The following is a 72,089-nucleotide window of genomic DNA, read 5'->3' as shown; positions in this document are numbered from 1 at the left end:
CCTCGAGTGGCCCCGAGAAATATCTAGTACCTGATAAAGGCTGAATATTTCCTTCAACTCGACTCCTTCCGATCTAAGCACAGCATGAAATGACCCAGAAAAAATCTACTTGGCCCCCTGTTACGGATGACCGTGAGAAAGAAACCAAAGTCACCCAAAATCTGCCGTAGTCTCAAGAGACAGTCGATAGTCAAAGAATCGACTCTTAGGATCACCATGGAAGTCCTATCCACGACCGGGCAACGAATGTTATAAAACATTTAGGACTCCACGTCGATGTCACAATGGTGTCCTACGAAATATCCGTATAAATCGCCTCTATGATTGGTCAGTCAACCGGTTGACTTATGGCTCGTTGAACCCACCATCAACCAACGTCACAAAATAATTGCCAGAGTTATCAGCTCATGAGGGCAATTAAGGACTAACAAGATATGATGTTTGTTCAGTTCACTTTGTGGTGTTCAAAATCGTCGTACAATTCCACATGAAAAACAAAAAATATATATATATATATATAAAATATCAAAACGATGATGTCGTATAGAGTACAAAAGAGAATGAATCTAATCCATAAAAGAGTACTACAACTCAGGAACACGTTTGATTCCCATGGAATTTACGTGCCCTTCATGCTTATCTTGTCGTAATGCTTTAGTGAGAGGATCTGCTATGTTATCATCTGTAGCAATCTTTTCTATCACTACTTCCTTTTGCTCCACGTAATCCCGGATTAGATGAGCTTTCCGTTGTACATGTCTAGACTTGTTGCTAGACTTTGGCTCCTTAGCTTGGAAGATGGCACCACTATTGTCGCAATAGATGGTGATCGGGTCATTCGAACTAGGCACTACAGAGAGCCCATGTAAGAATTGACGCATCCATATCGCTTCCTTTGTTGCTTCAGACGCGGCATAGTACTCGGACTCAGTCGTAGAATCTGCTGTAACAGTTTGTTTCGAACTCTTCCAGCTGACTGCAGCGCCATTAAGAGTAAAAACGAATCCAGACTGAGATTTCGAGTCGTCTCGATCCGTTTGGAAGCTAGCATCTGCGTAACCGGTTGCGTTGCGCATAGCGTTTGAGAGCCTCCATAAGTCAATGCCCAATCTTTAGTCCTCCGTAGGTACTTAAGAATGTTCTTGACAGCCAACCAATGTGGTTCACCTGGTTCTTTGTTGGAATCGACTTGTCATACTCAATGCATATGCCACGTCCGGACGTGTGCATATCATGGCATACATGATTGATCCTATAGCCGAGGCATAAGGAATCCGTGTCATGCGCTCTTTCTCTTCCGGTGTCTCTGGTGCCTGAGACTTGCTCAAATGCACCCCTGGAGCCATAGGAAGGAACCCCTTCTTGGAGTTAGTCATGCTGAATCTCTCTAGGACTTTGTCTATGTAAGACTCTGATCGAGAGATAACATCCGACGTGATCTATCTCGATAGATACGGATGCCTAGAATTCTTTGTGCCTCTCCCAGATCTTTCATCTGGAAATGGTTTTTCAACCATACTTTCACCGAAGTTAAGAGAGGTATGTCATTCCCAATCAGGAGTATGTCGTCAACATACAATATTAGGAAGACAATCTTGCTCCCACTCGACTTGATATATAGACATGGTTCCTCGACCGATCGAGTAAATCCATTGTCTTTTATCACTTGGTCGAAGCGATGATTCCAACTCCTTGATGCTTGCTTAAGTCCATAAATGGAACGCTTAAGCTTGCACACTTTCTTAGGATGTTTAGGATCGATGAAACCTTCGGGTTGTACCATGTACAACTCTTCCTCCAAAAAGCCGTTTAAGAAGGCGGTTTTCACATCCATTTGCCAAATTTCATAGTCATGAAAAGCGGCGATCGCTAAGATAATCCGAATGGAACGCAGCATGACTACGGGTGCAAAAATCTCATCGTAGTGCAAACCTGGCACTTGGGTGAAACCTTTTGCAACTAGTCGTGCTTTGTAGATATCTTGCTGACCTTCCACAGAATGCTTTATCTTGTAAAGCCATTTGCATTGAAGGGGACGAACCTTAGCAGGTAAGTCAACAAGATCCCACACGTTGTTCTCATACATGGAGTCCATCTCGGATTGCATGGCCTCAAGCCATAGCTTTGAGTCGAACTTGTCATGGCACCTTTATAGGTTGCGGGTTCACTACTCGTTAAGAGTAGAACGTCATCTATGTCATGTTCCTCGACCATACCGATGTATCTGTCCGGAGGAATAGAGACTCTCCCCGACCTCCTAGGTTCCTCGGGAATGTTAACGCAGTAGGGATTGAAGGAATAGGTTCCTCCAATAGTTGCTCGGTATTTGGTTCTGGAACCTCCGACAGGTCGAAGGTTCTATCACTCTTTGCATTCTCGAGAAATTCCTTCTCTAAGAATGTCGCACTAGCCGCAACAAAAACACGTTGTTCGGTTGGCGAATAAAAGTAATGACCAAGCGTTCCTTTAGGATAACCTATAAAGTATGTCTTGACCGATCGCGGGCCGAGCTTATCCTCGTGTCTCCACTTGACATAAGCCTCGCAGCCCCAAACCCGTATAAAGGACAAGTTAGGGACCGTTCCCTTCCATAGTTCATATGGAGTCTTGTCATGAGCTTTAGACGGACTTCGGTTAAGTATTAGAGCGGCTGACATAAGAGCATAACCCCATAATGAATCAGGTAAAACCGTGTGACTCATCATGGATCGAACCATATCAAGTAGTGTTCGATTTCTCCGTTCGGACACACCATTCAACCGAGGTGTTCCAGGTGGAGTTAGCGTAGTAGGGCAATCCCACAAGTCCTTTAGGTGTTGATCAAACTCGTGAGAAAGATACTCGCCACCACGATCCGAACGCAGTGTTTTTATCTTTCTACCCAATAGGTTCTGTACCCTATTTTGGTATTCCTTGAATTTCTCAAAGGATTCACTTTTGTGCTTCATTAAGTAGACATAGCCATATCTACTTAAATCGTCCGTGAAAGTGATGAAATACCTATAGCCTTCTCGTGCGGTGATTGACATAGGACCACATACATCCGTGTGTATGAGCCCTAATAGGTCAGCAGCGCGCATTCCAACACCTTTGAAGGAAATCCGAGTCATCTTACCGATGAGACATGATTCACACGTGCCAAATGATTGAAAATCAAAGGCCGAGATAGCTCCATGTTTGATGAGCTGTTTTACGCGTTTCTCATTAATGTGTCCCATGCGGCAGTGCCATAGATACGTTTGATCTTTGTCACCAACCTTTAACTTTTTATTCATTACGTGTAATATTTCCGTGGTCGGATCTAAAACATAAATTCCGTTCATGGAGCGCCTTGCCAGTAAATCATATCGTGTAATGAGAAAATGCAAGTATTATTTTCTATTACAAATGAAAAACCAAGTTTATCAAGCGCAGAAACTGAAATAATGTTTTTGGAAAGACTGGGTACATAATAGCAATCATATAATGATAACTCAAATCCGCTAGGAAGCTGGATCACATATGTCCCCTTGGAGATGGCAACTACTCTTGCTCCATTCCCAACACGCAGGTCCACCTCACCCTTTACGAGGGGTTCGATGTTTCGGAGCCCCTGCACATGATTACACAGATGAGAACCACAACCAGTATCAAGTACCCAAGTTCCGTAACTTGCGTGGTTAATCTCAATCATATGAATAAAAGTAGAAGAAGAAGACATACCAACAGGTTTAACACGACCTGCCTTTAAGTCCTCATGATAAACAGGACATGTGCGTCTCCAATGCCCGATCATGTGGCGGTGATGGCATTCCATGTTATCTTTCTTGCTCTTTGTCGCGCCTGATGAGTTACTCGACTCACCAGGACCACTCTTACCCGAGCCCGACTTCTTGAACTTCGCATTACCTCTTTGTTAGGTTTGCCGGAGCTTTGCCCTTACCTTTCCCTTTGTTTGACACAACGAGAACATCTTGTTTCGAACTCCCACTGAACTTCATGTCCTTCTCGGTCTGTACGAGGAGGAGTGCGATTCATGCGGAGTTTTCTTCAAATCATTCATATAGTAATTCGCTCCAAATTGCGAATAACCATCGTGGAGTGAGTGAAGAATACGGTCGATAACAATATTCTCGCCTGATGTTACGAGTTAAAGGTCTCAGCTTCTCGACATTCTCAATCATCTTTGAGAATGTGTGGGCTAACCGGTTGGCTTTTTCGGAGTCTCGCATCAAAGAAGCGAGTGGTATGCTCATAGGTCACGATTCTCGGTGCTTTCGAGAATTCCTTAGTGAGCGTGGTGAAAATCTTGTTTGCACCATGGGCTATGAAGCGCTTCTGCAAATTGGATTCCATTGCAAAAATGAGTACGTTTTTAATCGCACCCGCTTCCATACAGAAATCGTTAAACTTGGCGATTTCGGTAGCTCTAGCCGTGGGACCTGGGTTTGCCGGGAGGGGCTCTAACAAAAATTTGAGCTTCCGTCGGCAGTGGCGGCATTCCGTAATGCCGCCTCCCGGTCCGCGAAGTTGGATCCATCATTCTTGATCGAGTAGGCGATTCATCTGATTCATGAAGATCCTAAGCCAGGACTCACGGTCCAATGTGGCACTTGGCATTGGGTTATCACTTGAACCAGCCATTTGTTGTTTAGCAGTTTAAAAACGTGATCTACACTGAAAAAGAAAGAAAAACAAAACGAAATAAGCAACTCATCGAGGTGATTTAAGTCTATTTTAAAATTCATTTTAAACATGTAGACTCTCGCACTTGCATAATTGATCTCCCTCAAGAATGACACAAGTGATCCCAAGACTCAATTTCTGTAAATTGATAAGCCAACTGTTTAGCTAATTCTTCCGGAAGAACTCTTGGTCGATAGATTTCCGTAAATCCTATCTATAGTCCACCATGATCACAGGATCGTACGAGTGACCATAGTGTTGAGATAAAATAGGTCAATCGGTTCCAACTTACCCGACGTAGAAGGGGTCATAGTATGCCTACCGACGAAGAAGGGACTCATTGGAGTTTGACCTATAAAGACTGTTCTCAATTTTAGTTTATACGAGGAAGATCCCATCAACTAAGTTTTAATTCATTTTAAGTGAACGAATAACTAGCGTCTGTCGTGAACGAATTAATTTAGATGATGGCTTTTAACGTGTGACATGAGAATGTCAATGAAAACTAACTCGTGACCTCTATATGTGTCAGTTTTCATGCAATAAATAGGTGGTTTGGTTTTTAGGCGGAATATGATGCATATTATCGTTGCGAAAAATAAATAAGGAATGCAAAAACGTAAATAAAAAAAATTCCTAGTGTGGCCTATCCTAGTATAAGAACATAATACAACTTTGGAATCCACCGTTGGACCCGAAAAGCTTGTCTTGATGTTCCATCTTGATCCAAGTAGCGGGAGTGAGCATCTGGTCTCCATCTTTGGTCTTCTCAAAAATTACAATTAAAATTACAAATATAAACCTATTTACATTCTAATTAAAACTGTAATTACAAGTGAAAAATCCAAAACGGAGATACAAGATCTCAAAATACAACCAAGACCGTGTTCCATCATTACGGTAACACGTTCTACTAAGGCCACACTAAGTTACAACCGTTTGCAAAAATTAAATACGTAATAAAAAGGCATTCACGGCATTCAAGATAGACGATAAATAAAATGCATCAACTAAAAACAAATTCATTCGTGACATAATTCCGTAATTATGTTAAATTTATCCAAACCACCTTTTAATGATTAAAATTCGTGTGATAAAACCGCTTCCATCATTTAATTTTAATCCATTACAATCCGTCATTTTAAAGACGCTTTAAAACAACTATATGGTACGTGTGTGAACCGTTTCACAATCATAGCGAGTGTACTATATCCGTATAAAGTACATATTGAAGCCAAAAGAAAATTTAAATCAAAAGAAACAAATTTTCAAAGCTGTTAAAGACGAAATCCCTCGATCCAGGGACACAAGTGCTCGATCGAGGAACTAAAGGGCTCGATCGACTGAACTGCAAGTCGATCGAGGGGTATGCTAATCAGGGAGTACTCGATCGACAACACTGGTGGTCGATCGAGGACTTATATCAGCAATACTGTTCGATCGAGTACGAGGACTCCTCGATCGAGCGTGGGGTTTAAAAAGGGTCGATCGAGTACAACAAGGACTCGATCGAGCAAAAATTTTGGAACAGGGTCGATCGAGTACAGCAGGGACTCGATCGAGCAAAAATTATACAGAAAAGCCACTCGATCGATTAAAAACTTGGTCGATCGAGTGCAAAAGTCTCTGGAAAATTCAAAACCCTCGTGAAAACATATTTCGAGACAAAAACAATTTCAAATTCGATCAAAAATGCATTAAAACAAATTTGACAATTGACAAAACATGACATATTGTTATAATCTCTGTATAAAACAACAATATGCATAAAAACAAATCGAAAAAGATGAAATTACCGTGTAATACATGACACGGTTTCAAAAAAAATTTCTGCCGTGTATACTAGGCACGGTTTTCGAGACAAAAGCAAAGTCGTTTCAAGATCGTTTTATGAAAAACACATAGAAAAATTTACGTGGCCTCGCTCTGATACCACTCGCTGGTTAATATCCGTATACTACCCCTTAAATTGTAGGACTATAACGTAAAATTTACATGTGAATATCGTCATAAAACGAAAAACATAAAGAAACGATAAGGAACAAGAAATCAACCTTGGGTCCTTTAAATTGCGGCGTAAAGAACAGAAATCAAAGCAGATTTCCTCCTAATCGTTGCACCCAAGACTTGTCCGAGATATGCCCTTGTGCTAGAACAGTGTTCTCCGATTGCCTTGCAATATTGGGAGAACTGATGTGAGTTTTTCACTGGATGAGAGATCCGAATTTCGAGAGGCACTGTTCTCGAAACCCTAATAATTTTTAGCAAGTGAATTCGGTTAGACAAGAGGAGAGAACTCCCCTTTTTGTCTTTGTGATTCTCGGCCAACCGAGTGAGAGGAGCCCATATGGGCTTTTCATTTTCTCTTCACTTAAACTCGCGGTCCGGTCCATCACTCGCTAAGTGTATATGACGTGGTCTGATTATAAACTGTTATCGGTTATCGGAAATTAAGGCATCAGCTAATAATAATACGGGTTAGCTGAATTATTAATACGTGTCCGACAAAACAGTATTGTATAATTATATTCAATATACATTTAATTAAATATAAATCGCTTATATTTAATTTTACGAATTAACTGGTTAATTCGCCTTAGCCCATGATATTTAATCCGTATTAAATATAATATCTCAACATCACATATTTGACTAATTACTAGTCAAATAACTCGGACTAACTGGTTAGTCAGTTTTGGCATCTACATGACAGCATTTTCATACCGTCACATCTCTCGAACGTATCCTATAGGTGTGACTTTTAGGGACCAGTTGATCACCGCCATCTGTATGACAATAACGTCAAACTTATCTAGCAAGCCAACCGTTATTGATAAACGTGGATCAACTGATAATAATACCAAAGTATGCCCTTTGATCCTTTTAGAGGTTTATAAGTCCTTGCACTAACTGTTAAGGACATCAACCCCAACAAATTCACCCGGAATTGGACATATGCCTTGACTTTGGACAAGGAGTGTAGAATCCTATCTACGATGAGTTCTTTGGGGATTTCAACCTTTTGAATTTTCAAGGTCTCGACAAGCTCCATGAGTTTGAGCACATGAGGGCTAACCTTTTGGCCCTCTTTGAAGTCGAGATCAAAGAATGCCGCGGCCGCCTCATATTGGACGATCCGCGGAGTTTGTGAAAACATGGTCACAAGTTTGGAGTAAATCTCATTAGCATTGCCCATTTTAAAGGCTCTCCTTTGGAGGTCCGCCTCCATCGCAAATATTAAGACATTTTTCATTGCGGCGGACTCCTTTTGGTAAGCCTCATATGCCTCCCTAGTGGCCGCGGTGGACCTAGTGGAGGGTTCGGGTGGAGAGGCCTCGGTAAGGTAACGAAGCTTGTCGTCACCTTCGGCGGCTAATTTGAGTTGGGCATCCCATTCGGAGAAATTTGACCCATTCTTTTCAAGTTTACATCGATCCATAAAGGATCGGAGCCAAGACGAACTAGCGAGAGGTGTAGCATTAGGAGTTGGTGTTGCCATTTGTTATGAAAAAGAAGTGGTCTACAAAACAAAATATAAGGAGTAAAACAATTGTCGTTTTAATAATACTCCTAAAAATGTATGATTTAAACAAGTTATATGCATTTTTCTAGTGACCTCTAACCAACTAGATAAATGATTCCAAGACCCAAATTCATATCGACTTAGGCACGGTGGGGCCGATACATCCTTTATCAATATAACTCGGTGGATTAACGTTTAATCGATTCTACTTTTAGAACTCTTGGTCGATAATATTACATTAACAATTATCTATAGCCCAAAACACATCGACAAGGGCACGGTGGGGCCGATACATCCCTTATCAAATACTTTTGTTGAGTTCAATCCAAATTTCGAATAAATGTGTCCATGATCCAAACCCACATTAACTTGGGCACGGTGGGGCCGATACATCCCTCATCAACATGAATTCGGTGGATTAACATTCATCACCCACTTCCCCTACGTAACAAGGTTTGTACCCCGGTGTGGCCGAGTGCACTCCCTCACGAAATAGGTTTTCATGGTTTCTACTATTTGGAAAGGCTATGTCTCAATTGATTGTTTTAGCGAGAGGTCATGTCAATTTATTATCTATCACGTTTTAAGTGAACTAAAGCGGTGAACTACGATAATTCTAATTGACACGGTCGAAAAACTCGATAAAATAAGGATGCATGTTTTAGTTATGGCGATTTAGCGATGCATGTGACATAAAATAAAATGCAAGCATAAAGATAAATAAATCCTAGTATGGCCTTTCCTAAAATAGAAAAACTATTTAACTATTACATATTCGAAAACCAACTCCATTGGTCCCTTGAACTTCGAATGTGGCACACATCTCGAGGTAACACCGTCTTTATGTATCGCCATTCTTGAAGAAATCCGTCTTTTGGAACTCCGGAATGAATAAAATTACATAATAAATTACACAATTTCCTATTATACATTTGTAACTAAAATAAAATAAATCTATTAAATTACAAAACGGTGATACGAGATCACAATAAAAATACAACCGAATCGATATTCCAATACATTTCGGGAAATACCAATTAAATCTAAGGCCATACTAAGTAAAATTACATAATTCAAAAATTACATAAATTAAAATTATGACAATCATAAAGAAAATGCAGCATTATAATATGTATGAACATGCTCAATTTTATGCTAAATCGCCTTTAAAATGCCAATATCGTATATTACTCGGTTTTTACGGATTTGCGTGATTTCAACATTTTACAATCACAAAAATACATAAACTCATATTTATGCATAAGTTAATTACCCTAACCTCTTAGGACTCAAAATTTAGTCTTCACTAATAATTTGACCATAATTAACCCATATTTTATAAAATTGTTCATAAATGGACCAAAATTACAAGAATAAGCTATTAAACTTCAAATAAATCACAAAATTTCAAATAAATTCAAAATTTTAAATTTAAACTCATGAACATTCTGGAAAAATTCCATGACACTCATAATGTTCAAAATCTTAGGTTAAAAATTTGAAAATTTTAGGAAAAACAATGTTGCGGTTTATCAATTTTAATAAAATAATCATAAAAACATGGAAAAATTATTTTCATTAACTTTTCAATTTTGTATCTGAAAAATATAATAAAATGCAACATTAGACGTTTTTCCTAAGTCATAGATTATGTTTTATTAATTTTCCACTAATAATGTCACTATTTATGCTATTTTTCTTCAAAAATTCATAAATCATGCAAAAAGACTTCTTTATAGCCAATTATTTTACACACATCTTGTAAAATTGCATGTGACAACATATTAATTTTCTATGACCAGATTCGAAATTTAACTCATATTAACCTATTTTTCACTTAAATCCGAATTTAATAATGAAAAATTCATTTTTCGAGCATAACAAGTCCAAAAATTATGAAAATTTACAGGTTATCTCAAAATAATATATGTGACAACATATCCAAAAATAAACTTAAAATTCGAAGTATAGCTAATTTTAGACCAAAAATGACATTTTTACTCATAAAATCACATTTAAATGCCATTATTGTAAAATATGAACAATAAAAATCCGAAAAATTAACCAAAATATCCTAAAACATTTTAGGACCAGAAATATTAATATGCATGTAATAATTTCGTGATATATCATAATAACACAAATTTTACAAGTTTTATTTGTTATTCTTATAACTCGGAAAAACTTTTAACCAATTTGCATGCAAACAACCATGGCTCTTGATACCGATTGAAGGAAATGTAGATTCATATACATATTAACATACTCAAATATGTCTAAATTAAATTGTCATAAAATTAAAACGGATTTTATGCATGCAAACAAATAATATAATAGAAGAAAAATCATGTCCTTACATTGTTGATTTCGGATTTAAGGGCACAAAAGAGATCACCTTTCTCTTTTGATCTTGAGCTTTTCCTTATGGATGAATAAGATCTAAGTGTAAGATCTCTCCCTAAGCTTTATACCCAAGGCTCCTCTTAATTTAATTAATATTACAAATACTAGTATAATATTAATCAAGTAGAAAATTGAACCAAAATATTTTTAACACTTTGAATATTTCGGTTTTTAGAGAGAAAGAGTGGAGGATTTTTATTCTCTCTAAAATTGTATTTTTGGATGATGGAATGGAATGAATGAATAATACACTACACTTAGTATATTATTAGGTAAAATTATGGAAAAACAATGATAGCATTTGCCTTCTCAAAACCGTGTAAGAGGAGGGGCTTTAGGAGAGCCAATGCATGGAGAAATTGTTCTTCACAAGGAACAATAGGCTTGCATGGCTAGGCTTGCTTTTAATCATTGTGTTTTCCACTAATTACAAACAACATATAATTAGCTTAAATCCCTCTAATTTTCGGCCCACTCTATAATATGGATTCCATATTATTTTTGTCAATTGTCAATATGTCACATGTCATATGTGACATAAATTTGTTATGTATTTTTAACATATTAAAAATCAACGCATTATCAAAAATACGTCACATACAAAAATCGACTTAGTAATTTTATAATTACTTGTGCCAAAATATTTTACCATTTATAAATTACAACTGATTGTATTTATAACAATTCATCTAATTTAATTGTTACATTAAACAATTATTTCATCCGAGTAATGATACAATTCATTTACTCAGACCGTATCTTATTTAATCACATTTCAATATGATACGTAAATTTTACTTCCAAAATCGTCCGTCAATTTTCAAGTAATTTAATTAACTCGCAACGTTATACGATTAATTAAATAATCAATTAAGAGTGTTGCCCTTTAGGTATGACCTAGGGGGTCAACTGATCACCACCGTCACACGACAGTAATGTCAAACTCTAGTCAGCCAATCATTACCGATATATGTTGACCAGTTGACAGTAACAATATTACTTCCCAATTGTATTCATTTTAACGAGACTTAAACATGTGATCATCATGATCATCAGTCGTGATCGCATTATTGTCGGAGGACACATATTCCAACAGCACCATGCGTCCATCCATCGTCACTCTCGCCGGAACGCTACTGCCGAAGTAGTCCCTAACGTAGGTACTCAGCACCAAACTAGGAACCTGGGCCGCGCTCGTAGCCAGGTTCCAGCCAACTAAACTCCTCGCCTCGGCCGAGTCTATCCTCATGGCCACCAACGGCCACACCAACGGCTCCTCTCCGCACGGCAGACCCGAGATCATGCCGTAGTCCTCCAAAGTGACCCCGATCTCTCCAAAAGGCATATGGAAAGTCGAGGTCGTGTCCCATAACCGATCAAGAAAGGCTCGAATCAGGCTAAGGTTAGCCCGAATCTTCCTCTCCTTGATCTCCCTCCAGCCTTGCACCAAGGCACCAAAGGCTCCCCGCTCGATGATAGCCTTCTCCTCCTCCGTCAGCTTCCCGAAGGCGTCCATCATCGTCGTCTAAACAGAAAAGGGCCTCATGTTCCCAGCCTCATGCGTCAATTCAAAAGAAAGCTTTCTTAAGCATAATATAAAGAAATGATAAGAAATGAATAAATGAGGAAATGACAAGAAGTAAGTAAATGAGGAAGTGAAAAGTTGAAGGCTTACCATACTCCTCGCCGTCTGTACGACGGTGGCTCTCCACAAGGTGTCGTTCTCCGAAGTTCCCATACCACTGTCTTTTTTGGGTTCATATACCCAGGTTCATACACCAGACTCTTTAGGTTCCCAAACTCCTTAGAGTTCATACACTTCTACCCTTAGGATCATAATCCTTTAGGATCACACTTCCTTAGGGTTCCTATACCCAAACCTTGGTTACCCCTTGGGTTGAGCTTATATTTGGCCTCCTTCCCGTCGATGTTTTCCTTTAGGACCCCACACCCTAGCACCAATCCTTATATATCCTTTAGGTCTTACCCTCAGCTCCTACGCAACTCCAGAAACATCTCAGGAAAGAAGTCTCAGGTATGATTTCCTCTTATGGCTGGAGAGCTTCCTTACATAGTCTAATGGACTTTAAATGACCCTCCCCGGTAGTCGACAAACTCTAAAATGTTCCCGACGACAGGTCCTTGGTTCAGACCCCTTGAGCCGCCTCGCGTCGCCATAGTCGTCAGGTTGTAATCTTTGATGGACCTGATGACTATACTTTGACTTTCGCTTTGTCCAAGCCTCAGTCAAAGTGGGGGCTCTGTAGATACCTCATTTCTGCACCTCCCGCCAACCACCCAGTGATGATTGGGCCGCATGTTTGATATGCGGAATGATTTTATGACAGTTCGTAAGTTCATCAATAAGTGATAGCTCAAACACTCAAGTTAACCCCTTGGTCCTCATCTACGCACCGATACGGTCGTTTTGACAGTAATTAGAGTTCATTTGGAGTCCGGGTCAAAAACCGCTTCATTTTCTAAAAACCGTTTAAATGCCGAGTCGAAATATTCCGGAATGTTCTAGAATTCTCTGGATATCTATTCCTAAAATTAAAATCAATATTTTTAGTAAATATCTTCCGTATTTTTTGTTTTATGGAATAAGAAAGTATAGATCCACCGAAATTTCATAATAAAACGCGAAAATCTTTCTTGCTAAGGAGGAAACCTGCGGGAAAGGACGCAACACGTGTTGCGCCTCTTCCAAGGGTCGCAGTGGCTGCTGCGCCTCTTCCCCAGCCCTCTTTTCACGCTTTTCAGAATATTTCAGTGATTTGTTTCCAAATCCGTGTCATTCCTAAACTCCTCCATGTGTTAAGTATAAATAGAGACATTCGGCCTCCATATTTGGCACGCGAGTGTTCCGCCCCTTCTTTCTCTCTCTTTGCATTCTAGACTACGCTATTGCTTTTGACGCCTACGTACTTGGTCAATCGACCACGTAAGCTCAGGTCCTTCTGAGTCTCAGTCATGTTGCATAGACCGACCAATTTGACCAACTCCACCTTTAATCAATCTAATCAAACTTTTAAATCCTCTAACGAGGGCACTTTCCACGCATATTCGAGTCAAGCAATCACTAAACGTTAACTTTAGTCAATCTCGTTTCGTCAAACATGTAAGTCTGAGGGTGTAAATCCTATTTTATTTATTGTACTTTATTATGTATCATTAATGTAAGATCTATATCAAAAGCACGTTCGAAAAACAATTTAAAATCCATCTTTTAAAACCGTATTTACAAAACAGCGGAGGTCAGACGTCGATAAGAAACGCAGCAGTAGCTGCACCTCTTCGAAGTTGTAGGGCGACCCCCGTGACCGGTTCAAAGTTGTAGGGCGACCCCCGCGACTTTAGGACGTCTCCCAAGCCTTTGCACTAGCTCCTACAACTTTTACCCCGGGTTCATTTTAATTGACTCCCTGTGTTCATTAAGTTCATTGGTTACAGGTTTCAGGATCGTCGCTCTGATACCATTTGTAACACCCCCATACTCCAAGTGCCTTACCAGGACCACTCAGGTATGAGGACATCACCATCTCGGTCGCCCGAGGTATGATAATCAAATAGACAAAACAGAAATAACGTTTATTATAAATAGTTTAATGAATAAATACAATCCTTAAAACCAAACCAAAGTACGATACAATATTCTCAAGTGACTGTCTAACTGAAAAGTAAATAAACTAAGGCTACAGCGGAAGACTCCTATCGTCATGTCGTGGCATCCCCAGCTATCGCAGTACTCATCTCAATACCTGCTCAATATCTGCTCACCATCCCCGAATGGATCACCGCAGGTTTACAAAACAACAGGGGTCGTACTAATCACACAATCAATATAGATAACGATAATAAGATAAACAGACAATTTGAAATGTCACACACACACACACACACACACCACCAACTCCCATCATCTCAATCGATCATCCCTTTGGACCAGACCGCCCGATGGGGGACCGCAGCCATTCCCACCTAAGCCCCGCTCATCGTACGAGCGATAACCCTGTCCCATTAATGTGCACATCCCCTTCCGTGGCGGGTTCCACGAAGGGCGAAGGCGTGAAGTCACTCCCGCAAGTGACCCCACTCAGCCGAGAACGCATCTCGAGAACCATCAACAGCAATCACAACCACAAACACAATACAATCATCATACAAACAACTAACTACAGCACATCACCAATATCCCATTATGGGACTAATACTGAGTAGGAAATCCTACCTGGAAAGCACAACAAGCAGACGGTATCTACAGCTGTATCAAAACGCCTCTTCTACGAATCCTCCTCCTAACACATCACACATAAAGACTACACATCACATACTACTCATAAAAACCCCCAAACCCTAAATTAGGGTTTAACTAAACTTAGCAAAACATTATAAAAATTACGTTAAAAGCTTACCCTCGACGCAAGGGACTCAACGATACGAACTATGACACGAACTGACCGTCTGAACTCCGGGAATTGCTAAGAATGCGATTAGGAAGATGAAGTGGCTGTTTTCTTTCTTAAACAGGGTTTTAGGTTTTGTAAAAGTGATTTAAAACAATGACGATTATGTTTAAATACCTTAATCGCATAATTAACAAAACCCGAGAAAACTCCCCGTAAAACCGGACACTCGATCGAGTACCCAAGGTACTCGATCGAGTACCCCCTTACTCGATCGAGTACCCCAGCTACTCGATCGAGTACCCAACAGGTCAGAAACTATTTTAACGCGCAACCTACCCTTACTCGACAGAGTAAGGGCTACTCGATAGAGTACCCCAAGACATATAAATACGGAGTATTACAGTCTTCCCTCCTTAAAAGGAACTTCGTCCCCGAAGTTCAAACCACTACTAAACAAAGGTACTCCCCTAACATTCCCGACTCAGCAACCGAACAGAAAACATGATACTAACCCAACTTATCCCGACAAACCTCCCGACACAACATATAAAAGGTGTATAAAACTCTTAAAAACTCTCGCGATCATCTCCTACCCCCCTAAAAGAAACAAGGTTACGTCCCCGTAACCATACATACCTGATCAAAGAGGAAAGGGTAGCGCTCTTTCATGATATCCTCTGCCTCCCATGTAGCTTCCTCAGTCTCGTGGTTAGACCAAAGGATCTTAAGCAAAACTGTCTCACCACTCCTAGTCTTCTTAACCTTTCGGTCTAGAATCTGCTTAGGCACCTCCAGATATGACAAGGACTCATCTAGCTCTAAACTCTCTGCCTCCAACACATGTGACGGGTCACTCACATACTTCCGCAGCTGCGATACATGAAACACATTATGCACTCTCTCCAACGCAGCCGGTAAAGCCAAACGATAAGCAACTTCCCCAACTCGCTCTAAGATCTCATAAGGCCCTATAAACTTCTGACTTAGCTTGCCTTTCTTTCCAAATCTCATAACTCCGCGCATAGGAGACACTTTCAAAAGAACCTTGTCCCCAACTTGAAACTCTATGTCCCGACGATGTAGATCTGCATAACTCTTTTGTCGATCCTGGGCTGCTCTCATCCGTTCCCTGATCATCTTAATCTGTTCCACCATCTCATGCACCATCTCTGGTCCTAAAACCACTGTCTCAGCACTATCGTCCCAACATATTGGACTCCTACATCTCCTCCCATACAAAGCCTCAAACGGTGCCATACCAATACTGGTGTGATAGCTGTTGTTGTAAGAAAATTCTATCAAGTCCAACCTCTGCTCCCAGCTACCACCAAAATCCATTACACAAGCTCGCAACATATCCTCAAGAGTCTTGATTGTTCTCTCAGTCTGCCCATCTGTCGCAGGATGAAATGTCGTACTCATCTTCAAAGTCTGTTCCCAACGATTCCCGCAACTCCTTCCAAAACCTCGATATAAACCTCGCATCTCTGTCAGACACTATGTCCTTAGGGACTCCATGTAACTTAAGCACGTTCTTTCGATAGGCCATAGCCAATTGTGCCTTAGTCCATGTATCTTTCATTGTAACAAAGTGAGCTGACTTGGTCAGACGATCCACTATCACCCAAATCATGTTGTTACCTTGTTGACTCTTAGGCAAACCCACAATGAAATCCATGGAAATGGATTCCCACTTCCACTCAGGCACCTCTAAAGACTGAATCTTACCTTGTGGTCTTCTCTGTTCCCCTTTAACTCTCTGGCATGTCAAACAACGGGACACGAACTGTTTGTCTCTTTCTTCATCCCAGGCCACCAAAACGTTTTCTTCAAATCCTTGTATAGCTTGTCTCCACCTGGATGAACTGAATATGGTGTGCAATGCGCTTCTGTCGTGATCGTCTTCTTCAACTCCTCATCATTAGGAACACACCACCTACCATCAAACCTCAAACTACCATCTGTATGAATAGAAAACCGGGACACTGTCCCTTTCTCTACTCCAGCTCTCCACTCCACTATCTTAGGATCCAAAGCCTGCTTATCCCGAATATCGTCATAAAACTCCAGGTGTACTATCATATCACCCATGGCATCTCCTTTCTGCATCATATGTATCCCAAAGCTCGCTACCTCATCTCTCAGCCTCATCAAAGATAGAGTTGTACACAAGGAATGTACACTCTTCCTACTCAAAGCATCAGCAACAACATTGCCCTTCCCTTCATGGTAGATAATCTCCATGTCGTAATCGCCAATCAACTCCATCCACCTCCTCTTTCTCATGTTCAACTCCTTCTGCGTGAAGATGTACTTAAGACTCTTGTGATCAGAAAATACCTTAAAGATTGCTCCATAAAGGTAATGTCTCCAAATCTTGAGAGCAAACACCACTGCACCCAACTCCAGGTCATGAGTAGGGTAATTCTCCTCATAAGGCTTCAACTGCCTAGAAGCATAGGCAATCACTTTGTCATTCTGCATCAACACACACCCCAGCCCATTCTTCGAGGCATCTGTATAAAACTCGAAATTCTCGCTCCCTTCAGGCAATGCGAGGACAGGAGCTGTGGTCAAACGCTCCTTTAATGTTTGGAACGCCGTCTCACAACTCTCATCCCAACGGAACCTGTTCTCTTTCCTCATCAACGCTGTCATCGGTCTAGCTATCTTGGAGAAATCTTTCACGAACCGTCTGTAGTATCCAGCTAAACCCAAGAAACTCCTAACCTCAGCAACATTCTTTGGTGCTTCCCACTTTGTCACTGCTTCAATCTTCGCCGGATCCACAGCTACCCCATCTTTCGAGATTACATGCCCCAGAAAAGCAACTTTCTCTAACCAGAACTCACACTTAGACAGCTTAGCATACAACTCATGATCCCTCAAAGTCTGCAACACGATCCTCAGATGCTCCTCATGCTCCTCCTTAGTCTTAGAGTAGACTAAGATGTCATCGATAAACACCACCACAAACTGGTCCAAGAACTGTCTGAAGATTCTATTCATCAAATCCATAAACACCGCCGGCGCATTAGACAACCCAAACGGCATCACCACATACTCATAATGGCCATACCTTGACGTGAAAGCTGTCTTTGGTATGTCCACCTCTCTAATCTTCACCTGATGGTACCCCGACCTCAAATAAATCTTAGAAAAGACTGTTGCACCGCTCAGCTGATCAAACAGGTCATCTATCCTTGGCAAAGGATACTTGTTCTTTATCGTCACACGGTTCAGCTCCCTGTAATCTATGCATAGCCTCAAACTCCCATCTTTCTTTTTCACGAACAGAACTGGTGCTCCCCAAGGCGATACACTTGGTCTAATGTATCCCTTCTCTATCAGATCATTCAACTGCTTCCTAAGCTCCTCCATCTCCTTAGGACCCATACGGTACGGTGCCTTAGAGATTGGCCCCGTCCCTGGCTTCAACTCTACGGTGAAATCTATCTCCCTCTTCGGTGGCAACCCCGGAATCTCCTCTGGAAAAACATCTGCAAACTCCCCCACCACTGGTATCTTATCAACTGTCGGACTCTCTATTCGGTCATCTCTCACATGACACAAGATCAACGGACATCCCTTCCTCAGATAAGACTTCAAGGTGACAGCTGCAATCAACTTAACTTTGGGTTTGACTAGAAATCCACGGTAAGACACACTAACACCCTTAGGACCTCGTAAGGACACTTTCTTTTGATGACAGTCTATCTTAGCTTTATACTTTCCTAACCAATCCATCCCAACTATCATCTCAAAGCCATTAAAAGGAAACTCTAGCAAGTCTACAGGGAAATCGACTTGCCCAACTATCAAAGATACATCCCTAAACAACCTCCCACACGATACAGACTCGCCCGAAGGTATGAAAACTTGCTCACTAACAGACTCATATACTCTCAAACCCATCTGTTTTACATGACTCGAAGACACAAACGACTGAGAAGCCCCCGAATCAAACAAAACAAACGTAGGAATACCGTTAACAAGGAATGTACCGGTGATAACATGCACATCTTCCTCAGCTGCCTTCTTCTCCATCATGAACAACTTGCCACTAGTCTTCTGCCCACCTCCCTGGACAGTACTCGCTGATGCGGTCGGCTTAGCACCCGACCCTTGATTGTTGTTGTTGTTCGTCGGTGTCTTCTAATAAGAATTACCGCCATTGCGGTTGCCTCCACTCTGGTAACTCTGACTTCCCCGGTTTGGCCATGTTCCAACCGGTCTATTGCTCGCGAAGCTCTGTGCAGGTCTCTGAAAAGATCCCGGTGCACTCGTGCACTCATGTCTCTTGTGGCCTACACCACCACAACCAAAGCAGGTCACTCCCCAACTATTACTCACACCCCCACGGCCACGCCCAAAGGACGCCCCAGCACTAAACCCAGACCCAGAAGAAAACCCTTTAGACTGATTGTGGTTGCCTTTCTTGTGATTCGATTGGCCACCACCCTCGCTCTCAGACTTCCTCTTCTCACCACCTGACCTCTCCTGAGCCATCTACACCAACCTCTCAGCTCTTCCAGCCCTCTCATAAGCTTCCTTAACATCGGTAAGGATTCCCACGGGTAACTTATCCATAATCGTGGTAGTCAACCCTCTCTCAAACCTCAATGCCAGGTTCTCCTCACTCAAACCCATATCCTCAGCATACCTGGACTTCTCATTGAACTGTCTGTAGTACTCGGCTACGGACATCTCGTGATCATCTTAAACTTATCAAACTCCTCCCTCAACTTACTCCTCACATGCTCCGGCACGAACTCCTTCCTCACGGCCCTACGAAACTCCTCCCAAGGTATAGCAGGTAAGCCTTGGTTGGTGTATATCTCCTTAGCACTCACCTTCATTGAATCCCACCACTTGCCTCTTTGCCTCCCTCGGATAGAACGCACTGTTCCACTCTCATCTCATCGGGACAATGAACCAAGTCTAAGATGTTCTCCATCTCTCTCAGCCAACTATCAAGCAGATTAGGCTCCCCAACCCCCTTGTATTCTTTCGGGCTAAACCTCGCAATATAGAGGTTGATTTTAGAATGATCAACCTCCTTCTCCTTACTCTTATCCTTGTCCTCATTCACTCTCTTCAGGGTCTCAGTAAGAGCATCCTCGTGCTCTAACATCTTAACGATGTCATCCACGGTCATAAGCTCAGCTCTCGCGTACAAAGCAGTTCTCTTGGGCGGCATCTTGAAACTATATAAGAAAGGGGTAAACATAAACACACGTACTAAACCTCAAAACACGAACACACGATGCCCAGAACCCACTCGATCGAGTTCCCAAACACACTCGATCGAGTAACGGGCTACTCGATCGAGTTCCCCACGTACTCGATCGAGTACCCAAACTCCAGAACCAAACAGACCTTCTGATCTCTTACCTACTCGATCGAGTATCTAGGCTACTCGATCGAGTGACCCCCTACTCGATCGAGTACCCCTAGTTACTCAATCGAGTGCCCCAAAACTCGATTCTGGACTCAAAATCGCCAAAAACCCACCCGATCGAGTCAGTCCCACTCGATCGAGTATCACTAATACGTAAGAGCTACCCGCATATTACGTCATATACTAATATGCTAACTATATAAATCACGTTATATCATAACAATCATGCTATTAATTGCCACGTTGTAAAACATTCAACATGCTATCATTTCATCAACAATTTCTATGTATATAACATCACTTTTCTTTCATCTCCTCAACTTCCAATTCCAACATCCAACAATCAACACATCCATCACATTTGTAAACAAGTTAACCAAACACACATACGACAAACACTTCCCCCCCGTGACCGGTTCAAAGTTGTAGGGCGACCCCCGCGACTTTAGGACGTCTCCCAAGCCTTTGCACTAGCTCCTACAACTTTTACCCCGGGTTCATTTTAATTGACTCCCTATGTTCATTAAGTTCAATGGTTACGGGTTTCGGGATCGTCGCTCACGATACCATTTGTAACACCCCCATACTCCAAGTGCCTTACCAGGACCACTCAGGTATGAGGACATCACCATCTCGGTCGCCCGAGGTATGATAATCAAATAGACAAAACAGAAACAACGTTTATTATAAATAGTTTAATGAATAAATACAATCATCAAAACCAAACCAAAGTACGATACAATATTCTCAAGTGACTGTCTAACTGAAAAGTAAATAAACTAAGGCTACAGCGGAAGACTCCTATCGTCATGTCGTGGCATCCCCACTATCCCAAGTACTCATCTCAATACTGCTCAATATCTCGCTCACCATCCCCGAATGGATCACCGCAGTTTACAAAACAACACCGGGTCGTACTAATCACACAATCAATATAGATAACTTGATAATAAGATAAACAGACCTGAATGTCACACACACACACACACCACCAACTCCCATCATCTCAAATCGATTGTCCATTGGACCCGCCCGATGGGGGACCGCAGCCGTTCCCACCTAAGCCCCGCTCATCGTACGAGCGATAACCCTGTCCCATTAATGTGCACATCCCCTTCCGTGGCGGGTTCCACGAAAGGCGAAACTAGGGCGTGAAGTCACTCCCGCAAGTGACCCCACTCAGCCGAGAACGCATCTCGAGAACCATCAACAGCAATCACAACCACAAACACAATACAATCATCATACAAACAACTAACTACAGCACATCACCAATATCCCATTATGGGACTAATACTGAGTAGGAAATCCTACCTGGAAAGCACAACAAGCAGACGGTATCTACAGCTGTATCAAAACGCCTCTTCTACGAATCCTCCTCCTAACACATCACACATAAAGACTACACATCACATACTACTCATAAAAACCCCCAACCCCTAAATTAGGGTTTAACCAAACTTAGCAAAACATTATAAAAATTACGTTAAAAGCTTACCCTCGACGCAAGGGACTCAACGATACGAACTATGACACGAACTGACCGTCTGAACTCCGGGAATTGCTAAGAATACGATTAGGAAGATGAAGTGGCTGTTTTCTTTCTTAAACAGGGTTTTAGGTTTTGTAAAAGTGATTTAAAACAATGGCGATTATGTTTAAATACCTTAATCGCATAATTAACAAAACCCGAGAAAACTCCCCGTAAAACCGGACACTCGATCGAGTACCCAAGGTACTCGATCGAGTACCCCCTTACTCGATCGAGTACCCCAGCTACTCGATCGAGTACCCAACAGGTCAGAAACTATTTTAACGCGCAACCTACCCTTACTCGACAGAGTAAGGGCTACTCGATAGAGTACCCCAAGACATATAAATACGGAGTATTACAGTTATGGCGATTTAGCGATGCATGTGACATAAAATAAAATGCAAGCATAAAGATAAATAAATCCTAGTATGGCCTTTCCTAAAATAGAAAAACTATTTAACTATTACATATTCGGAAACCAACTCCATTGGTCCCTTGAACTTCGGTTGTGGCACACATCTCGAGGTAACACCGTCTTTATGTATCGCCATTCTTGAAGAAATCCGTCTTTTGGAACTCCGGAATGAATAAAATTACATAATAAATTACACAATTTCCTATTATACATTTTTAACTAAAATAAAATAAATCTATTAAATTACAAAACGGTGATACGAGATCACAATAAAAATACAACCGAATCGATATTCCCATACATTTCGGGAAATACCAATTAAATCTAAGGCCATACTAAGTAAAATTACATAATTCAAAAATTAAATAAATTAAAATTATGACAATCATAAAGAAAATGCAGCATTATAATATGTATGAACATGCTCAATTTTATGCTAAATCGCCTTTAAAATGCCAATATCGTATATTACTCGGTTTTTACGGATTTGCGTGATTTCAACATTTTACAATCACAAAAATACATAAACTCATATTTATGCATAAGTTAATTACCCTAACCTCTTAGGACTCAAAATTTAGTCTTCACTAATAATTTGACCATAATTAACCCATATTTTATAAAATTGTTCATAAATGGACCAAAATTACAAAAATAAGCTATTAAACTTCAAATAAATCACAAAATTTCAAATAAATTCAAAATTTTAAATTTAAACTCATGAACATTCTGGAAAAATTCCATGACACTCATAATGTTCAAAATCTTAGGTTAAAAATTTCGAAAATTTTCCGGAAAAACAATGTTGCGGTTTATCAATTTTAATAAAATAATCATAAAAACATGGAAAAATTATTTTCATTAACTTTTCAATTTTATATCTGAAAAATATAATAAAATGCAACATTAGACGTTTTTCCTAAGTCATAGATTATGTTTTATTAATTTTCCACTAATAATGTCACTATTTATGCTATTTTTCTTCAAAAATTCATAAATCATGCAAAATGACTTATTTATAGCCAATTATTTTACACACATCTTGTAAAATTGCATGTGACAACATATTAATTTTCTATGACCAGATTCGAAATTTAACTCATATTAACCTATTTTTCACTTAAATCCGAATTTAATAATGAAAAATTCATTTTTTGAGCATAACAAGTCCAAAAATTATGAAAATTTACAGGTTATCTCAAAATAATATATGTGACAACATATCCAAAAATAAACTTAAAATTCGAAGTATAGCTAATTTTAGACCAAAAATGACATTTTTACTCATAAAATTACATTTAAATGCCATTATTGTAAAATATGAACAATAAAAATCCGAAAAATTAACCAAAATATCCTAAAACATTTTAGGACCAGAAATATTAACATGCATGTAATAATTTCGTGATATATCATAATAACACAAATTTTACAAGTTTTATTTGTTATTCTTATAACTCGGAAAAACTTTTAACCAATTTGCATGCAAACAACCATGGCTCTTGATACCGATTGAAGGAAATGTAGATTCATATACATATTAACATACTCAAATATGTCTAAATTAAATTGTCATAAAATTAAAACGGGTTTTATGCATGCAAACAAATAATATAATAGAAGAAAAATCATGTCCTTACATTGTTGATTTCGGATTTAAGGGCACAAAAGAGATCACCTTTCTCTTTTGATCTTGAGCTTTTTCTTATGGATGAATAAGATCTAAGTGTAAGATCTCTCCCTAAGCTTTATACCCAAGGCTCCTCTTAATTTAATTAATATTACAAATACTAGTATAATATTAATCAAGTAGAAAATTGAACCAAAATATTTTTAACACTTTGAATATTTCGGTTTTTAGAGAGAAAGAGTGGAGGATTTTTATTCTCACTAAAATTGTATTTTTGGATGATGGAATGGAATGAATGAATAATACACTACACTTAGTATATTATTAGGTAAAATTATGGAAAAACAATGATAGCATTTGCCTTCTCAAAACCGTGTAAGAGGAGGGGCTTTAGGAGAGCCAATGCATGGAGAAATTGTTCTTCACAAGGAACAATAGGCTTGCATGGCTAGGCTTGCTTTTAATCATTGTGTTTTTCACTAATTACAAACAACATATAATTAGCTTAAATCCCTCTAATTTTCGGCCCACTCTATAATATGGATTCCATATTATTTTTGTCAATTGTCAATATGTCACATGTCATATGTGACATAAATTTGTTATGTATTTTTAACATATTAAAAATCAACGTATTATCAAAAATACGTCACATACAAAAATCGACTTAGTAATTTTATAATTACTTGTGCCAAAATATTTTACCATTTATAAATTACAACTGATTGTATTTATAACAATTCATCTAATTTAATTGTTACATTAAACAATTATTTCATCCGAGTAATGATACAATTCATTTACTCAGACCGTATCTTATTTAATCACATTTCAATATGATACGTAAATTTTACTTCCAAAATCGTCCGTCAATTTTCAAGTAATTTAGTTAACTCGCAACGTTATACGATTAATTAAATAATCAATTAAGAGTGTTGCCCTTTAGGTATGACCTAGGGGGTCAACTGATCACCACCGTCACACGACAGTAATGTCAAACTCTAGTCAGCCAATCATTACCGATATATGTTGACCGAGTTGACGAGAACAATATTACTTCCCAATTGTATTCATTTTAACGAGACTTAAACATGTGATCATCATGATCATCAGTCGTGATCGCATTATTGTCGGAGGACACATATTCCAACAGCACCATGCGTCCATCCATCGTCACTCTCGCCGGAACCCTACTGTCGAAGTAGTCCCTAACGTAGGTACTCAGCACCAAACTAGGAACCTGGGCCGCGCTCGTAGCCAGGTTCCAGCCAACTAAACTCCTCGCCTCGGCCGAGTCTATCCTCATGGCCACCAACGGCCACACCAACGGCTCCTCTCCGCACGGCAGACCCGAGATCATGCCGTAGTCCTCCAAAGTGACCCCGATCTCTCCAAAAGGCATATGGAAAGTCGAGGTCGTGTCCCATAACCGATCAAGAAAGGCTCGAATCAGGCTAAGGTTAGCCCGAATCTTCCTCTCCTTGATCTCCCTCCAGCCTTGCACCAAGGCACCAAAGGCTCCCCGCTCGATGATAGCCTTCTCCTCCTCCGTCAGCTTCCCGAAGGCGTCCATCATCGTCGTCTAAACAGAAAAGGGCCTCATGTTCCCAGCCTCATGCGTCAATTCAAAAGAAAGCTTTCTTAAGCATAATATAAAGAAATGATAAGAAATGAATAAATGAGGAAATGACAAGAAGTAAGTAAATGAGGAAGTGAAAAGTTGAAGGCTTACCATACTCCTCGCCGTCCTGTACGACAGGTGGCTCTCCACAAGGTGTCGTTCTCCAGAAGTTCCCATACCAGCCTGTCTTTTTTGGGTTCATATACCCAGGTTCATACACCCAGCTCTTTAGGTTCCCAAACTCCTTAGAGTTCATACACTTCTACCCTTAGGATCATAATCCTTTAGGATCACACTTCCTTAGGGTTCCTATACCCAAACCTTGGTTACCCCTTGGGTTGAGCTTATATTTGGCCTCCTTCCCGTCGATGTTTTCCTTTAGGACCCCACACCCTAGCACCAATCCTTATATATCCTTTAGGTCTTACCCTCAGCTCCTACGCAACTCCAGAAACATCTCAGGAAAGAAGTCTCAGGTATGATTTCCTCTTATGGCTGGAGAGCTTCCTTACATAGTCTAATGGACTTTAAATGACCCTCCCCGGTAGTCGACAAACTCTAAAATGTTCCCGACGACAGGTCCTTGGTTCAGACCCCTTGAGCCGCCTCGCGTCGCCATAGTCGTCAGGTTGTAATCTTTGATGGACCTGATGACTATACTTTGACTTTCGCTTTGTCCAAGCCTCAGTCAAAGTGGGGGCTCTGTAGATACCTCATTTCTGCACCTCCCGCCAACCACCCAGTGATGATTGGGCCGCATGTTTGATATGCGGAATGATTTTATGACAGTTCGTAAGTTCATCAATAAGTGATAGCTCAAACACTCAAGTTAACCCCTTGGTCCTCATCTATGCACCGATACGGTCGTTTTGACAGTAATTAGAGTTCATTTGGAGTCCGGGTCAAAAACCGCTTCATTTTCTAAAAACCGTTTAAATGCCGAGTCGAAATATTCCGGAATGTTCTAGAATTCTCTGGATATCTATTCCTAAAATTAAAATCAATATTTTTAGTAAATATCTTCCGTATTTTTTGTTTTATGGAATAAGAAAGTATAGATCCACCGAAATTTCATAATAAAACGCGAAAATCTTTCTTGCTAAGGAGGAAACCTCTGGGGAAAGGACGCAACACGTGTTGCGCCTCTTCCAAGGGTCGCAGTGGCTGCTGCGCCTCTTCCCCAGCCCTCTTTTCACGCTTTTCAGAATATTTCAGTGATTTGTTTCCAAATCCGTGTCATTCCTAAACTCCTCCATGTGTTAAGTATAAATAGAGACATTCGGCCTCCATATTTGGCACGCGAGTGTTCCGCCCCTTCTTTCTCTCTCTTTGCATTCTAGACTACGCTATTGCTTTTGACGCCTACGTACTTGGTCAATCGACCACGTAAGCTCAGGTCCTTCTGAGTCTCAGTCATGTTGCATAGACCGACCAATTTGACCAACTCCACCTTTAATCAATCTAATCAAACTTTTAAATCCTCTAACGAGGGCACTTTCCACGCATATTCGAGTCAAGCAATCACTAAACGTTAACTTTAGTCAATCTCGTTTCGTCAAACATGTAAGTCTGAGGGTGTAAATCCTATTTTATTTATTGTACTTTATTATGTATCATTAATGTAAGATCTATATCAAAAGCACGTTCGAAAAACAATTTAAAATCCATCTTTTAAAACCGTATTTACAAAACAGCGGAGGTCAGACGTCGATAAGAAACGCAGCAGTAGCTGCACCTCTTCGAAGAGTCGCAGCACCTGCTGCGCCTCTTCCCGAGGCTGCTTGTTGCTCCTGCTCTTCTTCTTCTTCTTCCTCGACTTACTGCAATTTTTCCTTCTTTCTTTTTCTTTCGTTCTTTTTGTAATTTTCAGCATATAAATTGTATTTTAACTAATCCTTTTTTATTACAATGCTTAATTTGTCCTTAATCCCGAGTAATTCAATACTTGCGGGTTTTCGCCGTTTTAATTCAAATCGATTTTTCTGGGTTTCGACTTGTTCATATCGAGGTTCTGGGAATCTAATTTGATACATGAGTTTTCCTATTTGTCCAGTTTCGTTAATCTAGTCTCAAGTTTTTTTCTTTTGTATTTCCGACACGAGTTCATCGTAATTATGTAAACTGCTGTAATTTCTCGTTTTTAATTCGTTTACGACTTGCCCAGATGCATGTAATCAATTAAAGTACTTCAATTTGAGTCTAAAACTGATAATCCATTCTAAATTTACCAATGAACGATAACAATCCGCGATTCTGACTTCACAGCCATAACCCAACTCAAGAATAGACGCGGGAAGTGCTGCGCCTCTTCCAGAGGACGCGGCAGATGGGCTTCTTTCCCTGAACTCTTTCTCGTTTTGACGTAGCTTCTAATTACGGTTAAAATCAACTATTATCCGTATTATCACCTCTAATCTGACGTATTTTCGTATTTTAATTTCAAATTTTATTTTCCTTTTATCTTCTTCGAAATCCTGTTTTGACCGTGCTTTTGACGTAGATCAAATAAACTTTGTAATTCTTGTAATTTTAATTATGTTATTTTGTAATTATTATTATGTATGATTTAATTGTATGCATTCACATGAATTTAATCTAACATCTACTTCTTCCACATTGTTTGCTAAATATGTATTCACCGACGTAGCCTAAATTCACATGCTAGGATTAATCTATGTTTGTTGCATCACATGCATTACATCGACGACATATCAAATATGAACGATTTCCCTAATCATTAGTAGAGGCTGCTATCGAGGCGGGCATGATTAGGTGTTCAAATTAAAGAGCTTCCTAATACGTACCCTCACCCCTTACTCCAGTTATCTCTGGACATCCGTGTCCATTGGCATCTCGAGAGTCATTCTAGACATAGAATGCTAAGGGTAACGAGTTCTTAGTGTTCATGTCATTACTTTGTGTCTTGACATGGCACGAAGTGTTCGAATGGGTTTTCAATTTTTCCATAATAAATTGGTGGCGACTCCACAAATGCAAGCTTATTCAACCTTTCACCGGTTTCAATGCCTCACCAATCGGGAACGGCCCATGACGTGCTTTGGCAAACCAAGGTTCCGTGGGAGAAATGTCGCCGCCTCGAAACCAACGCGCGGGTGCGCGCGGTGCGTGTGGCCCATGTCCACAGTACCCATCAGACAGAACATTGTTTCGTAACCAAAACTCACTTACTCGACAGAGTAAGCCTTACTCGATAGAGTACCCAACAGTACATAAAACCGTAGTATTACAATAAGCTTCTTATTAAACCCAAAGAAACAACAATTTAACAAGCAAAAATATACAATCAAATATAGGCACGTTAGTCAACTACTTTGATCACATTATAAGCCTTTGTCTATCCTATTGGTCATATCAGACGCGGAATAGCGACGTACATAGTACTCTGAACTTCACCCCCTTTCCTAGCCTGCTTCTTTGGTCATATGTTCCTTTTTTTTGTTGACTGCGTCCCTTTGTCGTATAACGTAAGGGGTCAAGAAATATGAGGCACGGTCTCATCTACGGTTGGTTGATCATCCTCCATATTAAGGTTAGAGAGTAACAATTGGACGTCCTCATTAGCCTTAATAAACAGCTTATCCACAACGACTCTTGCGTCAACTACATTATGACATTTTGAGATGAGATATTTCATAGCTGTCAACATTGAACGACGCCAATTGGTGACATTTTATGGCATTTTGTTGAATGTAACATTTTGTTGAATAAGCCAGTGACATAGACGATGTCTCGTTTCTGGATAAACCTGTCATAAGTTTACCATTATTAGCATTTAAACATTTGCTTTTCTGCATGAACATAAGTGGTGACATATACACTGTATGCTATAAATGTTACCGCCCTTACGAGTAAATGTAACCACAATAATAATGCTAGAACTTAAAGACAATATGGCACAATGTAATCATGTTAGTTTATGTTGATACACACTAAGATGATAACATTTATGAAGAATATGGTGACAAGAGAAAATATGACAAAATGTAACCATGTAGCTTATATTGATACACACTAAAATGGTAACATTTATGGAAGAATGTGGTGACATATGAAAATACGACACAATATAACCATGTTAGCTTATGTTGATACACACTAAGATGGTAACATTTATGGAAGAATGTGATGACATGTAAAAATATGACACAATGTAACCATGTTAACTTATGTTGATACACACTAAGATGATAACATTGATATAGTAACGTGGTGACATAAGACAATATGACACAATGTAACCAGGTTAGCTTATGTTCTACACACTAAGATGGCAACATTGTGACACATTCTCCTTTAAACAAATATGTGACCATGTTTAAGCAAATACGTTATTATGATGACAATTGAATAATCAGACTAAGATAGCTACATACGTATGATAAGGGGGTCAAATTCACCAATTATGTTAAAAAATTAATAATATTGATACCTTCCTCAAACATAAGTACATATTTTTGATAAGGTCATCGCATTTTCAGCAGTCACATATAAGTGTCCATGTTTAGTATATTATGTTTACATGTTAAAAATAATATATAACACCAAAAATCATTATATTATTTGTACATATCTTTGTTAAGTTGGTGACATTTTCAAAAATCACTTACATATCATTATGTTTGGTTTATTATGTTTATATGTCAAGAAAAATTCTAAGTGTTTGTTAAAATGGTAACACTGAACTCTAAAATGGTTACACTGAAAGTTAAAATGGTAACATATGTGAAAGATTAGTACCTATGACAAGATAAACCAAATTTCAAGCTTTGGTTAAAAGGGTAACACTGAACACTAAAATAGTCACACTATACACTACAATGGTAACATATATGAAAGATCAGTACCTATGACAGGAGCAACCAAATTTTAAGCTTTGGTACCTCCCATAATCCTTCCGCATTTATTTGCGTCCTGACACAGGCTTTGCACTCACAACGAGTAATTGAAACATTCCTCAAATTGCTGGTGAACACTTCAACGTCACCATTTAAACCACCTTTACTCTTGTTCCCGTGTATTCCTTCGCAAGAGCATCTAAAGTATCGCTCAATGAACGGTCTATCTTTCTTGCTAGTCCTACGAGATGTAGATTTCTTGACACTGAATCCAATGTGTTGCGAATGTTTCTTATAGAGAGCGTAAAAATATGCTCCCATTTCGTAGCTTTGATTCCAAGAAGAGATCCAGAAAGGTCAGTACCTGTGACAAAAGCATCCGAATTAGCCACATCGTTTTAGAATAATAACAATGTATTATAAATTCTAAACTCAATTGACAGAAAAACCTACTTGGTATCCGATATGCATTAAGATGGTTACATCTGAATCTGTGTTCTTGTTGTTATTAAAATTTCGAAAGTCATATTCATTAACTGACAAAGGGATGAAAATATGTTTTAGTAAGATACACGATTTATCATCCACAACAAAAATTAACATCTTAGAGTTTTGACAATAACACGAATTAATGTTAGTATTACCTAGAACACAAAAAATCTTATCCTAAAATGCACTATAATCCCCTAAAATATCATCAACAAACACAACATAACAAAGAAAAATTGCGGATACATAAAGAGGAAAAAAACAAACCTTTATTTATCATCATCGTCACAAATTCATCGTCAGTAACGTCAGGCACTACACTATCATCGTTATCAACAGTAGCAATATGATCTTCTAAAAGCGTCTCTAAAACAAGCAAACATCTCCCTCTGACATTTTTTTTAGTGAATAATATTTGTGCAAATAATGTTGTTATTTTTTATGAAGATTTACATGAATTTTGAAAGAAGATTTACATGAAGAATTATGGAAGAAGATGAAGATGAAGATTTGGTAGGATTGTTATTTTTGAAAGAAAAGTGATGATATGAGTCTTACTGACGTCAAAAAAAAAGTGATGGGTTGGGGTTAGTGTGGGATAGTTTGTTAATAAAATAATGTTGGTAGCACAAAAATCAAGAACTGCTAACAATAAAAATTCAGCCCACTAGCAACCCACCCGCCCGTTTCCTTATAATATGAAACTATTTGATCCGTCTCTCTTGCGACGGATATAGGCTGTCTTCAATGAGAATTTGTGCAAAAGAAATCAGGTTAAACAAATAAACACACCTTTTTCAAGTTAAATAAAATCTTAATTTAGAATCAGTACTGGATGTAACAATTTACAGCCGCTGATATAGGCTACTTTTACAATAAAATCTTAATTTAGAACACAATATCCGTATCGGCCAAAAAAATCAGCATGATCAATACTTTAACCAGCACAATTACCCAGATGACTCATGTTAAAACCTAAGCCATTTCTTTTCTCTGTCCTTACTCGTAAGAGCATTTGATGCAGAGGCGTGCCTGGCCTCTATCTCTGCTAGAGCTTTCCGAGTCTCACTCAGTTTCCTCATGGCTGCCTCATAAACTGCTTTCTCCTTCCTGTTCCGATTAACCATCTCTTCCAATTTCTCTACTCGAACCCTCAACTCCTTTGCCTCTTCTTCATAGGCAATCAGTGACCTCCTATCTTCCTTTTTGTTCTCTTTACTCTTAAGTTTCTTTGAAGAATCATTACTATTATTATTATTATTACTATTATTATTAAACATCTGTGAATGAGTTGCCAGGTGACTGTTGATAAGGCTGAACACATCTGGCCTCTTCTCTTCCTCCTGTTTTGCGGCCCGAGCTGCTTCAGCAAATTTCTTATCTCGTTTCCTCTTACCGCCTCTACTACGTTTCTTCTTATCTTGACTCCCTTCCTTTTTGCAAGACCTGAGGGCGTGATCAAGAGACTGCTTTGGTGGGAGGACTTTCACAGGTATGGGGTCCACCATCCCCTGACCGGAAGAGCCAAGGCCCATTCCTTCACGGTAACCCATATTAGCCATCATCTTAGAAGCTACCCCTCTGGTGTGATTCTCCCACGTGGCAAATATACTTGTGTCTGTCTGGACCCCCCTCTGCAAAGCCGTGGTCTCCACAAACCCCAACCCTTGAGGTAGGCGGTCTTCTTCTGAATCACTGGAACTCGAGCCATCATGACTCAAATAATCACTTTCGTCGTCGTCATCACTTGAGTTAGCACGCTGTGACAACGCGATTGCCTCATTCCCAACCATCTCCGAGCTTCCATCATCACGGAATACAATAACACCTCGATTGTTTTCGTTGTCCCAAGATTTGAGTTCAGCGTTTCTCCAAATTTCAGGTCTAGTCTTAGAAACTGCCAGTATGGTAGCTCCTACATGTGACTGCCCCCAATTTGGTGAAACATACTTCTTTAGGGAAGATAAAGGCAGCTGAGTTCCTGAAGTTAACAAAAAAAATGATACCGTCAGGCAATAGCAACATATCACATAAGAGGGCAACGGAAAAGATATAAAAACGGCATGACATTAACATAAACAGATGGACAAAGAAATCTTAGATCATGAAAATCACATAATCCAATATATGTGCCAGGTTTTGTAAGCATGTTATCATACCACCAAAAAGATCAGAGAAACTAATAAAACCATAGTTACCATACTAATCCACACAGCTCTGAGACTGAGAACCACTAAAGCTGTAGAGAGAGAGAGAGAGAGAGAGTAATAGTACTCTGTATATTGTTTCGCAAAATTAGTTTCTTACGATGACTTTCAACTGCCTAATTCAAGAGGGCAACTTTGTAAGAAGGTAATCCATAAGTCGATGACAACTCGCTGTCCAGGCAGTTTAACAAACAACTCCCATAATGTGTAGGATACACTACTAAAAAATTCACTTAAAGGTTGAAACTGAAAACACTATATCCTTTAGATATATACAGCAGTCTCCAGATATAATGGTTCTGCAAAGCAGAATTACGTGCAAACATACCATGTGATAACCGGCAGTTAGCACCAAATCGACATCTTTGTTGAAGGAAGAATTTGCACATCTGCACTTAGGGGTTCTATCATCAGTACATGAAGATGACAAACACAAGACAACTAATTTTTACTCCTCACGCGGCTCAATGAAGCAAGGAGTTTCGAAAAACTAGTGCAATAACAAGAGGACAACAGTATTTGCTTATCGGTAATAATTACACACTGCATCTTTGCATATCCTTTTTACAAATAATGCATGGCAAAAGCGAAGAGCTTCCTTTTACCAAATTTCATGTCAAAAGCTTCGAGCTTCTGTTTAAACTTCCTTTAGCGTTCAGCAATAAACACACTTTGACAGAAACAGAAAGTACAGAACATGCATGAGAATTTGCAAAAGAGAGAGAGCAAAGTCCGCCTATATGCCTATGGTCTTTATTTTTCGTTTTCTTTTGATTTCCTCGCTGAACTCATCCTGTTTACCTAAAATGAACAATAGCACTATTACTAAGCAACACCGGTCATGATTATTGTATGATTTGAGAGAAGACACACATTACCAAATACCAATCATGTTGATTGTCGTAGTTAACACCTCAACATTATTAATTGAGCTATAACTTACAAGTGACAAGCCCGTAAAACACAAGACTCTGGGAATTGACATAATACAGAGCTTCTAGCAATGGAAAGACTTGATCATGAACAAAGCCCAAACAAATAGAACCATGGGTGTTAGGCCTATGTTATCCAGCACTGAATCTCACCTCATGTATATTTGGCAGATACTTGGTCCTCATACCTAGATGTACTTGGAACACTCAAATTTAGCCAAACATAATATCAAATTATCAAAAATTATGAGTATGATACTCGGATCCACACCCGTGTTTGATATGATGTCAGGTCAGAGTCAGAATATAAGACTCTGGCAGAAATAGCACAGTTGGGGGCCTGGGTCTTTCAACCTAAAGGTGAGAACTCAAAGGTCTATGACCTATGTATTGGAGCACACTTTCCTTTGCACAGTTCGATTATAGGGATGAGGGAGATGGCCGACTCTTGGGAAACATATTACACTAAATGAACTCGGCCTGAGTTGGACAGCATCAGACAAGGCAGTCTGAATTAGGAAAATCTTTTTTTGTTCAGTTGAGGTAGAGGTTGCAGAAAAACAGTAAAAAGACTACGATCCCTGAATTTCTAAACGTTGCAATCAGACACACACACACACACACACACACACACGGTAAATAATTTACAAGGATTACCACACAAGTGACCGCCAAATTATAATTTATAAAGATTGCCACTTCAAGCAAAGAATGTATAAGCCACCATTCACCAAAAAAGATAGAAGGGGCCAAATATTTTATATTTTACATGAAAAAATAGGAGGGTAGTTACACTGCTCACCATTGTATTCTCTGACATTGGAGTGAGGAAAGAAACTGTTGCAGAACAAGAATCTTTTAATTCGACAATTTGACCATTATGCCAACGTCCATCAGTGTGGCGGAATCTGCATTTTGATCCAACACAGGATCTTGGCTCTTCCAAAGTTTCAGCTTCAACGTCAGTTGGATTTAGATGTTCTGCCAGTACATCTTCACTTAATGATTTGACATTATCCAGCTTCGTAAACCCCTGCATAGCATCAGCTTCACGCAACAAACGTGCACGCTTAAGGCCAAGAAGTCCTTCCTCTGCATCTTTGATGGAAGAAATAAGCTCTTCTTCAACCTGTATTCATATACATCATTTAAGTTCATGAAACAAAAAAAAAGCCAGGAAAATATCCATTTACTCTCTTTCTCCTTCATTGATTTCTATAAATTTAGTTAACTTCAAAGACACCATTTCATATTGATGCATCAAGTAAGCGGACACCGAATCATATCAGGAGTAAGGCTTTGTTGTTGTGAGACAACCAGGGGGCAGCATCACATATAAACATTGAGGGTGTGTTTGGATTGAGAGATTTGGAGGGAAAAGAAAAGAAGGGAGAGTAGATGATTTAAAATCCCTTGTTTGGTTAGCAAACGAGGGTGGAGGGAAATGGAGAGGGAGAGATTTGGAGGGATCCATTTTCCCTCCGCCAAGGCAAATCAAAATCTCTCCACAATAGACAAGATTTGGAGGGAAATTGTATCCAAACACGCACACTCCATTCCCCCTCCCCTCCCTTTCCCTTCCCTCCTACCCCCTCCCCTCCCTTTCCCTCCACTTTTACTATCCAAACACACCCTGAAGATACAACCATCAATACAAGCATTGCTCGATGTAGATAACATAAGTGCATAAATGAACACCACAGATAACATAAGTGCATAAATGAGCATTGCTCGAGAGAGAGGAAAAAAAAAAAAGAGAGAGAAGAAAATACAGAGAGAAGTTCGGCGTTATCGGGGTCGAAGATTAAAGCGTGTTTGATAGCAGAAACAGAATCCTTGTGTTCTTGTAATTGAACTTCTAACTGTTCCTCTAGAACCCTCTCCTCTTCCTCCGCCATTCACGCACTTTTCCACTTCCAATCGTTGACGGAGGAACCAGCCCAAATCTGTCTTCCTGTGGCCTTGTCGCCTGTAAGGGCTTTAAAAAAACAACAAAACTTTTTCAACTGCACAATTCTTTTTTTCTCCCATATACACGTTTTTATTCTCACTAGTATAGATCCACGCAATGCATACACCGGAATATAAAGGTTTTTATTTTATCAGGGTATTATTTATATTTTTAAATTTATACCTCATTATTATTTAGTGAATTTTGTAAATAACCCCCATTTATATTCTAATTTTTACAAATAACCCCCACTTATGTCCGTTTTTACAAATTACCACCTTAAATATCACTTAATCCCAAAAATTACCACCAAATGTTGATTACGCTAACGACTTTTATAAAACCCGATCTATATACGACATTCCGTCTTAAACTTTTACAATATACCTAAACTACCCTTACCTTATCTATTAACTCCCTCTCCCCCAAACTAACAGCAACATTCATTTACTCCAAAAAGTAAATCGACAAAATCCCCAAATGAAAATATAAACCCTAATTGAATTAGTTGTGCTACAAAGGAAGCTCTCGGCCAAAGAGAAGCAAATTATCCATCCTTTGTTCTTATAGAGGATGAACTTACGGAAGATAAAGTAATTATACGATTACGATATCATGTCAAAGAGCACAATTATTTCCATAGTGTAAAAATGTCCGCATTCAAAAATGTACTAAAGAAAACTTAAGGATACATTTCAAGCTTTCCTCTGTCGTATCTGCTGCTTCAAATGCAGTTCGGAGTAGGCTATGCTCCTCTTCAATCTAAAATTAGCAACATTCAATCAAAGAGGGTTTTTAACAAATAGGTGTAGAAACAGTCATAACTATGCTGAACATACACCAAATTACTACATAAAAGTGCTAAAATTAAACTGACGATTTTGCTATTACAAATCTTCAATATTAAAATCTCTTTAGCTCATGGATCAAATCCCTCCTTCGCAATTGCTGATTTGGGGCCGTAGAGTTCTTCTCAAATGTTGATTTGTTTGATTTAATAGTTGTTTTGGTTGATTCAAGAGTTGTTGTGAAGATGAAATTCAATTAGGGTTTATATTTGCATTTGGGGATTTTGTCGATTTAATTTTTGGAGTAAATGAATGTTGCTGTTAGTTTGGGGGAGAGGGAGTTAATAGATAAGGTAAGGGTAGTTTAGGTATATTGTAAAAGTTTAAGACGAAATGTCGTATATAGATCGGGTTTTATAAAAGTCGTTAGCGTAATCTTCATTTGGTGGTAATTTTTGGGATTAAGTGATATTTAAGGTGGTAATTTGTAAAAACGGACATAAGTGGGGGTTATTTGTAAAAATTAGAACATAAATGGGGGTTATTTACAAAATTCACTATTATTTAATACTAGTATTAGTGCTCAGTTATAACACCCGAATAATTTGGTAACGAGTAATAATATAATAATTAGTAAATGAATGGATAGTTAAATGGTCTAAGCTACGATTATAGATAATAATGAGATAATTTATATTAGATGAAATCGACTTCTTAATAAAAGAGACGTAAGTAAGTTTTTTACTCGAATCGATAAGCAACCCGTATTGTATTAACTGGACCCGTAAGAATAACTTATTTAGAAGAAAAAAAAAGGATGAGTCGCACAACGTGTCTTTTGCCTGGACTCTTTTGTCGATTGAACAAACACAACTCATTCTTATCAACACAAAACCCTAAGATTAGAAAGAGAAAAGGGTACCAAAGTTGGCTAGTGTGAGTGGTAAGGGCTCTCATCTTTTAAACAAGTGGTCATGGGTTCGATTTCTAACTCTTGCGAATGATTGCCTTCAGTACCCGGAAGGAGATTGCCCCAGCTGTCGGTAAGGTTTACTCCTGGTCAACACAAAAAAAAAAAAAAAAAAAAAAAAAAAAAAAAAGAAGAGAGAAAAGGGAGAAAAAGAAGAGGAAATCAGCCCTAATTGATCGTTTCTTGTCAATTTGCTCTCAATTCTTCTCTAAAACTGTAAATTAATCATACTTTATTACTTATTTATGTTAATTGTAGTTAGTTAGGGTAGTATTTGTCAACAAAAGCATGAAATTGTGTTGATTTTGATCATTGTTGTGATTCTTATGAACTTTACAATCGGATGACTTCTGTGACGATTTTGTTAATGATGTTAAATAATCCATAACAAATATGAATTAGCGTTATATTTTCTAGTCTATGATTGTTAAATTTGATTAGTGATTGATTAGGACGAAATTTGGTTAATTTAATGAACTAAAGCATGCTTGATGGCTACACTTTTTAGTCATGACACTAGACTCTTGTTATATTTTACGCTTCCACAGGTTTTAAAATGGATAATGTAATTTCGAGTTTCTAAGTACGAAAATATGCAATTATCGTCTTAAATTATTTTGGTTAATTTTAGTTATAATTTTACCTTTAGTGTAAAAAATTTTGAGCGGTAATCACTAGCATGATTCATCTCGTGCTCGTAACACTCCCGATTTGTCCGTTAATTGTTAATCATTAAACAGGAAATTAAAGAAAAATGGCGGATAAATTGGGGGTGTTACACTGGCTCCGCCCGGGTTATCTTTATTTATCATTAAAATTTATTTTCAATTAAATAAAACTACTTTAAAGTTGCATGGCTCATAAATTTATGATTAATATATTTTTCTATGACATATCTTAAAATTACGATGAAATAAATTAGGAAACAAATCCACTACTGTAACACCCAGATATTTTGGGACCAGCAAAGGAATCCTGGGATGCGTGATAAGACCTTATGCTAGACGAAAGGCCACTCAGGAGTGAATGACAATAAAAGGGACTGAGTATAACCTATACTAGACTTAGTGGAGTTGTTATAATGTTCGCCTATAGAAGGGTCGTCTTAAAACTGTCATAACTAGAGATCTAGACATGTTATTGATGTGATTCCAATTTTAGGTGATAGCTTGTTCTCTTATGATTCCAACGGTAGGTCACATGCCCAAAATGACCAAGATACGAGTGAGATATGACTGTTTTACGAAAACTGGTCATTGCTGAGAACTGCGTTGTACTCGACGAGTGGATTGAACACTCGGCCGAGCGAAGGTCACTTGATCGAGTGGACTTGGCACTTGACCGAGTGTACTCTGGGCAGACGGGTTTTAAACCCGCAAACCTCCCTTCTCCTATTTCATTTATATCTTCTTCCTTATATCTCCAAACCTTCTCCCTTCTCTCTAAAACTCTCACAAACACCATGTCAGGGGATTCAAGCTTGGATTAGAGGATTGCTCACCTTCTCCTTCATCCTTTCACCTTATAAGTTGCGATCTACCATTTTTCTAGTCTTATGAACCCTAACTTTTGGGAATTTTTAATTGGGTTGATTAATTAGTAATTATTGTTAATATATGGGTAATTATTGGGTAATAATAAAGGGTTTTGTGTTGTATTACAGTATAGGGTGATTTGTGATAGTTATTATGTGATTTATGTAGGATGAACGGTTTTATGAGATGGATACTTGGTGATTTCGACTAGCTTATGGATTATGCTAAAAGGTAGGTTAATCATACCCGGTTTCAATAATGTGTGTGTATATTTATATGTCTTTTGCATCATTTGAATATTATGAGTCGGATTTGTATCATGTGGCAATGTTTGAGGACCTTGGTGAGTCTCTTATGTTGTTGGATTTGTATTATATCATGTGCTTTGATTGGCCTTCATGGTGTATGAGAAAAAGGCAAATTGGTAAGAGTTATGCATATTCATTATGAAGTGGGCATATTGGCAAATTGTGGTGCATTTAGTGATATATGTGATGGTTGGTAATTGTTGGTGGCGATTCTTGTTGTTGAGGAGACGTAAGACGGTTGGGAGATCGTCTTACACTTGAGTGGTTTCTTAGAGCTTCCCACTCCGAGAGGGATGTGCACATTAATGGCTTGAGTTCGGAGGGACTCGTGTAGGTGAGACACGACGTCTGGCAGGGGATCCGGCTGGCTTCCGGATCCAGTATGTCTCGGCGTGTCCCGGTACCTTTGTGGTGAGGTGTGGTGTCGTGGGCGTGTTCCTAACTGATGTGACCATAATTAGCACATATTTAGTCCCCAAATTAGCCTTGTTCCCATGCTTTTTAGTGCATATTTGGGTCATTTATTGTCTTTAGTTCTTTGTTTTGCATATTCTTTGAGGTTTTGTGTCCTTGGTAGGAAAGGAGTACAAATCTTGCATTTTCATGGCAAAATGAGGCTAAATTGATTAAATTCAATGACCAAGCATCAAGGAGAGACTAGATTAGAAGGCCTTTGTACATATTATAGTAGTTGGGCAATGATGAGAAAAGATCCTTGAATCCCCAAGGAAATCCCCAAGGATTTTATGAAGAAAAGAAGAAAAAAGCACGCTGCATGACAATCCGTGCGGATTGCCAAGAAGACGCCCGTCCTCCACCTTCACAATCCGTGCGTCTTCTACCAAAGACGCCCGAGCAGCAGCCACCAGAAGACGCCCGTCTTCTCCCAAAGACGCCCGGACAGAGACACAGGAATCCGGCCGTCCCGAGCCTAAGACGCACGGATTCCAGTACAGCGCAAATTCGTTTCTTCAAGCTTCAAGAAAGATGCCCATCCTTCAGAAAATACCGGCGTTTCCTTAAGTAGGGACTTAATCGTCATTTAAGCCCTTAGTTAACCCTAATGCATCCACCTAATTTCCACTATAAATACCCCATTAGTCTAATTAGAAGAGCATGTTCTTCTTATCAATCCTTAGTAGTTAATATCAATCAAATCTCTCTTTAGTTTTGTAATCAACAATTAATCAAGTTTTAATACAAGTTTCATTTCCTTAATCTCTCTTTTGTTCATCCTTTATTTTGGGTAATTGAAGATTATTTGGGTTATTATTGGGAGATTGACAACCTCTCAATCAAGCATCAAGTACTTCTTTTATTCTTGCTTTATTATTGGAATCATTAGTAGGTATAATTCTCTTAATCCCTTTTTAATTATTGTTAATTACTTTCATTTATTCATCATGTTTCACCTTGTTAGTATGATTGACAACCTTGCTAGCATGTTCAACACGATAATGAGTGAGTAGTCACCTAGCTAGGGTTAATGGGTAATTAGGGGAAACCAACATGGGGAATGATTCATGCTTAAATTAATATGCTTTCATAGTTTATTTGCTTGCTTGTTTTGATCTCAACTCATGCACATATTATGTTTGATGAAATGCGAGCCTATGAATCCTTGCATTTTTTACCCATCACCTATCTTTTCAATGAGACTTGTAAGACATAAACCAACTCGAGTCTCATTAGACCATGCGTGTTGTTGAGTAGGGAAGACTAAGTCGACTTGTAGGTGTTGTACAATCTAATCGATTTGGCTCCGAGACCCAAACTTTCCTAGGATTGTAAGACGTACATAACCCAACTCAATCCATCACAACAATAACTGCTTGCTTATAATTTGAGAACATGTTTGTATGATCAATTCCCATGAATCCCCTATGACCCCATGACACCCTAGTGCTTTTTATCAATTGTTTACAACCCTTTTAGTTCATCTTGCTTGTTTATTTTCATTGCTATTTAGTTTAGTGACCTTCTACATCAACCCAAATTGTGACACCCCTAAGACACCACTAGTCTCACTAGAAATCTCATCTCAATTCCCGTCCCTTGGGATCCGACCTTTACTTGCCTCTTTACTAATTGTAGAGTTGTTTGTGAAGCTATAAATTGTGTTTTGGTCTAGGTGCTCCTAACGACAAGTTACCGAAAAGATTTAGTCCGACCAAAAATGGCGCCGTTGCCGGGGACGGTGTTAACTTGATTTAGATTTTCTTATATTGTTATTAGTTGTGTCTTTCTTTGCCTTGGAGAAGTAAAACTCCTCAAGGTTTGTTCTAATTGTTTTCGAGTTGTTTGATATTTTGCATGTCTAGAAGGTCACAAGGTGACTTGTTACCTTTTGATCGTGAAATTGAAAGAACTTTGACAACCAATAGAAGACTTGCTAGGAGAAATTTGAGAGGTATTAGTGAGGTTGTGGATATTCAACCAACTATTGAGTTCATCAACCCTTTTGCAAGAGAAGGTGAGGAGAACCCAACACAAAATACAACACAAAATCAACCCACAATGCCTAAGTTTTCATCACATTCCGTACCCACCGAGGAGAACCTACCCAATGGTACTCCCACACCACAACATTTGACCGGAAATTTTATTGCTAAATCCGCATTTATCCAATTAGTCGAAAGAAGCCAATTTGGGAGGATGCCTAGAGAAGACCCTCATTCTCATATGGAGACCTTTTGTGACTATTGTGATGCGATTTCTCAAACCGGTGTAACTCAAGACCAAATTCGATGAGTCTTATTTCCTTTTCTCTAATTAGCACCGCGAAACAATGGTTGAAGGGCCTTGATAAGGCTACTCTCGGAATTGATTCTTGGAAGAAGTTGGCTCTAGCTTTCTACAAAAAATTGTACCCACCGGAAAAGACTAACATGCTAAGAGCTCAAATTACGGGTTTTAAGCAAAGGGATGAAGAATCTTTGTATGAAGCTTGGGAGCGGTTCAAAGGAATTTGTCGCTCATGTCCTCACCATGGACTTAGCGAGTGGTTCTTGGTACAACAATTTTGGAACGGTCTATATGAAGATTCAAGGAACATTCTCAACATGGGATCAAATGGAATGTTCACCGAAGTTGATGACAATCAAACTTGGAACAAAATTGAGGAAATGGCGGTCCATAACTCACAATATAGTAGACCTCGCAAGGCTACTAGAGGTGGAAATCATGAAGTGAACTCCATTACTCAATTGGCTCAACTTAGTGCTCACATTGATACAATCAATTTGAAGTTTGAAAAAGCTATGGCTATATTTGAAGAAGCCTCAAAATCACCAAAGCATCATGTTAATGCCATGACGGCATCTTCATCAATCCCAAGTGGGATATGTGAGAATTGTGGAACTTTGGGACATGATCAAAGTGAATGTAGGGGAACAAATGAACAAGTGAATGCTTTCCAAGCATATAAGAGTGGTACCCCTTATTCCAACTATTACAATGAAAACACCAAATTCCATCCAAATCTCTCATACAAAAGCCAAAATGTTCAAAACCCTCAAACAACATACACCCCACCTCCCATGAGAAACCAAAATCAAAGACTCTTTTACAACCAAAACCAAGGTTACCAAAATCAAAATCCATACAATCAACAAAATGACCAAGGTTTTGATGTTCAAAAAGCGGTCCTCGAAATGCAAAAGAATCAACAAGAATTTTTCACTCAAATGCAAAAAGATAGTCAAGCAAAGGAGACCACCATCAACAACATTCTAGCTCACACCAAAATGTTGGAAACCCAATTGACTGAACTAGCATCTTCAAGCTCACAAAGACAAAAGGGGCAATTACCACCTCAAAGTAATCCCCCAAGACATGAAACGGTTAGTGCCATTCACTTGAGAAGTGGTACAAGGTATGAAGCACCGAAGAAGCAAGTTGAGGATGAGGTTGTGGAAGCTAATGATAAGGAAGAAATTGTGCAAAACTCCAAAGATGGAGAATCATCAAAAGAAGAAATTTCAAGAAAAATGAAGATAAGGTCAAGGAGAAGGAGCCCATTGTGATTAGACTTCCTTTTCCAAGTCGTCAAGCCAAGCCCAAATTCGATGACCAACTTGGAAAATTTATGGAAATAGTGAAGAATTTGGAAGTCTCAATTCCTTTCACGGAATCAATCAATCACGTGCCGGCATATGCGAAATATATGAAAGACATCCTCACAAAGAAGAAGTCGATCCAGAAGCTTGAGACTATCGCCTTCACTAAGGTGAGTAGTGCAATACTTCAAGGGAGTTCACCTCCAAAACTAAAGGATCCGGGAAGCTTCTCAATACCGTGTACCATTGGCGACACCACGATCAACAAAGCCTTATGTGATCTAGGGGCTAGTGTGAGTGTTATGCCGTACTCGGTGAGTAAAAGGTTGGGGATGGGAGAGCTTAAATGCACCAATATCACACTCTAAATGGCCGATAGATCGACGAAGACACCATTAGGGATATGGGAGATGTTCCCGTACGAATTGGGAAAATTTTCATCCCGGTGGACTTTTGCATTGTTGACATGGAAGAAGACTCCAACATTCCAATCATCCTAGAAAGACCTTTCTTACACACCGCGGGTGCGGTGATTGATGTAAAACATGGAGAGCTCACTCTAGAAGTGGGAGATGAGAGTATAACTTTTAATCTTGACAAGACTATGAGAGCTCCCCGTTTGCATGAACCATGTTTTATGATCGATCATTATAGCCGGAAGGATGATAGGAAGAAGTCGGAACTCCAATGGAAGAAGAAAATTGAAGATGTTCCATTTAAAGAGCAAGTGAATTGTAACAAAGAGAGCTTGCAAAGCTCACCAAAGTCAAGCAAAGAAGAAGAAGATGGCCTCATTGGCCAAGAAAAGAAAATGGGAGAGTTGTCTCCATCAAATCAAGAGATTTTTAATGATCAACTTAATGAAGTTTGTGGTCTTTGGGACGACGAATTTGAAGGTATTTTCAATCCCTACATTGGTAATGCCATCGATCAAGACCGACAACAAGGGCAAAGGTCTATTGAAGACCTTTATCATGACAATGAACAAGCTTTTGATTACTTTTTCAAGGTGTTAAGCAACATCAACAACACCTTGGACATGCCCCCTTGACATCTCATCAAGAATGAGAGTTTGGTGGAGTCCTCCCTAAACCACCATTTGTAAATATTTCTAACTCCCTAACTCACATTTCAATTCTTGTATTGCACTTTTTGTCATTTATGGATTTTTAAGCTTTGATCAAGATATTTATCATTTTTGAGAGAAGTGAGGGAGGGACTAATAATTTCGATTGATGTGTAGTGCTTTAGCTTAGTGTGGGGATGGCAATTGCCTAGGCTATTCATGCCTTAGTAGTGCCCCCACAATGAAGAACACAAGATTTTGAAGAATGGAAAAATGACAAGGGATATGCAAAGTACACGGATGGAACTGAACCGGGTAAAAGGGGTAGAATCCGAGCGGTTTCAAGAGAATCCGCCCGTCTTCAGGCAATCCGGGCATATTGGTCAGAAGACGCCCGTCCTTCATAGGCTGAATTTTTGAAATTTTTGGACTGTTGGCAAATCCGGGCGTCCTGCAATAGAATCCGCCAGTCTTCAAAAAGACGCCCGTCCTAAAGGGAAGACGCCCGTCTTTTTGGCTGAGAAAAACAAGAAAAATCCCTGGAAAGGAATCCGCCCGTCTTCTCTGAAAGACGCCCGTCCCGCATTTTCAAATCCGCCCGTCTTTGCTAGAATCCGCCCGTCTTTAGGCGAGAATTCCTGAAGCCCATCCAGGCAGAATCCGGCCGGCCCGAAGGAAAGCCGCCCATCTTCCCCCTGCATTTCAAATTTTTCGGGTTCATTATAAACCCCCTCCCACATTCATTTCTTCATTCAAAACACTACCCATAAACCCCATAACTCCAAAACCCTCATCCTCTCCATCACAAAAACAAGATTCCTCAACAACATTCACCAAAATCAAATCAAAATATCCTTTTAACAACAAATCAATCACTCCTCTTTCAACAAAAATCAAAACCAAGCACAAAATCTTCAACCTTTGAGTCGATTTTTGAATTCATAAAGGCAAAGCTTTTCATCTTTAAATCGATTTGGGTACACTAGAAAATTGAAGATTTTCACTCTTTTCTTGGTTTATTCATCAATGACAAGGACAAAGGGAGCAACAAAAGCAAAGGCACCAAAGGCAAAGACACTCTCATCAAGACAAAAGAGTCTTCAAGCAAAGAAAGCATTGGCTATGGTGGTAGCTAGCCCAAACTTGGAAGTGCAACAACAACAACCTCCCATGGAAGCAACAACATCTACTACTCTGGAAATTGATCAACTTTCGAACTATCCGGAGGTAATTTTCATTTCCAATTCCCATAGGGACACTTTTGCCAAGTTTGCTAGAAAATCATTTCTATCCACCAAGTTTATTTGTGAAGGTGCCTTAGATAAGTTGGGTGTCCTTGAGAAAACTAGAGCCTTCTTTAAAGCCATGGGGTTGGAGAAATTGTTTGAATCAAAATAATTGACATACCCCTCCCTTACCTTAGAATTTTTGAGTTCTTTGAAAGTTAACAAGGTAGAGACTATGGAAAGCATCGAGTTTCGCCTAGCTAATGTTAGTAGGCGCATCTCCTTTGAGGAAATGGGTAAAGCTTTGGGTCTTAGTGATTCACCGAGTTATTTCAAGAATGTTGGCAAATATGACCCCGACCCTCTTTGGGAGGCGATTTCCGGAAGGAAATTTGAGAACTTTCATGCTAGTCGCGCTCTATTAGTCCACCATCCGGGCATTAGAGTGTGGCACAAGGTCATAGGGAACACCATCATTGCAAGAAAAGACACCAACCATTTCACCAAACTCGATTTTGTTCTTCTTGAGTCGGCCTTGAACATTGGAAAGGAATTCACCAAGCCTTTCAACTCTCTAAGGCTTTTGGTGGATAGATGGCTAAACATTGATTGTGGGAAGCAAGGCACTACCGTTATTGTGAATGGAGGTCTAGTCGCTATTTTAGCTAAATACTTTGATCCGAACTTCAACAAGGATAACAAGTATGAGGCGAAAAAGGGTGGTCATCTCATTGATATTGATACTATGATAAACAAATACAAGTGGGTCTCTCATAACCCTCTTGACACCAAGTATGGATGGCTCACAAGTGAGGCTAGATCTTTTACTTTGCCTTCGAAGATTTGTCGTTTAAGTGTCCACCGGACCAACTATCTCCTTCCCCTTTCAAAAGAGGCCGAATACATTATCCGACAACAAAAGGGTGAAATTGAAATGCCCTCCTCTTCCATTATCACACCACCCTATCCTTTCAAGTACCAAGAGTTCAAACCCGAAGGTGTTGAAGCAAGCAAAGATTATATGACTCTTCTTATGTAAGAGATGCACAAGCAAGCCTTCAAGGACCGGGAAGATGCTTACTTAGCCCAATATCCACCCCTCCTACACTTAGCTAGGCAAGGACTACTTGATCCTTCATGTCCTTTGCCTAGTTGGGCGGATAGAGAAGTCTTCTTTCTGAGTGCATCTAGGGGTGAGCTTCCGGGTGATAATGAGGTTGTCGGTGATGAAGAGGTTGATGATAACATTGATGAAGAAGCTAGTGAAGAAGGAGAAGAGGATGATGAGCAAGGTGAACAACAAAGTGAGGAGGGAAGTGGTGATGAGTCCACTTCTATTGAGGAAGATGATGATAGTGATGATATGATGGAAGATTAGCAAGCTTTGGAGGCTCCTACCCTCTTGAGGTTTGTCTATTTCTCTCTTTGTTTTATTTATTTATCTTGATCATTGTTGGAGTAGTCCTAGCACCATAGAGGACTAACACCTCGGCCCCATTGAGGTGTTCTCATTTTATTGTTCCCACCTTTTGAAAATCCAAAATGACAAATTTAGTTTCATGCATTGCATCGTGTGTGCATGAACTACACTCAACCTTAGGACATTAACAATAATGTCTAACTCGGTTTGGGGAAGTACATGTATACACAATGGGAGGTAATCTAAATTATCCTCTCCGTCATAAACAAAAAAAAAACATGCATCATGTAGTGTAGATTAGTGTAGCTTGCATTTAGTGTAGAAATCATGCATCATGCTTGCATAATTTCCCATCATTTTGGCCATTGAGGACAATGCTCATATTAGTGTGGGGATGGGGAATTCTAATCTAACTTTTATTCAAAAATCCAAAAAAAATTGAGAAATTTCGAAAAACCATAAAAATTTGAAAATTGAAAAACCAAAAACATGTTCATTTCCTTTGTAGTGTAGTCATGTATATATTGTGTTCTATCCTTGTTCACATTGATCGACTACGCCACATCCGAGACATGAGGATATTGAAGACCGCATGGTATGATCTTTCCAATCTCCTTTTTCCTCTTTATGTTAATGACTATGTGGCTTTATTTTGATTGATGCGGTATAACAATGTGAACTTAGGACTTGCATTTAGTTTATATGTCATATTAGTTGGTAGAATCACTTGCATTAGAATGTATATAATAGTTGCATCATGGCATATAGTTGCATTTAGATGAAATATTTTGAAAAGTGCCTAATTGGGAAGTTTGACAAGAGCAACTAAGCCATTACAAATACTTTTTCAACTTAAGACTTCGCCTACTAGAATGGATGTAAAACACCCTAGATTGTGTCATACTAGTGTCTTTCGACCCATGACCCAAAGCCTAGTCAAGGGTTTGCATGTGAGTCACCTATCCAACCCCGTGATGCGATGTGGACTTGGTTAACTTGTCTAGGTGACCTTGATTGACCTTGTGGTATGGCAACCCAAAAATACTTTCTATCAATAAGTTTGAAGTGCTCATTTCAAAGATTTTGTTATGTGGAAACGTTTTATTGCCAAGGAAACCTCAAATGTTATGAAATGTTGAAATATTGAGAATTTTAGTTGTTTTGATGGAGGCGTACCGCTTCGATGTGCTTTGGAGAGGGATCCATTGAATTGGGCCCCCACACGGTTGTGAATTCAACCGCCCAGAGACAGAGTGACTATCACCCCGAAAAGCTATTGTCTAGAGGTTAACCGGTTGCCTAATAAGCGATTGGCGAAAGCAAAGGACATTAGCACGGAAGGGACAAACCCCATCTCTAATTTTTGAAATGTGAAAGTTGAATGAGGTCAATTTTTGAATGCTAGTCATATCCACCCTTGTTTACAATGATTTGAGCATTTCATTCCCAAAAAGCCTTTTTGTCAAGCCACTTTGTCGAGCTTGGGACGATCCATGACCTTTACTTTTGTAGAGAACTCGAGACTTGTCATGTCATATGCTACTAGCATCAAGGGGATCATCATTCCACACCATCCGATCGCTCTTGATGAAAGCATTTGGAAAATGAGGACGAAAGTAGTTTAGTTTAACACCATTTGGAGGTGATTTAGTGCCATCCTCTTAGCCTTAGTGATTTGTTGAACTAGTATTTGTGACGGAATATATGCTCTTAAATTTGTTCTCTTTTTAGTTGACTCCGCTACTTGATGAGGAAGTGGCTATTCCTTTTGTAGATGCATCCATTATTTGATTTTGTGTGCTTAATGTTTGGATGTGTCGCCATTTTGGCAAGACCCACCTTGTCTTGCAAGAAGGCATCCTACCTCATGGTTGTCTTGTTGTGAGTTGAAGGGGCGGAGTGAGACCTGCTAATTGTCTCATATCGGCTATGTTATCAGGTTAGTTTAAATAATGGTCCTAGTCTTTGTCACCTCTTTACTCGGGACGAGCAAAGGTTCGGTTTGGGGATATTTGATGTGACCATAATTAGCGCATATGTAGTCCCCAAATTAGCCTTGTTCCCATGCTTTTTAGTGCATATTTGGGTCATTTATTATCTTTAGTTCTTTGTTTTGCATATTCTTTGAGGTTTTGTGTCCTTGGTAGGAAAGGAGTGCAAACCTTGCATTTTCATGGCAAAATGAGGCTAAATTGATTAAATTCAATGACCAAGCATCAAGGAGAGACAAGATTAGAAGGCCTTTGTACATATTATCGTAGTTGGGCAATGATGAGAAAAGATCCTTGCATCCCCAAGGAAATCCCAAGGATTTTATGAAGAAAAGAAGAAGAAAGCACGCTGCATGACAATCCGTGCGGATTGCCAAGAAGACGCCTGTCCTCCACCTTCACAATCCGTGCGTCTTCTACCAAAGACACCCGAGCAGCAGCCACCAGAAGACGCCCGTCTTCTCCCAAAGGCGCCCGGACAGAGACACAGGAATCCGGCCGTCCCGAGCCTAAGACGAACGGATTCCAGTACAGCGCAAATTCGTTTCTTCAAGCTTCAAGAAAGATGCCCATCCTTCAGAAAATACCGGCGTTTCCTTAAGTAGGGACTTAATCGTCATTTAAGCCCTTAGTTAACCCTAATGCATCCACCTAATTTCCACTATAAATACCCCATTAGTCTAATTAGAAGAGCATGTTCTTCTTATCAATCCTTAGAGTAGTTAATATCAATCAAATCTCTCTTTAGTTTTGTAATCAACAATTAATCAAGTTTTAATACAAGTTTCATTTCCTTAATCTCTCTTTTGTTCATCCTTTATTTTGGGTAATTGAAGATTATTTGGGTTATTATTGGGAGATTGACAACCTCTCAATCAAGCATCAAGTACTTCTTTTATTCTTGCTTTATTATTGGAATCATTAGTAGGTATAATTCTCTTAATCCCTTTTTAATTATTGTTAATTACTTTCATTTATTCATCATGTTTCACATTGTTAGTATGATTGACAACCTTACTAGCATGTTCAACACGATAATGAGTGAGTAGTCACCTAGCTAGGGTTAATGGGTAATTAGGGGAAACCAACATGGGGAATGATTCATGCTTAAATTAATATGCTTTCATGGTTTATTTGCTTGCTTGTTTTGATCTCAACTCATGCACATATTATGTTTGATGAAATGCGAGCCTATGAATCCTTGCATTTTTTACCCATCACCTATCTTTTCAATGAGACTTGTAAGACATAAACCAACTCGAGTCTCATTAGACCATGCGTGTTGTTGAGTAGGGAAGACTAAGTCGACTTGTAGGTGTTGTACAATCTAATCGATTCGGCTCAGGGACCCAAACTTTCCTAGGATTGTAAGACATAACCCAACTCAATCCATCACAACAATAACTGCTTGCTTATAATTTGAGAACATGTTTGTATGATCAATTCCCATGAATCCCCTATGACCCCATGACACCCTAGTGCTTTTTATCAATTGTTTACAACCCTTTTAGTTCATCTTGCTTGTTTATTTTCATTGCTATTTAGTTTAGTGACCTTCTACATCAACCCAAATTGTGACACCCCTAAGACACCACTAGTCTCAATAGAAATCTCATCTCAATTTCCGTCCCTTGGGATCCGACCTTTACTTGCCTCTTTACTAATTGTAGAGTTGTTTGTGAAGCTATAAATTGTGTTTTGGTCTAGGTGCTCCTAACGACAAGTTACCGAAAAGATTTAGTCCGACAACTAACGCCGGTGGTTATGGGTACGTCTGGGCGTATCCCCGTACCGGCATGGTGATTGTATAGTGGTATCTCATTCATATCATTGGCATGTTGCATATCTATTTATCATGTTGTGTCTTATATTAAATTATTGAAATTGACGTGCTGTGTGTCTGTGTAATTGTCACCTATTTCCGGGGTGGCCTGTGTCGATCCATATGATATTTACGATAATATGGGGAACAGATTGAGTACAGGTTGAGTTGGTGTCACGTGGGAGACGGGACGAACCTTGGATTTGGAGCCGAGTGTCAATTCATTAGAAGAGTATAGTAGTCATGAGTTGTATCATTTATTTCATTTATTCATTTATGGTTATGTAATCCACTAAATACTTTATTTATGTATCTTAATTGCAACTCCGATTTCACTGCCTCAGGAAACCGAGATGGTAACACCTCTTAATTACCTTTGGTCGGGTAAGAAGGGGGTGTTACAACTACTCTCGCTATTAATATTTTACTTAAATCGATTGGTTAGCTAATTTTTTATATATACTTTCTTTTGTTGTTAATATTGTTACTTTTATTACATTCGTTTTTACTAATGTTACTTTCACTACTCCCGCCGTAATTATTGTTTCTTCACTACTTCCGCATTAATATTGATAATTTCGATGCTCCCGTTGTTACTTCTATTACTTTCACTACTCGCGCTCGCATCTAATATTGTTACTTTGACTATTCAAATTAGTGATTATTATTAGGGCTGAGCAAAAAAATTCCGATCCGAATTTTTTTCCGAATCCGATCCGAAAAAAAAAATCCGAATATATGGATACCACTTAAATTGGATATCCGATCCGGTTTTTTCCGAATAAACTGGATCGGATGTGGATTGTGATTTTCTTAAAACCGGATATCCGAATCCGATCCGAATTTTAGAAAACTTTTTTTTTTAAAAAAACACGTAAATTCACTCCATTATATATAGTCCTATCCTTCCGTAAAAAACCCTAAATAAACAAAACTTTCATTTTCTGTGGCTGCCGCCATCTTCTATTATCTTTCTCTCTCTTAATTTCCAACCACCACAAAACTCGAAAAACAACGATCTCCTTCGACCTCCAACAACAACCAGTCATACTAGTCACACACCTCCTTCAAACTCATCAAACACCGACTCTCACCTTGTTGTCTGCCACCATCAACCTCCGCCGTCTGCCCTCTGCATCATTAAGCACCAGATCTATAATCCTTCATGGCTTCCGCCGTCTGACTCTCACATAGTTTACATATGTAATGGAAAATGCTATTGTAACCAATTTGTTGCTAACCCTAGTATATATTTCACAATAAGTCTATAATTTGTCATGGCTTCATCCTTTTTCTTCCCAACCTCAAGATCCTAGCCGTTTTGCTCGGCTTCTTGTTCAGAAATGGCAAGAAACATTTTCCATTTTTTTACATAATTTTACATCTTTTCACACATTTGTTCCCTTCTTAAAATCTCACGCCTCTTCATATAATATTTTAGAGATATATTACACATTCGTTCCCTTCTTAGAAGCTAGTACTAATTTTCAGTTATTAATATTGTATTTTAGATCTAGTGATTGATGTTGTAAGTATCATAGATCTGATGTTTAATGATATAATTGCAATTGGATACTCTAATCTGCAGTAAAAACTAGATCTCGTATTATAGATATATTACCATTCCTTCCTCCACCATCAACGATTCAACAACCAAAAAGAGAATGAACATTTTAATCTGAATTAAAAAAAACCGGATTGGAATTCGGATCTGAGAATCTGGATATCCGAATTTTCGGATTCCAGATTTTCGGATATCCAGATTATTCGGACTGGATGTGGATCACGAAAATTGATAATTTTAAATTCGGATATCCGATCCGGTTTAGAAATTCGGATCGGATATCCGGTTTTGCTCATCCCTAATTATTATCATACTAGTGTAGCTCTCGTGCTACATCACGGTATTTTTTAGATGTAATTGTTAGAGATGTTTGCACTAAAGTACTAAGTATAAGTTTCAATTCATTTTCAGTTTGTTGAGGGGTTATATTGATAACATTTCGTATTAGAAGAAATAAAATAGAAAGATCAACACTGGTGATACGAATAAATTAATGAATTTTACTTGAATTACTTTGTCAATTTTATTTTAGAAAATAAATGTTAATTATATCGTTATATTCATTAAAGGCATTAATCTCGTGAGATTTATATTAAATCAGATAAAATATGTATATGTAATAAACTTTGTTATTCATATTTGAACTTAATACATACAAAGATTGAGCAGAATTTAATAGTTAGTCATGAGCACTAAATTTTTTTATATCATATTTTCGAAACTTTTAGATTAAAAGCCCTTACAAAAACAATTAAAAATATTATATTTCTTCCGTCTCATTCGTTTGTTTAGCTTTGGTTATATAACTTCTCATAAAGAATAAGAAAAGGTAAATAAATGACCGGGACGAATGAGCTACGAACAACAAATTATTATTTCTAATTTAAAGCCGTCTTAAATTAAAAATACTCTCACTCCTGAGTTCTGATTATAGAACCTCTCACAAATATTATTGTAAAATATTTTAGGGAGATGCTTAATCTTTGTAAACTATCATCATGTTATCTTTTTGATTTTATTATTTGAGTTAAGGGTAAGACAAGGACCTGAACTTTGCAATTTTTTCCACTTAAGGACCTAAACGTTTAAATTTTACAGTTAAGGACCTCAACACTAACACCGTTAACTTTTACTGTTAAAATAAATTTTAACAACAAAAATCCATTATCATAACAATCAAAATTGATAAGGGCAACGCACACCCATTTATTTCATTAATCTCTGTAAGTCTGTAAGATAGCAAATTGACTAAAAATGTCAAAATTTCACTCGATTACAATTTATCGTCTAAAACTTCAATCATTGCATAACACATCTAAATTCCTCGCTAACTTGTATCGTACTTCACTTGCTGCAGTCAGCTTGTTCTTCACTCGTTCACGTGCTCTTTTAAAGTCATTTTCGAGCCCAACTCTGAAAAACAAAGGGTGTCATTTAATATTTGAAACATGAATAGAAGAAGTTCTCTAGAAAGCATTTCGTAAGAAGTAAAAATGAGCCAAAATGCCTATAAAGACCATATCAAATCAACATGATGATATATAAGCCATACGCACGTTATTATCGTCCACTACATGCATATTGTTGCTTGTAACCCATTTTCTTCCCCTTGAATCAACAAAAGACGATACGTCATTAGATGCAGAGCTCGTTTGAGACTGAATATATGAGTCAGGTCCTTGTATTGGGGTGATGCCACGTAAATTTTGTTCACGTTCAAAATCGGAATAATATGCTACTTGTCTAACTTGTGATTACATGATCTCCAAACCACTTGTTATATGAATGTAAATGGAAAGTGGATGACTAGTCTTTTTAGTAAATAATATTTACAATATATGAGCACAAACTAAGCTGAATTATAGCAATGAAATACCCAAGTAAATTTGAAAGTATCAAAATAACAAATCCAATCTCAAAATTATGTAATTGTTTCACATGCCCATTTTAAATAAGATGTATTACCTGACTAGCTCCTTGATATCTCTGCGGATGATGGTGATTCACATTTGTATCTTGAATATAACTTTCGCTCCTTGTACTCATCTAACAAAAAAAAAAGAGTTATTACCTTAAGTATAACATTTGAGGAAAAAAATAGACAGTACATGGGTGTTTTCTTACATTTCCGAGTCTTTGAAATCCATTTTGGTTATGTGTACATGCCAAACCCCCTATTATGTATTGGTGGACTTGTTGGTTGGCTTTCATAAGAGGATGACTCACCTTGGATGTTTTCTTCACTTACGCCATTGTGTTTTTTTGATGTAGCTTGCTTTGTCCGAGCTAGTCGGTAAAAGACATGTTCATTTCCATCTCACTCAAACTGTATATATATATATATATATATATATATATATATATAAATCTTTTGTTGTTTATTTCAGTTTAATTTCGTTATTGTTTGATGGTATGTCACCTTTTCTATTTTGAATTCAGTATTTTTGATGTGAATTTTTACCGGCACCGGTTTTTGAGAATGATATAATGGTTGGATCATTTTATATCGGTGAGATGTGTAATCTGGGTTTTGGAATTGTGGTTAGTTCTAGACTTCTAATGGTTTTAGTATAGGTTTTTGTGGTACAATATCAGTTGAGTATGTTGTCAATTTTGCTTGAATATGATCCCTCAATGGTGGCTGGGCAATAATCCTCAGACACCTTTTGTCTCTTAAATATACTAGGAACTGTGAACATTGTTACTGAATTTAAAATAATAGTATTACGATGAACTTTGCTATGGGTACGTGTTTGGCTGTTACAATAGCCATATTAATCGAACTATATCCTGTCAGAGTGTCAGTTTCTTTTAAATCCGGCTTTTAAGCAAGTGTAGTTGTTTTTCAAGTAATTGGACATGAATGGTGAGGATAAAATTATAAGATTCCCGAGGATTATGATGATTATGCTAATGACGGGGATGAAAGTGATGATGCTCAATTGATAGCCTCAACCTGTTATGATTCCAAGGGGAATGTCATTTCCCAGATAGCCTCAACCTATTATGACTTCCAGAGGTGTAACACCCCCATTTATTTAGGAGCTTTTAGCAAGACATCCCAAGTAAATGAGAGCGTTACCATCTCGGTTTCCCGAGGTAGTGAATAACAAAAGTACAACAAACCAAAATACTTTAGATAAAATTTAGCGATTACATGTTTATTACAAATTAAACTAACTAAACTCAATATAAAACCATAATACAACTCGCAGCGGAATTAAATAAGTGATTAATATACTAAATGATCTAGACTTCTAGAGTTTTAGGTAGAATGGCCGAGTCCTCACGCATCCCCTTAAACTCCCAAGTCAGCTAACTCAAGTACCTGTCAAATCTGCTCCTCAGTTACGGTTCATCACAAGTGTTCACGAATACACGGTCAACCTCGCGGTTGAGTAGGATAACAATCTCAAGACAGATAATATAAATAGTAACCCCTGCTGAGAGAGCATTGGAATTCTGATATTGATGGTACCCCTCTCTTTAAATTAGCAAAAAATCTTAAAAATCTTAAGCCGGGGTTGAAGAAACTGAATAGGGAGGGCTTTAGTGATATTGAGAAGAGTACTGGCATACTAGAACAACAAGTTGAGGAGATGCAGATTCAATTGGGAGTTGATCCCTCAGAATTGAGTCTAATAAACCAGGAATTTGAGGCCAGATCGAAGCTTAAGGAGTTGCAATGTGCTAGGGACAACTTCTTGCTCCAGAAAGCTAAGAGTGAGTGGATTAAGGAGGGTGATACAAATTCAGCCTACTTCCATAGCATCATCAAGAAGAGGCGAAATAGGAACAAGATTTTTGTGATTGAGAATATGAGTGGGAAAGTGTGTGATACTAGTGATCAGGTCCAGTCTGCTTTTCTGGAATTTTATGAGCATCTGCTGGGACCTAGCCAGACTACTACACCTGTCCATAAACGAGTCATTGCTCAGGGGAAGAAATGCACAAGGGACCATCATGCTCAGCTTCTTAGGCCTGTTACAGGAGAGGAAATCAAAGAAGCAATATTTAGCATCCCTGACATCAAGGCCCCTGGCCCTGATGGCTACACAAGTGGATTCTTTAGAGATGCATGGGGAGAGATTGGCAAAGAGGTAGTTATTGCAGTCAAAGATTTTTTCTTGAATGAGAGACTCTTGACACAGTTTAATGCAACAACTTTGACTTTCATTCCTAAATGTGAGAGACCTAAGGATGTAACCCAGTTTCGTCCTATTGCATGCTGTAATGTAGTCTACAAGGTCATCTCCAAGTTGCTTTGTGCAAGATTGGCTTCTGTGCTGCCTGAAATAGTTCACATGAATCAGGGAGCTTTTATACAAGATAGGAGCATTCAGGAAAATATTTTAATATGCCAGGATCTAATTAGGCTCTATGAGAGGCCTTCTGTGACACCTAGATGTATACTAAAAATTGATTTACAAAAGGCATATGACACAGTGGAGTGGAGCTTTGTTGAGCAGTTGCTGTACTTACTAGAATTCCCTGCAGGTTTTAAAGAGAGAATTTTGCAATGTATTACTACTCCCACCTTTTCTTTGGCACTTAATGGAGAGAATTTTGGGTACTTCCCAGCTAAGAGGGGTTTAAGGCAAGGAGACCCATTGTCCCCTCTGGTGTTTACCCTATGCATGGATTATTTGACTAGAATGTTGAAGTATGCTGCTACTAAGTACCAATTCAAGTATCACCCTTTATGCAAAGAGTTGAAGATTACTAACCTTATGTTTGCAAATGATGTTTTGATGTTCAGTAATGGGGATGCTGTGTCTATGATGCTGCTTCTGAAATCATTCTCAACTTTCTCAAAAACATCTGGACTTAAAGTGAGTGCTAGTAAGTCTAATGTTTACTTTAATGGAGTGAATGAAGAGCTCAAAAGTGATTTTCTGAGTGTGCCTGGTTTTAAAGAAGGCAAGCTGCCATTCAGGTATCTAGGGATGCCCATCCAGACTACGAGATTAAAGAAGAAGGATTGTGAGTGCTTGGTGGATAAAATTTGCAATAGAATCCATAGCTATGGTGCCAGGAAGTTTTCTTATGCAGGTAGACTTACCTTGGTTCAGCATGTTTTGAACTCTTTACATTCTTATTGGGCATCTTTGTTTGTTCTACCAAAAGGAGTCATACACAGAATAGAAGCTACATGTAGGAACTTTTTATTGGATGGCAGTGCTGAGTATAGACGCAATCCTTTAGTTGCCTGGGATACTATATGTAGGCCAAAGCAGGAAGGGGGATTGGGACTAAAGAATCAGGAACTGTGGAATATTGCTATGGTTGGAAGACTTGTGGATTGGGTTGCAACAAAGAAGGAGTCCTTATGGGTCCAATGGGTGAATGCAAATTATCTGAAGGGGAGTTCCTGGCAGGATTACACAGCTCCAAGTAACTCCAGCTGGGTGTGGAGGAGGATTTGCAAGGTGAAGCAGGTACTTGCTAATGGCTACAGTCAGGGGGTATGGCAGGTGCAACAAGCTGGTTATACTCCTGCTGGTTGCTATGAGTGGCTTAGAGGGGCAAGGACCAAGGTAGAATGGCACAATGCAATTTGGGACAGTTGGAATCTGCCTAAGCATAGGTTCATGGGATGGCTTATAGCTCACAACTCCCTGCACACTAACAGCAGACTGAGAGGATTTGGGATGAATGTGGATGGAATCTGTTTCCTATGTGGGCAGGCAGAAGAGACACAAAAGCATTTATTCTTTGAATGTGATTTCAGCAGACGGGGTATGCAAGAACTGATGAAAATTTCTGGCTTAAGGTTACCTGATACTGATGCCCTGCACTGGTGCATCCATAACACAGGCCTGAAAACGCAGAGAAAAGTAAAGAATGCACTGGTTTTGAGTGCTATGTATCAGGTGTGGAAGCAGAGAAACAAGAGTCGTATTGAGCAGCTAGTTTTGAGGCCTAGTCGTATTGCACTGTTGATCATTGATGATATGAAGAAGAGGATAAAGGAAAGGGATAAGAAGAAGTTGACCGCACAGGAGTTAGATTGGTTAGGGCGCTTAAGTTTTATATAAACTTGGGAAGGTTTAGGCCTTGATTCTTGTATTTAAAACTCTTTTTATAAATATATATATATATATATATATATATATATATATATATATAACCCTCACATTTTACCAAAAAAAAAAAAATATAAATAGTATAAAGATTCAAACACAAATGCCAAATCAACTGTTCTCATAATTCAGCCATCAACCTCCCGTTGAGTCACAATTCAGCCCTCAACCTCCAGTTGAGAAGACACACCAGAGACAGGTCTACAGAACCAGCCTGGGGCCTTACACCACCACGAAGGTATTAAACAGTGTCTGCCAGTAAGTTTATAATACATCACCCGAATGCTCTTATACCATGATGTCTACCTCAGCCAGTAAGTTTATATCACATCACCTGAAATCTCTTACCATGATGTCTGTCAGGCTAAACCTGATAACCAACTCATTATCAAACCAACAGTTGCAACAACAATGGCTACCTACCACACCGTCTCAGGTATAACCAATACAGCCGCTTTCAATCACAATATGCAAGACATGCAACAATTTAATAATCCAAAACAATTCAATCCAATAAACACAACATCCAATTAAATGACAAGATACACAAATAATAAGTCCAGTAGAATCGTAATCCTACCTTTTCAGCAAATAATCTCAAATAGCAATCCAAGCAAAGCAAAGTAATCAAATAACTCTTCAACAACCCGTCACCTAACAATTATAATAATTATAATTACTAACTAATTAATTATGTAACACAATTAAACTAATTATAAATTAATTATATGAATTATATTATTACGTAAAATATTAATTTTAAAAACCCGTCTCAACCCAACTCAAGTCCCGACCCATAACTAAAAATAATTTATAAAACTAACGCATAACTAGTCACCTACGAAGTAACTCGACAACGCCCATTCAACCCGTGTCCTACTCCCAAACCCGACAACTACCACCCCCTGCCACCAGCTCCACCACCACCACCACCACCACCACCACCTACTCAGCCCCACAACGAGCGCCTGCAACAACACCACAACACGATAACCTATCCACGCCCTAGCAACACCACTCACAACACCTACAACCACAACATCACACGACATTCACACAACTACAGCCACCATACGCCATTAGCAGCCACCACGCCATTATGTATGTATGTATGTATATGTGTGTGTGTGTATATATATATATATATATATATATATATATATATATATATATATATATATATATATATATATATATATATATATATATATATTATATTCCGACCACTTTGTCCACTAAAATATTTATTTCTCCCAAACCGTAACAATTTTAAACATGATACCAACAGTAGTGGATATCTAACTCACCGGGTTATCACTCATAAAATTTCGACCTTAGACGATAAACAGAGATCAAACGACAACTAAATTAAATAGGGGTAAAATCTGACAGAATAAGGTTCAGCTCTCGGTTCCTTTTTACTAGGTCATAAGCCCTTATTAACAACCTCCCATGCATGTATTAATACAACTTGGTCATCATATTTCCCACACGACTAGCATCTATTCTAAAGAATTCCTATCACAAGTTTAATCATTTCATAATATTGTAATTAGTATGGTTTCGGGATTCACATAGCCGCATATCACTAGACATGACAGTACTATCACATAACATCCAACCACATAATCAATATCAATTCACAATTACTTTCATGCTCATGATCAAAACAATTCAATATCAAATCCTTATTTCATCCATTAAATAATATCAATTCTTATCTTATGATCAAGCCAACAATCATGCACAATACTTACTGTAATCTCGCCCTGCAGCAATGTTAGTAACTTCATATCAAATATCCACTAAAATATAACATACCTTATTATAACTACCCCATACTCTCAAGTATTCTCTCAGGGTTCCCAGTTCAAAACTGAGAGGGCCATGCTATGAATTAAGGGCGCCTTCTTAACTGCACTAAGAGGGGTACCTAACAGTTTCTATCCGGTGTTTATTTTATTAGACACATCCTACATTCATTATTGTTCATTGGTTTAGGCCTGAGGATCGTTTTTCCCTGATACCACATTGTAACACCCCCATTTATTTAGGAGCCTTTAGCAAGACATCCCAAGTAAATGAGACCGTTACCAAAGTACAACAAACCAAAGTACTTTAGATAAAATTTAGCGATTACATGTTTATTACAAACTATACCAACTAAAATCAACATAAAATCATAATACAACTTGCAGCGGAATTAAATAAGGGATTAATATACTAAATTATCTAAACTTCTAGATAGACTGGCCGAATCCTCACGCATCCTCTTAAGCTCCCAAGTCAACTAACTCAAGTACCTGTCAAATCTGCTCCCCAGTTACGGTTCATCACAGGCGTTCACGAATACACGGTCAACCTCGCGGTTGAGTAGGATAACAATCTCAAGATAGATAATATAAATAGTATAAAGATTCAAACACAAATGCCAAATCAACTGTTCTCATAATTCAGCCCTCAACCTCCCGTTGAATCACAATTCAGCTCTCAACCTCCAGTTGAGTAGACACACCAGATATAGGTCTACAGAACCAACATGGGGCCTTACACCACCATGAAGGTATTAAACAATGTATGCCAGTAAGTTTATAATACATCACGCGGAGGCTCTTACCATGATGTCTACCTCAGCCAGTAAGTTTATATCACATCACCCGAAGGCTCTTACCATGATGTCCGTCAGGCTAAACCTGATATCCAACCCATTATCAAACCAACAGTAGCAACAACAATCGCTACCTACCACACCGTCTCAAGAATAACCAATACAACTGCTTTTAATCACAATAAGCAAGACATGCAACAATCCAATAATCCAAAACAATTCAATTCAATAAACACAACATCCTATTAAATGACAAGATACACAAATCATAAGTCCAGTATAATCGTTATCCTACCTTTTCAGCAAATATTCCCAAATAGCAATCCAAGCAAAGCAAAGTAATCAAATAACTCTTCAACAACTCGTCACCTAACAATTATAATAATTATAATTACTAACTAATTAATTATGTAATACAATTAAACTAATTATAAATTAATTATATGAATTATATTATTACATAAAGTATTAATTTTAAAAACCCGTCTCAACCCAACTCAAGTCGCGACCCATAACTAAAATTAATTTATAAAACTAACGCATAACTAGTCACCTACGAACTAACTCAACAACACCCATTCAACCCGTGTCCTACTCCCAAACCCGACAGCTACCACCTCCTGCCACCAGCTCCACCACAAGCCACCACCACTTCCTACTCAGTCCCACAACGAGCGCCTGCAATAACACCACAACACGACAACCTATGCACGCCCTAGCAACACCACTCACAACACCTACAACCACAACATCACATGACATTCACACAACTACAGCCACCATACGCCACTAGCAGCCACCACGACAGCCACCCATCACGCCCCTGACATGCCACGAACCACCAGCACAAACCCGTCCCATCAACAACACCCCAATAACAACCGCACACCGGCAGCAACAACATAAGCATCCCTCCCCTGTTTTCGCATGTTTCTAGCCACCACCGCCGCAAACCACCATCTTCGACCACTACAACACCACCATGGTGGCTGACTCCTTCCCCCCAAGACGAACCAACCCCAACCCAGGTCACGATGGTCAAAGTTACGGGTTCAATTTTGCGTTTTCAGTTATATGGTAACAACACAACCACCCTACGAAAAACCCTTCAGTTACGGGTTCAATTCGAACATCCCTTTCTCGTCGGTCAATGGTGGTTAACGGTGGGTCCGACCATTCCTTGATGTTTCCCGGTCATGGCCATGGTCTCGGATCAGTCAACGGCGGTCTAATTAATTAGTTATATCAATATTAAGGTGAGTATGTTATGAGACGATTAGAAAATTACCTTGTGACGATCTCCTAGCTAGTTCTTCCTTCTCTTTTCTCTTTTGTGAATTATTTCTTCCTCCTCTTTTCTCTTATGTGAATTACTTGTGTTTTATGATGAATAAGATCTATTTATATAGGTAGGTCATAGGGTATAAGGAAGCAATTAGGAAACTATGTAATTATCATATTATTACTATTATACAAATACGATTATTATTATTATTATTATTATTATTATCATTATTATTATTATTATTATTATTATTATTATTATTATTATTATTATTATTATTATTATTATTATTATTATTATTATTATTATTATTATTATTATTATTATTATTATTATTATTATTATTATTATTATTATTATTATTATTATTATTATTATTATTATTATTATTATTATTATTATTATTATTATTATTATTATTATTATTATTATTATTATTATTATTATTATTATTATACTCTAAATATTCGGCCCAACTCGTCTTCCCGACTCAGCCATTATTTTTTTTATTAATTATCGTTTTATTTGCAATTATTAATATAAATGCCTTTTAATTAATTATTCGAATTAAATAATTTATTCTTATAAATACTTATCAAATTACGGGGTATTACAGTCTTCCCCCCTTAAAATGAACTTCGTCCTGAAGTTCACCCAAAAATGCTACAAAAGCCTCATGAAACCATCAACACATCTGAATGCCATTTCAACTCATTATCATTGCAACACAATTAACTCACTTAATCATTATCAAACCATATCATACTTATCAAAATTTATCACAAAATAAACTTAAAACATGAGGTGTCACAAGAGGAATGTCATTTCCCAAAGTGGGTTGAGTTTCGATATTTATGCCCCACCATTCACTTACTCAAGTACTGCAAACAAGCTTACTGTTGTTGGGTGTGATGATTATGCATATATTTATATGTCTGGAGGGATACAATCAGAAAAGAAACATGTATTTACTTGGTGACGATATGGCACTTTGGAAATCTCTGAAATAGAGCAATCACTTGATAAACGAACATGTGATTGGACCAGACCATCCATGGCTCACCCTTCAGAAACTGTTGGTAAAAGAAGTAGCTGAAGGGACCTTATGGAGCCTCGTGTTCGGCACGCATTAGTTGTCGGTGTTGGAATTCAATTTCTTGAGCAGGTAACAAGCAACTCTTTTAGAAGTTAAATTGGTATTGAGGTTGAAAAAACTTGGTTCAGTTGAACCAGTCCGAGCTGAGCTTAGAGTCGACTTTGTCTATTTCCAATAGTTTTTCGGATTTAATGATAAATATCATAATAGTTACTTTATTTTCTGTTTCCCGCACTTTGCATCCTTTTCTGTTGCAGTCTTTTTGCTAAGGATGAATTGCTCTCAGATATCGCTTTGACCATAACTCGTGACCTGGTTTGAAACCCGTTAGCATCAATTTACTTTTGTGACTCCCTTTACACACCCAAAAAAGCATAATTTAAGTTAGTGTTTAAATACTTGAATTTAGAACTTTTATAACAACCCGGATTATAAAACAAAGGAAAAACATAATATAGAGTAAATATCAAAGTACGATACTGATAAAAGGGTCAAGGTGGGGAAACACCTGACCAATCCGGTTCGCTACTAAAACCAAAACAACTAATGCATTATTCGAAGGTTTTTAAACATAAAGCAAACTCCTATTTTATTATTAAGCTCGCTTCGCACATTCCCCAAGCAAGCATCAACCAGTCAGCAATATCTGAACAACCTGAGAATGGGGGTCGACAATCAGTCGGGAGTAACTAGATGCTTTCCCAGTCATGTTTACAATAATTGAATATAACCAACAATTATTAACAATTGAAATGCAAAACTAGTAAACATGTGAGACCATCTATACTCATGAAAACTCGACACCAATTTATCATTAATCAACGATATACGAAGATATAAACACAATGTAACAACATTGCTAACCATATAAAATCAATAACTAAAGAACCAAATAACCAACCACGGAGCATATAACCACTGACTCCACTTACCCAAGCATAGTGTATAGAACAAACGCCGTTAGAGCGTATAACTACTGCCTCTAACTGTCAGAGCGTATAACAACTGCCTCTGAACGGACGGAACCTAAAACAACTGCCTCCATCGGTATGGATCGTATAACAACTGCATCCACGGTACTATGTATAGCGTATATCAACTGCCTATATGCCTAAGAAATGGTCAGACTCTCGGTGCAATAACTGTACACCGAACGACACATGGGGACCAGAGCGTATAACAACTGCCTCTAGCCAATCCCGAACATAGACCTACGGCAAATCCCACAAGGGGTAGCGTTTGTTCATTCCGATCGGTATGTAACTGATACCTCACGTCATCTATACAACTAGCCTATAAACGATGCACAGTATAACTGACCATACATACATGTGAATAACATCACTATCAAATCATAGGATAATATAGCTGACCATCCTATAATTATATGAACAAGAGTAATAAACGATATATGCAAACATAGCGTTATATAATGAAACTGAACACCACATAACATGTGAAATAAGTATCAACTATTCAATGTTATAGTACTCCAGCTATAACTTTTAACATCAACCATTCAATGTTATAGTACTCCAGCTATAACTTTAACAATACCCTGACCTCATAACTCAACGTTATATTAGCTCAGCTATAACATTGACTTCATTAGCCCAATGTTACATTAGCATTAGCTATAACATCGACATGTGCCTTAAGTTATAGTAGCCCAGCTATAACATTGAGCTATAATCTCAAAGCTATACGGTTTTACCCAACTTTATCACAACCTCAGAGTTGTACCAACCCAGCTATAACATTGAGCCATAATCTCAAGGTTATACTAGTTTAGCTATAACTCTAGGCCTTCTCATAAGCCACCAACAAGCCGCCACTAGGGTTTCCATGGGGAACCCTAGCCGCACGCCCAAACACCCAAAACGGAGAATAGGCAAGATACGTTATGCAATTTAAATAATAAAACACATACGTAAACACACAAACACAATTAAACATGATAATAAACAATCAAACATGTACCAATTTCACAAATCAATTATTAAATCATGTAAATTACATCAATTGGCATAAACACAATTAAAGTAAAACACCTAGTTACCTTATTAGCAATTAATGAAAACCTCCATAAAGCATACGACCAACTAAGCCCTGTCTCCAACACGTGTCAACATCCCGAAAAGCGACACAAAATAAAAGCACAGACCGAAACCTTTGAAAACGTCGTGAAACGCTATTCTTCTTCTTCTTCTTCACCCATTAAAATAAGAGACCTTAAAGGTAGGTCTAAAGGTCCATACAAATAGTTCCCATAAAAATACTTGGAGAATAATATGATGTATAGGTAAGAGCAGGGATTGTGGAAATATATTTTGTGTGTGAGTTTGGAAGAGGGAAAGATATACAACAATGGAGTCAAAGAGAGAAAAGAGAACCAAAGAGAGGAAAAGAGAAGGGAGCCACTGGTTACACGCGAGAAAGAAAAGAGAGCAACCTAGTTGCTTGCTTAGGGTTTATTCTATTTATAAGAAAGGGTTAGCAAGTGGGCTTTGGGTCCATTAGCTCATCCAATGGATTATCTGATTATAAATTGGATTGCCATATTAACACGCTTAGAGAGCTTATATATGAAAAGTAATTATTAAATTAAAATGGTAAAATCGTGCACGAACATTTTAACCCGATCAAAAGTGGATTAAAACGAGAAATAATAAAATAGAGAATGAAGACGATAAATATAAATATTTCCAAAATATATTATTAAACTCCAAAATAATTAATTCAATAAGGAACTTTTATAATAAAATATTATTATAAAATACGGGGTGTTACAATCCAACCCCCTAAAAAGAAGTTTCGTCCTCGAAACTTGAAATTCAAAGTTAAGATCAAAAGAAGGTAAGAATTACAAGTGATCCTCAAGAAAAGTAATCTCGGAACCCTAACCGCTGCGCACTCTGATCCTTATCCAAGCTCAAACCAAAGAAAAACATCTCAAACCCTCAATGTTATTATAATCTTCACACACTCTACAAATCTCAAAAGTCGCATTAAACTCAAACCATCACAACCTAAAATGTCCATTAAGCTAACATCTAGTCCTCATATCTCAAACAGTCATCCAACTAGCGTTAACCATCATTAAACAACATATATGACCTCTCAAAAATTGCGAACTCATTATTACTCCAAATCCACATAACCTTTAACAAATACTCTAATTCTAGTTTACCATTCAACGCAAGATCTAATATCAATTAAAGTCCCAAACAAATAATCTCTAAACAAAGAATATCTTTCGAATGAGAAAACTCTTTCACTCATGAGTGCCATTAAAAATACTCCGACCTACTCTAATATCCTCAAAGAGAGTAGTGCTTACTACCATTCACAACTCTTAAGCTCAAAAGACTTTAATATAAAATCTCGATGGTTCTCAATATATATCTAGTATCCAAAGTCATCAATCTCAAACCTCAAACTCTGACTAAACTGCCAAAATTCTATCCAACTTCAATCTCATGACAAAATCACCAGCCGCACTCGCAAGACCCAAACCATTTCCTTTGAACACTTATGATCACAACATTCCTAAGCACCAAAGGATCCATATACCTTTTGTTAAGCTTGTACCTATTGTACCACAACATACTTACCATCAAATGCATTTCCATCAAAGTATAATAATATCACTATATAAATTTTATCACGTGTGCTCATATAATCACCAAACCTATAATCTCAAGTTGTAGTTATAGTCTACTATCCATGAATATCATCTCAACATCGCAAATCCACCACAAGACTGTATGAATTTATGTCCGTCAATTAATCACTCATACTCCTAACGAAACATCTTTAACCTCAGATAGAACAAACAAACACCTATGTACCCTCAATGTAAAAACATCCTCAAACTCTCAAAGCTCATATAAGACCTTTAATACTCCTTCTCCAAAACTCTATATGTTGTCTCGATTCATACTCCCATACAACTACGTTACTAAGTTCCCAACCTCAAATAACAAACATCAAACTCAAGGTATCCAACATTACTCGCCAAAGGATCCAAGTTTCAACTACAAGATGATCACAAGTAGCCCTAAAGAGATTTCAAACGTTTTCAAGTTACCATGAAAGAATAAATAACTTGCAAACCAAACCAAAAATTTTTCATACAATAACACAAGACAAAAGAACACATTCTTTTGGGAAGTAAAAGTTTAGAGATAAATTAAAGTGAAAAGGGTAATTACAAAAGTTCAAAGAAGAAGGAACTAGAGTTGAAATAGAAAACAAATAGAGAGTAACGATAGATGAATTAAACGGAGGACAAAAATAAAACGAAACTTTTGGTCTGAAGGCTCAAATAGAAGAGGTATGGTTAACACGTGCAAGGATGACAAGAATAGACGACTCCAAAAACTCATTCATCTACCCGAAGACGATACCTTAAGATAAAATAAATAAAGCAGATAACTAGAGTCTTACAATTCTCGTACAATCATCACTCAAGTTAACAATGTCTCGTAACATCCTTTTGTCATATCTTCATAATACCTTAGGACCAACAAATCTCTTTATAATTTCTCCTTTTACAATCACTACATCCTCAGATTATCAACTCTCGAGATTATAAGCTCTCACAACCATCAACTCTCAAGTCCTTCCATTTTCAAGAACTCCATCTAGTCACACTTAATGAATCAATCCATAGTGAAGAGTCTATCGATACGAAATACTCAAGAGGGGGGGGGGGGGTTGAATTGAGGATTAAAAAACTTTGACCTACTTTTCGATTATAAGTGAATAATTAATTATTTAAAGTTTATTGATTTAAACTTCAACTAATTAACCAATTACCGAATTAAAACAATGCAAATAAACGAAAGAGAAAGAGAGACGCACGAATTTTTGAAGTGGTTCAGTTTCACAAATCGAAACCTACGTCCACTATTCTCGATTAATAAATTTAGTACCTTTCTACGGATTACAAATTTACTAACCCAACTCGTACAACTAACCCTAGTTGTAACTCAAGTGAGTATCGCTAAATACTCGAGTGACTAACTTACGCTAATAAGAAAGCACTAATGATTCTTCTTAAGTTCACGTTAATGAACGAGTAAGAAATCAGTTAAGCACTATTATCTTATAACGATAACGAAAGAATGAATGCACAAATATATATGACACACGACCTTTTTAAAATAACAAAACGGTTTTGCTTGTAAAACACGGTTTTTGCTTTTTAAAATAAAATCAAAATTATGCTCAAAGGTCTTACTTTCAAATGTAGAAAAGAGTAGAGTATTTATAGCAAAGGAGGAAGTATGCCACACGGTTTCAAGAAACCCTAGAAGCCGAAATATTAGATATGTAAACAAATCATATCTTTGTTATTTCTCTCCTTAAAATCATAGGAGATAATAGAGAATATTCAAAGGATAATTTTATCAATTATTCTCCTATTATCTTTTCCTTAAATCGTAAGATATGATAAGATTTTTCCATAACAAAAAAGATCCTTATCATATATAACCATATCATGCTTAATATAAAAGATATGTTAAGATAATCCTAGAGAATAAAATCTTAACAATAATCAACTTATATTATTAAGCTTACACGATAACCACACGGTTCATAAGCCTTGGTTTTTCGTGAAAACCCTAGCATGGCACTAGGTTAGATTTAGGGTTTTAGAGTGGATATCATTAGAAACCCTAATTAGTAATATGACTCAACTCATAAGTTGATTGAGCAAAATTACTAATTATAAGATTTAAAATAAAATCATACTCAATACAAATATGGGCTTCCTCATTAAATAAATACTTTTTACTAAAACATTTAAAAGAGACAAAATCATTTTTCAAAAACAATTTGAAAACTTGTTAAGTCGTGCGTTATATAAGCTTAGCATTTCAATGTTATAGTAGAAGAGCTATAACATTGAGCTCTTTCATAAGTAATGTTATAGCTGTGAAGCTATAACTTTACTAACATAAGAATCCACTCTTATGTTACCATTACGAGATAATCATCTACGCTATTCTAATCTTCTTAGGAGATCTTCGAGTGTAGGCTACTTCGTCATTCAAGCTTGATCAATCTTTAAATGAGCTTCATCTCTTCATGTATGCTTGAATAATTCTTCAATATCTTGAAATATATTGATCCGTGATTGAGGACTTGATCATAATATACTCTTGTATACTTTCATCACAATTCTTTAGGCTTTGCAAATAATAAGTCTAATCTGAAGAGACTAAACAACCAATTACGCGCAACGAGTATATAAAATGTAAAGCACTCTTGACATCATTAAAACATAAACATATATATATCTATATGGTTCAACAAATTCCCCCTTTTTGATGATGGCAATTCTCCTAACGATGTGACTAAGTATATAGTTCCCCCTCAATATAATACCGTCATCTTTATAGATAAAGATTAACGCAAGATCAAAACACTTACGTTCAAGACCAAAACGTAAGCATTTTAAGAGACAATTGGTCTTGACAAGGAGCAAGCTTAGGCAAATGCTTACCATGGTCGTTCTTTCCCCCTCTTGATATCATCGAAAAGATACGAACAAACATAAAATGACTAGAATAATATACAAGGGCGGACCCAGGATTTTGGTACAAGGGGGGCACAATTTTTTTTTTTAACAAATTGTTTTCCATTTTACTTCGTATAAGGCCATTTATACATATTATAAATTATTTTTTCTATAAAATATAAAAAAGTAATGAGCTAAATATTCTTTGTACATCACAAAAAATTCTTAATTATTTACTCTTTTACAAAATGTAATTTATAAAATGTCTCATATAAGATAAAACATAGTTTACTTAGATATTAAACATTGAACACTAGTGACTTAGTGGTTGAAACATTGACACCTTATATTGAAAGTCTCGGGTTCGAATCTTGTGGGAAACAAATTTTTGGCTAAAGAAACTATTTGCAATGAATAGAGTGTAGACTATGGAGATGGGCTATGGCCTAAAGCCCAAAAATACACTTAAGAGCTTCAATATAAAAAACGCTGGTTGGGGGAGTCGAACCGTAGACGTCCGACAATGGGTTCAAGCCTTCTACCAACTGTGCTACAACAATTATCTGACAATTATCCGCACATATAAATATATATTCTTGAACTCTCATGGTGGGCACGTGCCCACCCGGGCCCCCTAGATCCGCTCCTGATAATATACGACGAGATAAGAGATAAGAACGAGTAAGAAACCTAAATAAACCGTAAATAACCATAAGTACCTACGAATTAAGGTAGCATACAAACCAAAGAAACATGTTTAAGTCAAATGGGCCGAATTAAACAACATGTTTAAGAACTACTTGGGCCATAACCACAAGAAGTATGCCAAAATGGGCCGAATTGGAAACAGTTTAGAAGGCAAAATACATGATGCGTGTCATTTATATGATGTTTTACACCTCATTTTACACGCATTTCAGAGCTCATTTATGTAGTTTAAGCTACTATTCTCCCTATTTCCGTCTACTTTCGTGTTTTTGTACATTATTGCAGAAATGTGAAGAATCCAGCGGAAATCAAGCTAAATCCGTCCCCGAGTACTAGGCATTGCATTTGACGTGAAGTATTTACTCAAGGATTGAGCTTGGTGCGCATTTCGAGGCCCGAAAGACAAATCCACGAGAATTTAAAAGTCAAACATCAGCTACTTCAGTCGATCGACCGCTGCCTATGGTCGATCGACCAGACCACGACTTCCAGGAACTACTGTACACTGCAGGCCAGTCGGTCGACCGGCTTCAGTGGTCGATCGACCAAGTCGCTAATCTGCGTGAATTAATAGAACGAGGAATAGGAAGCCCATAGTAGTTAGATTTTGGAAATAAGAACTACGTTGTATTCTATATAACGTATGCTAGGTTTTCAGATACAATCATCTAGTTATTATTCAAGTTTTATTCAGTTATTAGGGAACTAATTAGGGTTTGGCATTCGAAGTATCTTTCAATACAATTTACTTTTGCATTCGGTTTTTGATCTTCCTTCCTGCTTTTACGGTATTCTTATGCTCTTATTCCAGTTTACTCTATTTCGTTCATAGTATAGAAATTGCTAGTTACTTTCCTGAAGCCATAATTATCGTTTTATGCTAGTCTTTTATTCCGTTAATTTAAGCATGAATTCAGTAGTCTATTTCGTTAATCTTGTTGTTGTTTTTATCGTAAGCATGAGTAGCTAAATACCCCGTGCTAGGATGTAGGGAAT

The 72,089-nt window shown here is 38.1% G+C and overlaps 1 protein-coding gene, 1 long non-coding RNA gene and 1 other non-coding gene across 3 annotated transcripts; all 3 read right to left on the bottom strand.

Annotated features, from left to right (window-relative positions):
- Positions 1–28,819: 28,819 nt before the first annotated feature.
- LOC141615256 (uncharacterized) lies at positions 28,820–30,639 on the bottom strand. The gene is made up of 2 exons (XR_012529757.1): positions 30,467–30,639; positions 28,820–29,367 (listed from the first exon to the last, which is right to left on the bottom strand). It is a non-coding gene; the product is annotated as an uncharacterized LOC141615256 (long non-coding RNA).
- A 1,100-nt stretch (positions 30,640–31,739) lies between these two features.
- Positions 31,740–36,097, bottom strand: LOC141612220 (zinc finger CCCH domain-containing protein 22-like). Its single transcript, XM_074430952.1, has 4 exons — positions 35,858–36,097; positions 34,888–35,214; positions 33,482–33,542; positions 31,740–32,927 (listed from the first exon to the last, which is right to left on the bottom strand). Exons 1-4 carry the CDS (start codon positions 35,981–35,983, stop codon positions 31,915–31,917), a joined length of 1,527 nt encoding a protein of 508 aa, XP_074287053.1. The 5' UTR covers positions 35,984–36,097; the 3' UTR covers positions 31,740–31,914.
- Positions 36,098–42,525: 6,428 nt separating this feature from the next.
- LOC141616500 (small nucleolar RNA R71) lies at positions 42,526–42,632 on the bottom strand. The gene has a single exon (XR_012530846.1). It is a non-coding gene; the product is annotated as a small nucleolar RNA R71 (small nucleolar RNA).
- Positions 42,633–72,089: the final 29,457 nt, after the last annotated feature.

The sequence above is a fragment of the Silene latifolia genome, chromosome 11 (assembly GCF_048544455.1).
Source record: "Silene latifolia isolate original U9 population chromosome 11, ASM4854445v1, whole genome shotgun sequence".
In the NCBI taxonomy this organism is placed as follows: Eukaryota; Viridiplantae; Streptophyta; class Magnoliopsida; order Caryophyllales; family Caryophyllaceae; genus Silene; species Silene latifolia.
Note: the sequence above shows the minus strand (reverse complement) of the source record. Positions and strands in the feature narration are given on the sequence as shown.

Coding starts and splice junctions, on each gene's coding strand:
- LOC141612220 (XM_074430952.1), bottom strand. CDS start 35,983: ATGGCGGAGGAAGAGGAGAGGGTTCTAGAGGAACAGTTAGAAGTTCAA. Junction 35,215..35,857: donor ATAACGCCGAACTTCTCTCT/GTATTTTCTTCT, acceptor ATATGAATACAG/GTTGAAGAAGAGCTTATTTC. Junction 32,928..33,481: donor TAACTGCCGGTTATCACATG/GTATGTTTGCAC, acceptor TGTTAACTTCAG/GAACTCAGCTGCCTTTATCT.